Source organism: Eulemur rufifrons, chromosome 7, assembly GCF_041146395.1.
Source record: "Eulemur rufifrons isolate Redbay chromosome 7, OSU_ERuf_1, whole genome shotgun sequence".
Lineage (NCBI taxonomy): Eukaryota > Metazoa > Chordata > Mammalia > Primates > Lemuridae > Eulemur > Eulemur rufifrons.
In genome coordinates this window covers 261242418-261314506 of record NC_090989.1, presented here as the reverse complement: position 1 = coordinate 261314506, position 72089 = coordinate 261242418, and the positions used below count along the sequence as shown (strand labels likewise).

The 72089-nt window shown below is 36.0% G+C and overlaps 1 protein-coding gene across 1 annotated transcript; it reads right to left on the bottom strand.

Moving 5' to 3' along the window:
- Positions 1-19986: 19986 nt before the first annotated feature.
- TMEM38B (transmembrane protein 38B) lies at positions 19987-63156 on the bottom strand. Its single transcript, XM_069474523.1, has 6 exons — positions 62965-63156; positions 52292-52448; positions 40873-41057; positions 39961-40048; positions 29924-30041; positions 19987-20471 (listed from the first exon to the last, which is right to left on the bottom strand). The coding sequence occupies exons 1-6, from the start codon at positions 63074-63076 to the stop codon at positions 20259-20261; spliced, it is 873 nt and encodes a 290-aa protein (XP_069330624.1). The 5' UTR covers positions 63077-63156; the 3' UTR covers positions 19987-20258.
- Between the last annotated feature and the right edge of the window lie 8933 nt (positions 63157-72089).

The following is a 72089-nucleotide window of genomic DNA, read 5'->3' as shown; positions in this document are numbered from 1 at the left end:
GTTTAGACCAACGGGGACAGAGAGCCGAGCAGCACGCTCCGCGGGGTCACGGGGCCCTGCTGCCTGGTCCCTGTGAGTGAGGCTGACCCCAGGCCCCTGCAAGCTGTTCCCGAGCCGCGAGCTGCCTGAGGAGCCACTCTTCAGAAGGGATGCGAGGGGAAGGTCGGACCCATGTGTGTCTAGCCCCGGCCTGGCGGCGGCTCTGCAAATCCCTGGCGCGGGGCCAGAGTGGATAATTACATTTCACCTGCCCGTGCTCTCCCGTGGTTTCCCTCGGAGACGGATTCCTCTTCTGTGGCTGCCGCGATCTGCAACATAAATACTCTCTCCAAGGCAGTATGCTATGCCTGGGCAGCTGAGGTTTTGTTCCTTACAAGGAAAATGCTCTTGTAACGACACACTCTCATTCCTTCATTCCTTCAGCAAACATTTATTAAGCACCTACTTAATAAGTGCTAAGCCCTGTGCTGGAGGTGCAAAGACGAACAAGACAGCACATTTTTTGGCCCTTGAGAAGCTCGCCGTCTGGCAGGAAAGCCATCCATATGAGCAGTAACCGCCTTGAAGAGTAGAGTCTGGCTGGAGAACTGCTAAGAAAGATTCTAAATCTCCTCAGAAGAATCAGGGAAGGTTTCTAGGATTGGTGGTTTTGAAGTTGAGCTGTTAAATAGAACCGCGATACCCAGGTAATGAGAAGAGAGCATGCCAGGCAGGGGGGACATTCACATGCCGAGCCGGGGTCGGGAAGGAGGGTGGCAGGAACATGTGGCATGAGAGAGAGGTGGGGAGGAAGAAGGGAGACTGGAAACGGGGTCTCTGGTTAGGTTGTGAAACATCTGGAATATTATGGTAAGAAATTTACCTACCGCACTGGAAGGTCTTTAAGCAGTGGAACCACTGATCCATCGTGTTTTAGTAAAGTCACTCTGCAGCAGTGTGGAGAGAAGATGGGGAGGTGGGAGGGAACTTAAGAAGCAAAGGTCAGAAGATGCAAGAAAAACGTGACCCCACCACCCCAAACCCAACAGAGAGGGAGCGGGAGCCCCACCGAGGGTGGAAGCAGTGGGGAGGGAGGAGCGGACAAATCATTCAGGAAGGGGAATCCACAGGTTTTTAGTGCCTGGTTGGACGAAAAGTGAGAGAAGAGAAGAATCTAGAAGGGTGGATGACAGGACTACTAACCAAGATACCACAGGAGGAGGCAGAGTTGGGGAATGAGGGATTCAGGTGGAGATTCCAGAAGGCAGCTGGAAATTCAGTCTGGGCTCATAAGCTTCCCTAAATTTCCTGCAACGACTTATAGGCTACGTTTTATCAGCAATTTCTCTCTGATGGCTCTAGGCCAGTGGTCCTCAAATCTGAGCTTAAGAGTCACCTAGAGGACTTGCTAAAGCACAGACGGCTGGGCCCTACCCTCAGAGCTTCTGACTCAGTGGGCCTGGGTGCCCAGCCTGGGAATTTTTATTTCTAACAAGTTCCCTGTGCTGTTGATGGACCACCCCGGAGCCCACACTGGGAGAGCCTCTGCCCTAGACTTTCGTTTGGGCCATTTCTCCCACTTGATCTCAGATTTTTCTCAGGATGAGTAACTAAAAGGGTCGATACAGGTGGAGATGATCAAAAACGTTTCCCTTTTACCAACAGAATCCTGAGGATTCCGTTCTAACCACTAAGAACAAGTGTTTGAATTTGGTGACTGATTAATCTCTCATTTTTTACTACTCAAATGACAAGTGTTTTTTAAGACACCTCACCCTATAATAATAGGTACCATCTCTTTGAGGGCCTACCATATGCCAGGTGCTATTCTGAGCACTTTACAAACATTATCTCATTTAGTTCTATCAGTAACCCTATGCAAGTGAGTACTTTCATAATCCCCATTTCTCAGATGAGGAAACTGAGACACTGAGTGGTTAAAATTAGCCCAAGGTCAAGTTGCCAGTAAATGGCAGATTGAGCACAGAGTCCAAGCTCAAAAACTACAACAGGATGCCTCCTTTATCACTCCATATTTTGCTCTATGAAATAGGCTAGCTTACTCCAAGACGGACATCTTCCACATCCTATTATACCCTTAGTGCACAATGGTTTCCTGAATCTGTTTTCAAAAATCTGCCAGCGCATAGCTGGCAACGACAATGGAGTGCAATAATCATCTTTCAGCTTTTTAATAACCCTTGTGCATTGAACAATCAAGAGAAGGTAAGGGTCAAGTGCAAGGCAACGCCCTGCGGTGCTATGAACGTGCGGGAGGAGTCTCTGCCACCACGCCTGGGGACACGCAGCACTCTCGGCATATTAGTGTATGAGCCTCTCACAACATCTGTTCCAACAACATCTCCAGACAGTACATGTGATATCATCCTTAAGAGACAATTTTCAGAAAGCCCCAAACACTTGTTAAGATTTTTTGACCACCTCCAAAGAGGGAAGCAAACAAAGCAAGCAATTTACATCCCAGCTCTCCACATAGAATCTATTGGTAGGTATTTAGCCCCGAAGTTACATGCCTAAACTGTGAGATGGAATGTGTCCTATGAGATTACAGGACATCAGAAATTTGTGACCTGTATCCTAGCCTCATTTTAATGTAAATTCCTAAAAGCTAGGAAGTGTGACTAAGGCTGCCTTAGAAGCCACAAGTACCAGGACCCACCCACTCCCAAACCCCCCACTTCTGAGATATTAAGTTCTTTAAAGGGCATAAGAGTGTGCCCTTCTGGAAAGAAAATTTCAGCAGGAAAACCACCCCCAAACTATCCAGAGCTAAGCCTGGCCCTAACAGTCACAGACCCATCAACGGGGGGACCTAGAATTAAGGCTTGATGTCAAGGCAAGCCCCCACATGTAAGCTTTCTTCCAAATCTCTGTCCTTATTACTGGCTTTCAATATCACCACTAGAACCTGAACTTGAATCTGGGTCCTCGTGGTTCAGGTCCAGAAACCTCACCCTATGTCATTCTTGGAGCCCCTTTTTCCCCAGAGCCTGGACACTACATCCATCACACTCCAACCACCAAAACCATCTCCCACACCTGTGGCTGGCTAAGTCTTACTCTAAACTGGGCAGAACCATTCAAAACAGATTGCTGCCTCATGTCTGAATTCCAGCAAAATTTTGGCTTCAGCTTCTGCTGCCTCAATCCAAACACCACATCACTGTCCCTTGGATACAGACGCTGTGTCAGAGATTGCTAATCCTTACCAAGTTTATTCCTTCTTCTTCTTCGGCCCATAGCCCAGTCTCCCTTGCAGTTAGATGTGGCCACATGATTCAGTCCTACCAAAGCAAAGTGAGAAGTAATGTTCCAGGTCTGGCCCACAAAAACTTCCTATGTGAACTTTTTCCCCTTCCAGTGGGTGTTGCTGTCCAGGGCGACCTTGAAAACCACGTATTAAAGGTAGCAGAACCTGTCCACCTGGATCCCTGGATCCCTGTGTGGAGCATAGTTATCCACCAACTACAACTGCCAAGGCTATCCATGTGAATGAAAATAAACTTGGAATATATTTGACTTTGGTTACTACAGTTGGCCTATCCAACTAATACAAATGGAGTATGTCCTGATCCACTAATACTCTTTGGAGCCTCCTCCACAAGGGCCCTCCTCCCTGATGAGTTAACCTCCCTGGACCCATACTCAGCCCCAGCTTGCTTATTTTTCCTACCATGCGTGGCTGAGATCCCAGCATTTGTCTGCCAATCTCATCTAAGGAAGCACAGCACCTATGGGCTCAGGGCTGGGAAAAGCTAGATTTGCAGCAAGGAGATGAGGGAGTGTACACGTGCACATCCCTGAGCCTGTTTCTCTCCGTCTGTCTACCCAGAGATGGTTTGGCCAGCATCCCTCAGTGAGGGAGAATGCAATCTGCAACTTCAGTACCATCCTGTGAAGAGAGGAGTGGATCCGAAGCCATGCTGATTTATTACTGATTTACCTTGCTTTTCGAGAGATTTTTTTCAACTGGTTCTGGTGAAGAGATGTGGAAATTGCCTTTTTTAATGGCAACTAGGAGCCCAGACAGAACTTCCGTTAACCCAGTTTAAAAATGTTATAAAGGGTGTTCCGGGTCCCTCTTTGAAATGTGCTGGTCCTATAACACCTAGGAGAGGCTTAGAACCTGAGATCCCCGGACCAGCTGAAGGCAGAGATGAGACACAAGAGAGAAACATGAGAAACATGGTAAAACCACTTATTTCCATGAGCATGGGCCCTATTGCTGCACTTTATTTGCTGTGAAGTGAGTTCCCTGATCAGAAACTATGCTATATGGAAAACGATGATGATGCATAAGACATTCTTCTGCTAAGTCCACAGATGATGGTTTTGGTGGAAGCATTACATGCAAAGATGTCAAATCTGTACCCAGAGTAAGCGTCTATTCTGATAAGAACAAAGTGTTGTCCCTTCCATAATGGCAGCTGCCCAGCGTAATCAACCTGCCATCAGGTAACTGGCTGCTCACCCAGGGGAATGGTGCCATAATGGGGATTCAGTATTGGTCTCTGCTGTTGGCAGACTGGCGCTTGGCAGGCAGTGCCTGTAGCCAGGCCAGCCTCGGTGAGTAGATGTCCATGTTGTTCCATATGTATTTCGGATCTTCTACAGCATCTGTAGATTGCTTTGGGAAGTACAGCCATATTCATAATATTAAGTCTTCCAATACATAAACATAGGATATCTTTCAATTTATTTAGGTCTCCTTCAATTTCTTTCAGCAGTGTTTTGTAGTTTTCAAAGCACAAGTCTTTTACTTTCTTGTTTAAATTTATTCCCAGGGATTTTTTTTTTTTTTTCTTTTGGATGCTGTATCAGTCAGGGTTCTCCAGAGAAACAGAACGTAAAGGGTGGATGAATGGACAGATGGGTGGATGGATGGACATATATACACATACATGAAGAGATTTATTTTAAGAAGTTGGCTCATACAGTTATGGAACTGGCAAGTCCAAAATCTATGGGGCAGGCTGGAAACTTAGGCAGCAGTTGACCTGCAGTCTTGAGGTAGAATTTCTTCTTCTCTGGAAAAACTCAATTTTTGTTCTTAAAAATGTCTATAGCATCTTTATTCATAACCATCCAAAACTGGAAGCAATCAGGATGTCCTTCAATAAGTGAATGGCCAAACTGGTACATCCATCCAATGGAACATTATTCAGAGAAAATAAATGAGCTATCGAGCCACAAAAAGACAGATGAATCTGAAAAGCACATTACTAGGTGCAAGTCAGTCCATTTGGATAAGCGACATACTAGATGATTCCGACTATGTAACATTCTGGAAAAGGCAAAACTATAGAGATGATAAAAAGATCAGTGGTTGTCAGGAGTTTGGGGGCAAAGGGAGTTGAATAAGTGAAACACAGGGATTTTGGGGCAGTGACAGCAGTGAAACTATCTGTATGAATCTGTAATGGTGGATATATGACATCATGCATCTGTTACAATCCACAGACTTTTACAGTACAAAGAGTCAACCTTAATGTATGCAAATATTAAAACTATCAATGAGGTGGTCATGGGAACCCCAGGATGGAATGCAGAGAGTGACAAAACAATCTAACAGATGTATGAAATAACCTCACTGAAGGGGATGGGGGAAAAAGGTGCTGATCTAAGTAATTTTGGAAATGAGTAGCGTGTATAAGGCTAAAGGCAAAAGAAACAATATGTAAACACTGTACTCTACATGACAAAGTTTTTTCTCATGGGGTTATAGGTTAACGATTCTGATACTGGTCTACATGTATACTAGAACTGAACAATTAGGTAAACAGAAGGCAGATGGTAGATGGGGGAAGCCAGGTTTATCCCACCTGTTGGAATGGGAGGTTACAGAGAAACAAGGGGAAGAGACTGGGATGATCCATGCAGTAAGGGAGTATATTAATAGTTGAAGTCATCAATATGAACTCATGTTTGGCTTGACATAGACACAGATGGTTACATATAGAAGTGTTTATAGATGATATGTATACACATGGGTTAGTACAAACACACATACCTCCTTGCTGTGTCAGCTGACAGGGCCAGGACATATCAACACCCCAGTGGTAACAAGCATACCCTAGGACCCAGGGCATAACTGCAAATAAAAGGCTCTTTGAAGAAATGGCTGATTCTAAAGACTGAGGCAGAAAATATGTAAGATGAGGCTAGAACACAGTTTAATGTCATAAAGTTTAAAAGCATTAAAAAAAAATCAACATTAATAGGGATATGTCAAAGACACACAGAAGTCAAAGCAGCAGCTCTCAATAGCCAAAGCTGGAACAATGTGAGTCAGAAAATAAATGACGTAATATTAGATTATAACTCAAAATATAAAATAAATATTCATGAGGCCATACTGATATAAATAAATGATTAACTAAAGTGGGAGAGAAAAGACAAATCTCCTGTGCAGAAAATTCCAAATAATTTATGTAGCTATTCCGCCCTCAAGAAGGTGGACTGTAACTTCCCACTCCGTGAACGTGGCTGCACACAGTGCCTGCCTTCCACAGACAGGAAGCCCTTCCACAGCATGGAAGTGGGTTAGGAAAAAACAAAAGAGTAACTTTACAGTGAAGAAACCCGACAGTCACTACCTCAGGTGGTCAAGGTTAAAATCAATGGCTAAAAGTCAAGTTGATAGTATGTACTCTCGCTACGATGGGATGAAAACGGTACTTTATCTTTGTAGTTTTCCTCAAAAAAAAAAAAAAGACACACAGCCCCAGCCTGATCATAAGAAAAATATCACACAAACCCCAATTGAGGGACATACTGCTGGACTGCTTGACTAAACAAAGTCATCAAAGGCAATCAAAATCACAAAGTCTGAGAAATTATCACAGCCAAGCGGAGGCTCAGGAGATATGACTACTCAATGTAATGTAGGGTCCTAGATGGGACACTGTGACACAAAAAGAACATTATATAAAAACTAAGGAATTCTGAATAAAGTATAAACTTAATTAAAAAAACATTTTTCATATATATTCACAATAACCAATTAGAAGTAATGATGCTAAAAATATTCTAGTCACAATAGCAACAATTATAACAAAAAATAGTTTTTAAAAAGTAATAAACTTAACAAGAAATTTAGAAGATCAATATAAAGAATATTACAAAAGTGTACACACACACAAAAAGACATAAAGGGAGAGGCATTCCATTGAACACAAATGGGAAAATTTAATATTGAATAAATGCCAAGTCTTCCCAAATTATTTTCTAGACACAATGCTGATTAAATTCATATGATTTTGGAACTTGATAAAACTATTTAAATATCTCCAAGTATAAATTGGTTTTTAGAAACATTATTTTTAAAACAAAAGTAATAAGTTTGCTCTTGCAGATATTAAAAATGTTATAAAGTTGTAATAATAAAAATATATTTGAATTAGGGAGATAAGTGGAACTGAAGAGAAACCTAGAAAATACCTTGTTTCCCAGGTTTGCCCAGTGAAAAAAGTTACCCAGGAGTTTGTAAAAACGCAGATTTCTTAGCTTCTCACCTGGATATCCTGATTCACTAAAACAGGTAATTGCCCTAATGTTTCAGTAACAACGTCCTAAAATGACCAGGAATGTAATATATAATAATGGAGACATTATCACAATGAATTCTTTGACACTTTGCAGAAAATACACACAAGGTGCAGAGATGTTTCCAGAAGAGACTGGCTGGCTGGGGCCCAGCGGGCCCCACAGGTGACATTAATTGATTAACTTACCAGGGTCCAAGGTATGCTTCTCAGCCTTATAGGCCTATAAATCCAACTGAATCCATCCAGAGGCAGTCTCACCTTAACCAAGCTAATTAATAAAACCAGACTTCAAATTTACTAATATAAAATAAAAAATGATGATTATCACAATCTGGAATACTCAAGTTGGTATGACGAGTTCCTGAACTCCTGGCCTCAAACAATCCTCCTGCCTCAGCCTCCCAAAGTTTTGGGATTATAGGTATGAGCCACCAAGCCTGTCCCAGTACGACTAGTTCATTCTCTCCCTTCAGGCAGATTCTCTCCAACTGTAATCAAAAATTTACTTGGAGAACAAGGAATTAAAACAAGAGCAGCTAACTCACCTCAGGTAACACAGCCTAGGGCATTCTTACCTACCATAGTCACTGTCTCACCACAAGCCACGGTATTCAGATTATCAGCTGAAAGAGCAAAACAGGGTTCAGCAAAGCGTTCACTAATGGTGGTGCCCATCTAAGCACTGTCTAGAAGAATGAATAACCTGACATGCCTACGTGAATATTGGCCTCCGTGGCAAGAACATCACAATTGTGAAAATGGTTACACCAGTCAACATGACACACAGGACATAGATACTTTGGTAATAGAAACTTCCCTTGGCCTATTTTCAAGCTTACTAAGGAATCTTCTGATTAAATTGGCCTTCACCTAGCCTGCCTATCAGATAATGTGCTGATAAGGTCACTACAAACACTCCATATTACTGCTTCATTTCTAGACCTGAGCTACTGGACACAGCTGAAAAAAATCACCCAACAACAGGGCAAATCAGTGCCATTTCACCTGCATTCTCCAACTTCACTTCGGCCTTTGACATTCTCCAGGCCATATGAGGACAGTGTAGTCCCCAGTAGGCTGCTTCTCCCCTTCTCCCCCTCAGCTATTAATATTTCAAGTCTTGGCTGGGCGCGGTGGCTCACGCCTGTAATCCTAGCACTCTGGGAGGCCGAGGCGGGTGGATTGCTCAAGGTCAGGAGTTCAAGACCAGACTGAGCAAGAGCAAGACCCCGTCTCTACTAAAAATAGAAAGAAATTATCTGGCCAACTAAAATATATATAGAAAAAATTAGCCGGGCATGGTTGGCGCATGCCTGTAGTCCCAGCTACTCGGGAGGCTGAGGCAGTAGGATTGCTTAAGCCCAGGAGTTTGAGGTTGCTGTGAGCTAGGCTGACGCTATGGCACTCACTCTAGCCCGGGCAACAAAGCAACACTCTGTCTCAAAAAAAAAAAAAAATATTTCAAGTCTTCATCTGTTTCATCATCTCACCTATCGCTTTTTGCAAAAGAGAGCACCTTGTTTATGACTAAATAGAAAAAAGACATCACACAATAGGAACTGCCTTAACTCCCTGTCTACTGATCCCATATTTGTCCTATATATCTCTCCTCCTTTGTGACCTTCCTTACTTCCAACTTCTGCTAAAATGGTAATTTTTTTTTTTTCTGTCTAAAACTAATCTTTCAACTTGTACTCTGGACCCTATTCCCAGCCTCAAATCCCTTCTTCTGAGACCCCATCTGTCAGTTAACCATTCTTTCTCCTGTAACTCTAATCTCAACCCTTCAATTCGCTCTTCTCACAATATAAACACATTCAAGTGCTACTTTTACAAAAAAACAATTACTGTCCCTCAATACTATATCTCCTCTAGCTACTGCACATTATTTCTCCTTCACTTCAGAGCCGAACTCTTTAAACGAGTGCATTCTGACTTTCAGTCTCCTTCTCCACATCTTTTATTCATCAATAACCAATCTTCATTTTATAAAGCAGAAACACACACGAAATTGTGCTAAGGACAGCATAATCTTACATGACAAAGACTTTACGTAAAAAATTACAGGACAATCCCATTCATAAACAAATGATAGATTTTTTTGAAAGGATAATTCATCACAATCAGGTTGGGTTTATTCCAAGGATGCAAACGGTTACTTTAACATTTAAATAGCAATCAATATAATTCACAATATTAAGAAAATAAAGAAAATTCTCTCAATTGATACAGAAAAATAATTTGATAAAAGTCAATAGTCTTTCACAATGAAAAACTAGTAAACTATCTACAGATAGGAACCTTCTTAATCTGGTAAAAAAACATCTAAAAAAATCTACAGCAAAAATCACACTGAATGGTGAAATACTGACTGCTTTCTCTCTGACATCAGTAAGGATATAAGGAGGATGACATCTACCACTTACGTCTAAAATTTTGCAGAGGTTCTAATCTAGACACTTCAATAGAGTAAGATATTAATGAATAAATGTGTGAAGTACATAAGGATTAAGAAATGAAACTTTCATTATTCACAGACAGCATAATTGTATAAAAGAGCATTCTAAAAATACACTGATACCCGACCTCACACAATATACAAAAATTAACCAAAATGGATCAAGGCCCTAAACGTAAGTATGAGCTAAAACTGTAAAACTGTTAGAAGGAAACATTTGTGAAAATCTGCATGACCTTGGATTAGGTAACAGTTTTTTAGATATAATACCAAAACCACATGCAATCAAAGAAAAAATAAATTGGACTTCACAAAATTAAAAATTTTTGTGCTTCAAGAAACACTATCCAGAAAGTAAAAATATAATTCACAGAATGGGAGAAAATATTTGTAAATCATATATCTAAGAAGGATATAATATCCAAAATATATAAAGAGCTCTTACAACTCAGCAATAAAAAGGCAACCCAATTTTAAAATAGGTAAAGGATTTGAATGGATATTTCTTCAAAGATATATAAATGGCCAAGATTCATGAAAAGATGCTCAAATCATTTGTCATCAAGGAAACACAAATGAAAACCACAATGAGATACCACCTCATACCCACACATAACAACAATAATAATAATATGGACAACAAGAAGTGTTGACAAGAATGTGGAGAAAACGGAATCTGTATTCACTGATGGTAGGGATGTAAAGCAGCACCGCTGCAGTGGAAAACAGTTTGGCAGTTCCTCACAAATTTAAACACAGAATTACCACAGGACCCAGAAATTCCACTCCTAGGTATATACTGGAGAAAGCTGAAAACTCACGTTCATACAAAAGTTTGTACACAAATGCTTATAATAGCATTACTCATAATAGTCAAGAAGTGGAAACAACCCAAATGTCCATCAACTGAGAAATCCATAAACACAACATGATACACTGATTCAGTGGATATTATTCAGCTATAAAAAAGAAAGAAGTACTGACACACGTTACAACAGGGATGAATCTTGAAAACATTATGCTAAGTTAAAGAGGCCAGGCACAAAAGGCCCTTCAGTGTATGAGTCCATTTATATGAAATGTCTAGAGCATGCAAATTCAAAGAGACAAAAAGTAGATTAGTGGTTGTAGGTGTTGAGGAAGGGGGGCAATTGGGACTAACTGCTCATAGGCACAAGGTTTCTTTTGGGGGATGATAGAAATGTTCTGGAATTAGATAATGATCTAATGTAATGGTTGCACAACATAGAGAATATACTAAAAACCACTGAAACATACACTTTTAAAAGGTGAATCTTGCTATATGACTATCTTAATTAAAAATGCTAAAAGAATACAGTGATAAATCATTAGAATTAATAAGTTTAGCAAGGTTGCTGGCCAATATAAAAATTCAATTGTAATTCTATATACCAGTACAGAGAATGTAACTTTAAAAATGATGCCATTTATAGTAACCACAAAAAACATCAAATTCCAAGGAATAACAAAATATATGAAATATCTCTACAGAGAGAACTACAAAATAGAGGGATATACACTATGCTTCTGGGATGGAAGACTCAATAGTAAAAATGTCAATTGTCCCCAAATTTATTTATAGATTCAATGTAATCCTATTAAATATTCCAGCCATTAATTTTTGTGGAAAGGGATGATTCCAAATTTATATGGAATCAAATGGGGCCAAGAATAGATAAGAAAACTTAAAAGAAGAAAAACATCAAAATGGGAGGACTTATTCTACTGGATATAGATAGACTTACACAGCTACAGTATTAAGATAACATAGTATGGCATAAGGATAGACAAAGAGAACAATAGAAGAGAGTCCAGAACATTTCCATGCATATATGACTTACAACAAAGTGGCATTAAAAAAAATAATATAGGAAAAAAAGAAAGCTGACCCCTTGCTCACACCATACAAAAATAAATAAATTTCAGGTAGAATACAGATTTTAGAAGAAAAGATAAAGTAATACAACTTCTAGAAGATAATATAGGAGAATATCATCATGATCTTAGGATAAGGGAAGACTTCTTAAATAACACAAAGCTTTAATCGTAAAGGGAATATTGCTAAATTGGACTACATTAAAATTAAGAACTTCTGTTCATGACACTTAACTATTAAGAGAGTAAAAATACAAGCCAACAGAGTGGAAGAATATATTTGCAATACATAAAACTGAGGCAAGAGCTCATATCCTAAGCATACACACACACCCTCTACATAAACAAATGGACAGGCAACCCAAGAAAAAAAATGTGGGCAAGAAACTGGAACAGGCACTTCATAAAAGGATATCCAAACAGCAATAAATCATGTGAAGTGTTCAACTTCACTAGTCATCAGGGAAACAAATTAAAAATCAGTTCTACTACTATACCTTCACCAGAATTACTAAATGTAAAAGACAGATAACAGATGGTATTAGTGAGTATGTGGAGGAACTGGAACTCTCATACGCTGATGGTGGGAGTGCAAATCAAGACTAGGCCAATCGTTGTGGAAAACTTTTTGGAACTATCTACAAAAGTTGAATGTGCTTATACTCCATGACTCAGCACTTTCACTTCTAAGGAAAAAATGTCTACGTGTGCACCAAAAGATATGCACAAGAATGTTCATAGCAGCAATATTTGCAATAGCCCGAAACTGAAAACAATCTAAATTTCCATCAACACGAAAAAATGGATACACAAATTGAGGTATAGTCATACAATGCAATACTAGCAATAAAAATGAACTACAGCTACACAAAGTAACTACACAGATGAATCTCACAAACATAATGATGCACAAAATAAGTCAGACACCATGGATAAATACAGTCTAATTCCATTTATGTAAAATTCAAAAATAGTCAAAACAAACATTTGGTACTAGAATTCAGGATATTGGTGACTTTTAAGGAGAAGGAAAGAGCAGTGATTAGGAAAGAAAAATGAGGAGATACTGATAATGTTTCATTTCTTGAACTGAGTAGTGGTTACATGGGTATGTTCTCTTTATCATCATTTAACAAGATAACTTATGATTTGTGCACTCTTCTGAATATTATACATCAATTACAAGTTTTAAATGCAAACCCGATAAATGTTCTTTGGAAGAAATGTTACTGTTTCTAATAGAAATTACTTGCCTTGACAATTTACTCTCATCCTTGAATGAAAATTGAATTTATCTCCTTTAGGCTCATGTAGTAGGGTGCCACACCTTTGAGGGAGTGCCCTGTCAGAGTTTAAATATCTGTTTTATTAAATAATTTCTCTTCTACAGTGAGTTGTCAACTCCATTTTGTTACAGCCAAGGACTGAAAGTCACCTTGAAGCAGATCCTTTTTCTGCAAACTATCTCAAATGGGTTCCTGTCCTTGGAGAGAGGCTTAGCAAAACTAAGTATTAGCAAAACTAACAGTATTTTGAATGGCTTTAAGTATTGTCCCTTGTTGGCGGAGTTAGTCACCAAGGAGGAAGTATAAGGATTGAGGGTTCTAGGTTTGTGCCCTGGAAGGTGGTGTTAAGTGAAACAGCCAATCACTGAGAGGTCTGTGAGGAAATTAAGACACTTCAATGTTATATGACCCAGGATGGTTGCCCTTTAAACAACTGCTGTGAAAACTTTACCCTGGCAGCCTTGATGGCAGCTAGAGCAGAAGATTCAGCCCCTGCCACCTTATTTCAGACCTGATATTTGGGGGGTAACTGTGTCAGCACAGAGAACACTGTTCTCCCTGTAGCCTTTCTGAGAAGTGGCATGTCTTCCTGGAAAATTCTCAACTTTGGTCCTGCCACCCACACCTTCTGCCCCAAAATTTCTCAAGTGCTTCACTCCACCAGGAGTATTTCAGCACCTATTGGATCAAATCACTACCACCTCTGGGGAGTAACCATTAATTCAACTTATGTCATTCCTACTGCCCTGGGGTGACCCAGCATCCCATGGATTTGGTTGGGAGAGGGATTTGAAATTCCTTTAAAGATTCTGGAGTTTGCCTTCATGTAGCCTTCACTAACAGTAACACTAATAACACTGCTCAAGATAAAGAGGTAGGACCAAGCCTCGAGCCCCTTGAATACACAACCACACAGAGTGAAAGATTGGAGGGAGAAAGATCTTCTTTTATAAAGGTTGTGTTCAAATGGGTTTAAAACCACAAAATGTGTCATAATACATAGTGAACAATTATAGGGAAGAATAATGGGAACTTTTGAAGACTTGTATCCAACTGAGAACATGAAAGATCAGACATGGAATGTGAATGTGATGGTTGGCATAGTAATGCAGTAACAGAAATGTTAAAAATTATTTAAATGCATGAGCCAGAATGTCCTGCACAGAGTGACTCAGCTCCTCTATCAGAATACCATCACATCACTACAGCATCAAAACAATAATAATAAAAATATATTACAGTAACAGTGTAATGAGGAGAATGGACTTCTGAACTTCATGTCTCACCGGCTTGTGGGATTCAAGTGTTCTACATGAGAAATGACTGCAATACATTATTTGCACTCTGAACTATATAGAATTTTGATTTTACTTATAAATTAATTAACTATTCTCTTAGAAATACTGTTTTAAAAACATTTTCACATGTTATCTTACTTTTAAAACAGTCCTTTGGAATAAGCAGTCGTAGCAAAGACTGCTATTTTTCCTCTAATTAATTACTCCCTTTTTCCTCAATAATATTAATAGAATTCCCAAATTGTTAGGCTGCTCAAAATAAAACTGTTAATATTTCATTAATTTTTGCCATTCAAAGTTTATTACAAAATGCATGCATATTTCCTTAGGTTTAGGCCTTATACAATTTCTTCCCAGATGTATACTTATCATTTTCCAAGCATACTATAAGTCCTTTGAATTTTTCCTGTCATCAAAGACTTTCATATCTACTGTCCTCTGCAAATTTAATCAGGATGCTATATACTTCCCCTTATAGTTCATTAAGATGTCAAATATAGCAATGCTGTTTGTTAGCCCCTATACAAGATTCCTTTCATTTCATATTATTTTCAAAGAAGGTTAGTCTACAGTCTATTTTCATTGAGATTAGACTGAAGTTTAAGCTTTGCATGATTACACAAAATATTTATTAAAATGCAAATATCAAGCTTATTCTCTTTAATATAATTCTATGAGGGTTAAACAAACACCTGAAGTTACTAAATTTGCCTGGGAGGAGTCCCTTTCTCTTCTCCCAATCAAACTACTATTTTCTGATAATCATCTCACCATAGGAATTGCTCAATTTTTTTTGATCCCACTTAAATCTTAACTCTCTTTTTTGAATGTGTAAGTAAGCAGTAGTTCTCATCTTCAGTATGTGTGCCACATAACTTTGTATTGTCATGGATCACCTGACAGTCTGCCATCTAATTTAGTCTAGGGTCTACTGATTTGCATACCAGACCATTACTCTACAAATGTCACCACAAATATGCCCTTAGATCACATATTTCAATATGGACCACTACCTTCCCAACCAACTTTGTTTTAACCACATACCTACACTGAGCTTATGATTTTTTTTTACTTTAATTTTTAAATATTTGCTATTACTACATTCCTCTTCACCATCCCTTCTAAACACCAGAGTTGTGATAAACCAAGATCAAGCCTACCAACAGAAAGCCCCTACACAGACATAAATAGAAAACTCCTAAATTCCTGTGTTGCATAGCTATAGCACAAGCACAGAAGAAGTGACCATATATATAATGTGTACAATGATCTTCAGGAAACAGAACCAAAAATTAGACCTGGGTGACTTGGTAAGTAACAGAATTATTGCTTTTCGTAATAGCATAAAGTGTTTCTCTTCTAAGTGATTCTCTAGACACTCCTTTATTTGGGGTTTCTGAATTAGCATAAATATTCATGACTTGGGGATAGGCAAAAGTTTCTTATGACACAGAAAGCACTAACCATAAAAGAAAATATTGAGAAATTAGATGCCTTCAAAATTAAAAACCTCTGCTCATTAAAAGATATCATTATAAAAATAAATAGGTCAAACCCCAGACCAGAGGCCGGGCGCGGTGGCTCACGCCTGTAATCCTAGCACTCTGGAAGGCCGAGGTGGGCGGATCGTTTGAGCTCAGGAGTTCGAGACCAGCCTGAGCAAGAGCGAGACCCCATCTCTACTAAAAATACAAAGAAATTATATGGACAGCTAAAAATATATATAGAAAAAATTAGCTGGGCATGGTGGTGCATGCCTGTAGTCCCAGCTACTCGGGAGGCTGAGACAGGAGGATCGCTTGAGCTCAGGAGTTTGAGGTTGCTGTGAGCTAGGCTGACGCCACGGCACTCACTCTAGCCTGGGCAACAGAGTGAGACTCTGTCTCAAAAAAAAAAAAAAAAAACCCCAGACCAGAAAGACATTATATACAAAATATTTGCCAAAGGATTTAGCAGATAAAGGATTGATAATCAGGATATATAAAGAATTCCTACAATTTAATAATAAAAAGGCAAATCCAATAAAATATAGGCAAAAGATATGAACATTTTATAGAAGAATATACACAAATGGCCAATAAGCACATAGAAAAGTGCTCTACATTATTAATCATCAGGGAAATGTGAAGTAAAACCACAAAACCCATAAACTGTCCATTGGAAATGGATAAAATTAAAATGTTTGACACCACCAATCCCTGGTAAGGATGTAGAGTAACTAGAACTCTCATAGACTGTTGTGGAATATAAAATGATACATTTTAGGGAAAAAAGGTCTAGCAGTTTTTTATACAACTGAACGTGTGATCCAATAAATCTCCCCCTAGTCATTTATCCAAAGAAATAAAAAAGCATATGTTCACCAAAGACTTGTACAAAAATGTTCAGAATAACTTGTTCAGAATAACTTATTCACAACACCCCAAACTAGAAACAGCCCCAACGTACATTATTAATAGGATATGAGTGGTATACTCATATAGTGGAATGCAACTAAGCAACTATAAAGGAATGAATTATTGATAAATGCAACAAGATGGATGAATTTCAAAAACATTACGCTGAGTTTGAAAGAAGTCTATGCAAAAAAGAACATATTGCATGATTCATTTTTATTAAGTTCAATTGGGGATAGTTAACTGGAAAGGAACTTTCTGGGGTGCTAGTAATACTTATATCTTGATAGGAGTTTAGGTTATACTGTTGTATGCATTTGTCAAAACGCAGTGTACACACATTTACAATTTGTGCCTTTACTATATGCAAAATTTTACCTCAAGAGAAAAAACTCTAAAGAATAAATTCTGTTAAAGAAATATGTTAAAAACTACAGAGTAAAATTGTTCTTAAGAAAAATAAATTCAAAAATGTTTGGAAAAAAGTATAATCTAAATCAAGTATGTGAAGGTATAGTACAAGCCTTGCACCTACCCAGCTGTTTTACCTTGTTCCCTCATGCCCTTCAGGTCTCTGCTAAAATGCAAGTTTAACAGAAAGGCCTAACAATCCTATTTTAACGAACACTTTCACTCTCCTTTCTTTCTATCCTTATGTCCTGCTTAATATTTATTCATAACCTTTATTGTCACCACAAGAACATTTATTTATTACATGTCTGTCTACCACTGGAATATGAACTCAAAGAGAGTAGGCCTTTATCTTGTTTTCTGTATCTTCAGAGCCTAGGAAAATGTTTGACCCATAACTAGCACTCAATATTTGCTGAATAAACAAATGAATGAAAAAACCAGGGATGTGAATTATACCTTGGGGCAAACACTATAAAGGGTTTTGTTTGGGGGGGAGGGAGAACATTCTTGAATACATTATTCCTCTTCCAACATTCCACTCAATTGTAATCAACTTGTGATTTGAAGTGAATTTTAATGGAAAGGTGTCTGGGCTTAAAAGGAAAAAACAAAAAATGTACTGACGGTCTCCCCTCTTCTCTCATCTCCACTTTTTGGTCTCTGCCCCCAAGGAGGTTGGGATTTCCACTGAAATCTACCCACCCCATATATCTGGTCTCTCTCCAACCCTTATTCAATTCTCCCCCAGCAAGGAAGAGTGACTAATCTGATAGATCAGAATTTGATATTCATTTAGCCACATTTTACTAGAGGATGAGATCACTGAGGTAAGCTGGTCCACGTTCTTGCCTGTTTCTTATCTACTTGGTTTTTTTTTTTAAAGAAGACCTATCAGGTCTTGACTTTCCTGGTGCCACCTCTGATCAGCTGTGAGGCAGGTCTACAGGCCTCATTCATGCTTCAAGTTGGGTAAGGAGTCTAACAATCTGCTTTGCAAATCTAAGTCAAGTCTCTGCAGGTGACCCAAGTAGACTCGGGATGGGAGTTTTAGGCATAAGCCATGTTCTGCAGTATAGATTTTACCTAAGAACTTTCAACTGAGGGTTATAGGATACTGGCATGGATTAATGAAGTTTGTACCAATGTCACAATTGGACAGTAATCACTGAATATATACTATATCAGTCAAAATACCATACAAGTTCTGAACTTCTACCTTAGGAAAAATATAAAAGAAAAAACATAAAAATAATGTAATACACTATTGGTGCTAAATAACTTATTTTAATAAATTCATCTTTAATACAAGTGTAAAACAAGATTCCTCCCATTTCAACTATAGGTAAACCCAAACTTCAAATCTAATCAATAATTAATAACATATTAATTTTTAAAAGTTTTTAACTATAGAGTATCAAATATAATACAGAACTCTTAAATATTTAATGCTTCACAATATTAAAAATAAACTTCTTAGCATTTATTCCAAGGCTATCAAAAGTTCCCCACTCCCAAACTTTTTTTATAAACAAGTATAGTGCCTGCTGGTGTTTATATCTGTCAAATATTAAAAAAAAAAAAAAAAAACCTATAACTTGCATGTAATTTGAGTACTTCCAAGCCATCCAAAAATACCTAATACAGGCAGTAGGCTCAAGGTCTTGGTAGAAGAAATCATGTCACAGAGTTTTAATATTATAACTGGACTTTTAAACCACAAAATAAAGCAAGAAAATCTAACATCATTCAATACCTTTTCTTGTTTGTTTTTTGTATTACCAATAAAGAACCAGATTTAATGTCATCATTCTTCATTCAAATACCATATGAGGTTTTGGTTTCTGTTTGTTATTGGTTAACTAGTTATGATAGAATGCCCAAGGATAATTCTCATTAGAGCTAAGCATTTGCACATGAAGGTAATTAGTTTTCATTTAAAATAAAATAACATATGTATATGTAGACTAAATATAACCATGTGCAGACTAGTAAGAGAAATTCAACTAGAAAACTAAGAGAGTAGCTACCAGAAAGAAGACAGAGGGAAAATTTTTAAATTAATTTCTTTTTTTTTGGAATCATTAAGATACCTACTACCAATGTATTCAGACCATCTAAGATTAGAAAGAACATGGGAAATGCTGAGAAGAATAATTTCTCCGACAATTAAAACAAATGTGTTTTTAGGAGAGAGAAAAAAAAATAAGCTAAGCTCCTCAAATGAAAATTATAAAACAAAACATAGGATTAATAATTTATTAAAAATTACACCCTTGATTTTGAGGGAAAAAAACAGTTTTTTTAAAACAAGGGCATGAGAAAAACTTCAGATTGAGACTCATACTCAGTTCTCAATGAAAAGTACTACTAGTATTAAAATTAATATTCAGGTATTTTCCATTTAATGTGGTCAAAAAATACATTATTTATATCTGAAATATAAACTAACAATTTATTTTCACTTATAAAATGTTTTAGGAAAAGTTTACTCCTCTCAGTGTTCAAAATTAAATAGGAATTATTTTCTATACCTATCAATTATAATGGTAATGTCAAGTAAAAATTTAATTCTGCCGAACTAAAGCTCAGATTCAAATAAAAAATATATATGAAAATATCTAAACTTTTAAAAAGTTTTAAATTTTTGTTATTTTGAAATGATAGTTTTACTTTTTCTAACATTAAAAAAAATTAGCCTCCTTCTATCAATATAAAACTATTCAAATAATCACAACAGAATCTTCTATATCAGAAAAACAAATTCACATGATATGCTCCTAACATTCATGAATTACAATCCAGAAAGGGGTAGTCTCCCTGAAACAAAAAGAATTTCTTTCTTTTTGTCACCTCCATTCCTTATATATAATCTTTATTTCACATCATTTACATAGAAATATTATTACAATCTGACAGGTAGATAAGAAAAAAAAAATTTGCCTTCTAGAGCTCATTAAGTAAATTTATTCAGTCTTCTTAGTATGTTTCTTTTTAACCTTATCTGAAGTGTCATCTACAGGTTTGGAGGTCAATGACCCAGTGCCATTGGAAGATGATTTTGCTTCACTTTTCTTTTCACACGAAAACTGCTGCTGCCAGCCAAACAGCATCCGACTCAATGTATCTTCAAAAGGAGCAAAAGTCATAGGAGAAGTCTGTGTAATCATCATGGTTACCTGGAGAAAAAAGTTCCATTTTGAATTTAATTACAAATGCTTTATGTTTCTCAAAACAAGAAAGTAAATAAAAAGAAAACAAGAAATCAAAATGCATTCTTAATTTAATCTGCAGAAGATGCAAACTAAGCTAGATTCTGCTAAAATCTCTGCTCTCTATGAGTTTATACTTAAGGGAAAAGTATACAACTCATTAAAAATAATACAAGGTATCATACTTTTGGGTGCCAAATGAGCAGTATAACAATTTTTTTAAAAAATACATTTAGTATTCACTGGAAATAAGATAAAATAGCATCTACAGTCTAAATCAAACCACCAATACAGCTGTCATTACTATGAGCTTAACATTTGCCAGAACTGAGATAAGTACTTTACATTATTATTCTCTTAAATTTTAACCCAACAACTACTCCATTATTAACCTCATCATAGAAATGTGGAACCAAGACTCTGAGAGGTTAACCAACTTGCCCAAAGTCATAAAGCTTACAAGTACTAAAGCAGTTTGCAACACCCAGATTTTGAGTTCAATTACTAAATACACTGTCTATCATCTAATGACACAGACTTTCAGTCACTTGTAGAATATTGCCCCTAAGGGGGACTGTAGAAAGCCTCTATCACTCAATTTTTCCATATATAAACTTTTTATATGAAAGGAACCAAAACATCAAGAGGTAGAGTTAGAGAGTGCTCCCAATCCTTTATCTGGCAAAATGCACAATGTTCAGAGATGTTTAGATTTGCTCAAGAAATTGGATTAGTGTCAAAATAAATCTTTAAGAACTTTAAGGTCTCGAATAGTTCTAAAAAGTCCAGTAATTTCCAAGAGTCAATTCCTCTAGATCGCTGATAATGAATCAAACTAGAAACTTTTGGAATCAAATTTCAAAAAGGAAAAAAAAAGGCCCCTACACAACCCTCTTGCATGGAGAAAATGGAATCAAAAATAAATTCTTATTAACTGCAACATAGTCTAGGGAGTGAGGAGTTGAAGAAAAAGTGTATGTCTATCACAAGAGGAAGAGATAAGTGAAATAATGCATACTATACAATATAAGTGATCAGTGGAAAAGGAAAAGGAAATATTCTTAGAACATAGTATTAGGTGAACATGAGACAGAACAATATCATTTGTGTAAATTAAAAATGCATTCACACACATCGTGAATGTACTCAATGCCACCAAAATGTATACTTTGAAATAGCTAATTTTGTTATGTGAATTTGACCTCAAAATAAAAAAAATAAAAAACAAACAATTTTTTAAAAATACATGCACATGGACTTCAGGCAAGCTATGACTAAATAGCTTTTATCAAACTTAGTCTCTCACCAAAATCAAAATAAAAGTCAGAAGTAAAGTAACTGCTAGAAGACAACGGAGAACAACCAATACAGGCAGAACCTGATGGGGCTATCATCCCTAAGAGGAAGAAAGGTGAATAAAGTGAGCTCCACATTCACCCTGGCTTTTTCTTTTGAGGATAGGTGCCAATTCACAGCACAGGGGACTGGAAAGCAGAAGTCCCAGCTGGCTAAGGACACAAAGGCTAGAGTCTGAGAAGGTCAAAGCATCTAGGTCTTGAGGGTAATACAGCCCAAAGAGGAGAGAATCATATGGAAGTAAACCCAAATATCCTTGTGTAATCTTCCCTGGAGTTTGCACCAAGCCCTAAACTATGTATACATAGGAAGGAAGAGAATTCAAAAGCCTAGCAGACAGCAACAGCTGGGAGGCCAAAGAGCTGAGTAAACACTTCAGCAGCCAGCTGCTTGGTACTAGGAAGACAGGTTGGAGTTCAAGGTAAACCAAAGTGTTCTTAATTTAAGCCCACAGATATACCTCAGGCTTAAAATAAGACCCCCAAAAGAGTTACATTGTAGCAGGGCAACCCTGAAATAGAACAGCATTTGAAAGCCTAAAACTAACCATCAACAGGATTAAAACAATGTTTGTGCATTACACCTGTATGCCAGAAGAATGTTGAATGTAGTTCCTAACTTCAAGGAGTTTACAGACTAGTCAGAGACAGGCAAGTAAATCAGTAATTAGAAAACACTAAAGAGTAAGTGCAGCAATGGAGGACTGCCCAGAAATGTTTAAGTAAGGGATCTAGAAGTTATTACCATACAAGTGAAAAGTAAAGGCATGACTATGAATGTGGGTCACCTGGACAGAATATAGAGTGAGAGGAGTCTAAATACAACATTAATCTGCAACTTTATGCACTACTGAGTAAGATCTAAGAAGAACTTTTTTATATTAAATTATTCCTTAGAATAGTTACAATGAAATATACCAGCATAATTATCTTGGTCACAGCTTGACTTAATGAACTACTAATAAAAAGACAAAATTCAAATCAAAAACAACAGTCTACTGTCAGGAAAATAGCAATGTCTTTTTTACAAAATCCAAGAGAGAAGAGTATCAGTGTTTAAAGTATTTTCTGAGAACATGAAGTATAACAAGTACTTTTCAAAGTCGAGTATTTTAATATAATCTCCACTCCCAATAGACTCATCACTCAGTTGAGAAGTATTGCTGGCATCAGAAATTACTGCTGAGATAGACTTATGTGGTTCAAGGATAGACTTCTGTGGATTCGGCCTCTTACCAGACTTTAGCAAGGTGACAGAAATATAATTGTGACAAATAGACTAAATCCTTATTCTTTTACAAATAAAATATAAAACTGTCTCCTTATTTAGCAAACTATTAAAATAAAAAGCACATTACCTAAATTAAATAGCATTTGGCTTTGTGGTCTCTTGCTTAAAAAGGAGAGGAAGCAAAAGAAAGTAGAAGCCCTAAAATATTTTAGCATTTTCAACATATCCTAAAATATCAATTAATTGAGGTAAAGACAGAGAGAAAGGAACACTTATATACTGTTGGTGGGACTGCAAACTAGTACAACTGCTTTGGGAAATAGTATAGAGATTCCTCAAAGAACTAAAAGTAAACCTACCATTTGACCCAGCAATCCCACTACTGGGTATTTACCCAAAGGAAAAAAAGTCGTTGTATCAAAAAGACACTTGCACTCAAATGTTTCTTGGAGCACAATTCACAATTGCAAAGATGTGGTATCAATCCAAGTGCCCATCAATTCATGGGAAGATTAATAAAATGTGGTATATGTACACCATGGAGTACTACTCTGCCATAAAAAATGAATTAATACCTTTTGCAACAATCTGAATGGAACTGGAGATCATTCTCCTAAGTGAAGTACGGCAAGAATGGAAAAACAAATACCAGATGTACTAGCTATTTTGGAACTAATGGATCAGCTCTCATGTGCACAGATGGAAGCAAAACTCAGTGGAAATCAAGCAGGTGGGAGGGGGGAAGAGGGGATGGGTGAAATCATACCTAACGGGTACAATGTACACTATGAGTGATGGGCACACTTACAACTCTGTCTCAAGCAAAGCAACTCATGCTTAAAATTGTGAAGCCTAGATTTCAACATAGGTCTGTATGATTCCAATACCCATATACTTTCTTCTATGTCAATAGTATTAGTTGGCACATAGTTCTTTCCCCTGAGACTTTGGTTTTAACAATCACAAAGGATTTGTGAGAAACAGAAAGGTAGAATTTAGTCCTCCTTGAATGAAAATGGGAGCCCACAAGGGCTGAACACTCCATGAACGTTCAGCTTTCTTGAGTTCTGGAAGAAAAAGAGGAAGGTTAGAAAGACAGGAAGAAGGGAAGGAAGGGAGGAGGGAAGAAGGGAAGCAGGAGAATATTTAACATACTTCTCTCAACCAGGAAGAAAATTAATAGATCTAGCAGGAAAAAAATTAATAATTATATACTATATTTGAACCGTAATGAATAAGCATATACATATATATGATTCCTCATACCTCCAAAATAAAGAATGTATTTACTTTTTACACAAACAAAAATTAATATAAAATCACATCAACACTGGTAAGAAATGAAGTCTCAACAAATACCAAAGAATAACATACTACAAGCACATATACATGGTATCAAAAATGCAGTTTAAATAGAAATCATTTAAGAAAAGATTTTTTTCTAAATTCTTGGAAATTTTAAAACACACTTGTAAACATTCCTTTGTCAAAGAAGCAGCTAATATAAATCATAAGAATTTAAACCAAATAATAAAAAATACACAATCAAAACGTGATGTGAGACACAGCAATGAAAAACAATATCATTGAGAGGAACAACAAAACCAAAAGTTGGTCCTCTGAAAAGATTCAAAACACACAGATAAACCTATAACAATACTGATCAAGAAAGGAACACAGGAACTTCCTCCTTTGCTGTGATAGAATAACTGGTTCTAGACTATCCTTCCAAGTGTAAAAATATAAATTTGACAAAACACATACCTGAGTCAACTATTATCAGGCATTAGACAACAGAAAGCATTAAGACTGATCCATGAGAAAAGGGAAATTCATAAAGTGATGCCCACATTTTCCCTTACTTCTGCGTCAGGACAATTTTTCAACCAGAGAGCAGACAGCTAAAACTGAAGCTGAAGCAGCAGAGACAGATGTTCAGTGCAGCTAAAGTTGCCCACAACCTGCAGGGTGAGGTACCAGAGAGGAGGAACCAGAGCAGTACAGGGGCTGGAGGAGGGGACTCCAGATATTTGTATGGGATGGTGCTATATACAAGTCCTTGGCTTAGGACTAGACTGTATATGTGAAGACAGAGACTACCTAAAGCTTACCACAGGTCTGCTTCAAATGAAGCAGATTTAGGTAACAACAGAGATACTAGAGGTTGAACAACACTGGGCGGAAGGGTTATTTATTTTCTGTTACTCTTATAGAACTCACTATTTTTATATGTGCATGCTCGTCATAATTTGGGGGAGATATTTTCTTTAAGAATAGAAATCATTTTTATTAGCATCTGTGTATATGCCAAAACACTGATTATCCAAAACAAATGTACAATGTGAATTTTCTGACTACATAAATAACACAGGAAAAAAGCAATCAAAGAAAAGGAAAATAATTACTGGCAAATATTTCTCTGTATACTCCTGCCAATTTTTTTTTATATCTAAGAAATGTGACACTATAGTAGCTATTCCGAAACACTTAAATGACAAACCATTTTAAAATCAGCATGATTAAAATTATCACACATATTATCAGTATCAAATCTGAATGGAATTTGGGCAAATGGATGAGTTAAAAATGAATATTCTATTTTGAAATATACTTCTAATCAGGAAAACGGGGAATATTACAAGAAAAGTTCAACACTGTACGTTTTTCTGTTTTTAAATATCTTTTTAATTATTACATTGCAGTATGGTATTTAAGTTTGGGTGTTATAATAAAAAATTGTATGTCCAGCAACAATTGTAAGAAAAACTATCATTTTTATTACACAAATTAGGCCTTGAACAAAACTGATCCTAAAACCGATACTATAATTCAAAAAAACTTAAGATACCAGTGCTATTTATTCTTACCAAACCCACAATACACATCCATTTTCTGTAAAGTTAGAAACTCTGAAAAATTATACAGCTCCCTATACTCCTTCATGATAAAACCACTCAACAAACTAACAGAAGAAAACTAACGTACCCAACCTTATAAAAGGCATCTACAAAAGATCCACAGCCAACAACATACTTAACAGTATACTTAACAACATACTTAACAGTAAAAGAACAAATGCTTTCTCCTTAAGATCAGGAAAAAAGCAAGAATGTTCACTTCATTTCTTTTCAATTTGTAGTGGAGGTTCTAGCCAGGGCAATTGGGCAAGAAAATAAAACTAAAGACATGTAAATTGGAAAAGTAGTAAAATTTTCTCTATTTGCAGATGATATGATCTTGAAAATAGAAAATTCTAAGGACTCCACACTAAAAAAAAACCTATTAAAGCTAAGAAACAAGTTCAGCAAAGTTGCAGGATATAAGACCAATATACAAAAATCAACTGTATTTCTACATATTTATAAGGAACCTGGAAATGATATTTTAAAACAATTCCATTTCATATAGCAGCAAAAAAAGAATAAAATACTTAGAAATAAATTTAACAAAAAAAAAGTTTAAGACTTGTATATGGACATCAATGAATACAAATTAAAGACAACCTAAATAAATGGAAATAAATCTTGTGTTGATGGATTAGAAGCCTGAACATTGTTAAAATGGCAATAGTTCCCAAACTGATCTACAGATTTAAAGCAATGCCTATCAAAATCCAAGCTGGCTTCTTTGCAGAAATTGTCAAGTTAATCCTAAAATTTACATGTAAATTCAAGTGACTCAGAATAGTCAAAATAATTCTAAAAAGGAAGAACAAACTCAGAAGACTCATGCTTCCCGATTTCAAAACTATGAAGCTACCATAATTAAGACTGAGTGATAACAGCATAAGGATAGGCATACATATATGAATGGAATAAAACTGAGAGTCCAGAGGTAATCGGTTGATTTTTGACAAGGGTTGCAAAAACAATTCAATGAGAGAAAGAATAATTTTTTCAATAGAAAATGCTGGGACAACAAAATATCCACATGTAAAAGAATGAAGGTGAAGGTCAGGCACAGTGGCTCATGCCTGTAATCCTAGCATTTCTGGAAGCTAATGCTGGGGTATAGCTTGAGGCCAGGAGTTCGAGATCAGCCTGGACAACATAATGAGACCCTGTCTCTACAAAAAATTTAAAAATTAGCTGAGTGTGGTGGCACATGCCTGTAGTCCTAGCTACTCAGGAGGCTGAGGCAGGAGGATCACTTGAGCCCAGGAGTTTGAGGCTGCAGCAAACTGTGATAGCACCACTGCACTCCAGCCTGGGACACAGAGCAAAATTCTGTCTTTAAAAAAACAAAAAGCATAAAGTTGAACCCTTCCTCATACCATATACAAAAATTAACTTATAACACATCATAAGAGCTAAAACTATAAAACTTTTAGAAGAAAACATAGAGGTAAATCTACATGACCTTGGATTTGGGCAATGGTTTCTTAGATATGACACATAAAGCAAGCATAATAAAGAAGAAAAGAGGTAAATTGACTTCATCAAATTGTTTTAAATTTGTGCTTCCAAGGACACTATCAAGTAAAAATAAAATTTATAGGATAGGAGAAAATAACTGCAACTTATATGTCTGATAAGGGTCTAGTATCCAAAATATATAAAGAATTCTTACAACTCAACATTAAAGAGACAAATACAATTAAAAATGGTCAAATGATCTGAATAGATATTTTTCCAAAGAAGATACACAAATCTAACAAGCACACGGAAGGATACTCAGCCCCATTAGTCATCAAGGAAATGCAAATCAAAACCACAATGAAATGCCACTTCACACCCACTTGGGTAGCTATAATGAAACAAAACAACAGACAATAACATGCACTGGTGAGGGTGTGGTGAAATTGGAACTCTCATATTAATACATTGCTGGTAGGAATGTAAAATGATAAACCACTTTGGAAAAAAGTCTGTCAGTTCCTCAAACGGTTAAACAAAGAATTACTATATGATCTAACAATTCCATTCCTAGAGGATATACCCAAGAGAAATGAAACACATGTCCACATAAAAACTTTTACATGTATGTTCATAGCTCATTTATTCATATTAGCCAAAAAGTGAAAACAACCAAAATGTCTGTCAACTAATGGATAAATAAAAGGGCCTATGGTTGAGGGTACTGGGTAACATGTAAATGCTAATGGGTATAAGGTTTCTTTTTGGGGTGATAAAAATGTTCTAATATTAACTATGGTGATAACTGCACAACTCTGTGAATATACTAAAAACCATTCAATCGTACACTTTAAGGGGGTCAACTGTATGGTATGGAAAATATATCTCAATAAAGCTGTTAGAAAAAAATACATACAGCTCAAAATTTGAGGACTCGAAGAGAGTATATGTGAAGAGATTTTACCTTAGATAATCTTTTTTTTTTTTTTTTTTTTTGAGACAGAGTCTCACTCTGTTGCCCAGGCTAGAGTGAGTGCCGTGGCATCAGCCTAGCTCACAGCAACCTCAAACTCCTGAGCTCAAAGGATCCTCCTGTCTCAGCCTCCTGAGTAGCTGGGACTACAGGCATGTGCCACCATGCCCGGCTAATTTTTTCTTTTTCTTTTTTTTTTTTTTTTGAGACAGAGTCTCACTCTGTTGCCCAGGCTAGAGTGCCATGGCGTTAACCTAGCTCACAGCAACCTCAAACTCCTGAGCTCAAGCGATCCTCCTGTCTCAGCCTCCCGAGTAGCTGGGACTACAGGCATGCACCACCATGCCCGGCTAATTTTTTTCCTATATATATTTTTAGCTGTCCATATAATTTCTTTCTATTTTTAGTAGAGATGGGGTCTCGATCTTGCTCAGGTTGGTCTCGAACTCCTGAGCTCAAACGATCCGCCCACCTCGGCCTCCCAGAGTGCTAGGATTACAGGCGTGAGCCACCGCGCCCGGCCTACCTTAGATAATCTGAAGTACAAATATCTGATATATCAGATATTTGAATTATAGCCACAGACCAACTCCATCGTGGAGACTACTAAAACAAAAATAAATGATCCCTATAGTGACTTGGTTCTAAGACACAAATTTACACTGTTTTCTTTTTAAGAATCCTGCAGATAAGTTTTTAGCCAAAAATATCTAATTTGAAATAGAGTTAGCCATAACATTTTTCTAGGTTTTAATAGTAATTTTATCCTAAAATCAATTATCTACTTGTGAATAGGGAACAATCCCTAATAATGTAAAGAATAATGAGAATTAGTCCCATGATACAGCTGCAAATAAAATTCATAAAATGTGTCAGACACAGTGACAGAGTGACACTCTTCTTCTCCAATCCTCCCAACAATCATACGATGAAGATGAGAAAATTGGGATTCAGAGACATTAAGTGACTTGCCTGTTCAGGGATTAGGCAGCAAAATTAGTATTTGAACCCAAAACTGCCTGTCTCTAAAATCATCTTAATACCATACTATCTCCTATCTTCAAGAAGGAATAAAGCTTCTTCCACCCAGGCAATATTAATAGAAGAGACTGATCACAAATAAGTCCTAATATAAAATCTTGAAATTTTAGCACTTAAAAGAAACTCAGAGAACATCTACCCCAAGCACCTCATTTTACAAATGAGACAACACTATCTTTGTAGTCTTCGATAAGCCTTGGCTATTTCCACTAACAATGTACTAGTAGGCTATCTGTGAGTGTTTCCTGATAGCCTCAGCATAAAGCAAATGAGGAATCACAGAAAATCTGTTTCAGAAAGTCATGGATATGCTAAATAAACTCTCCCAAATTTATCTTTTTAGACCATAATAATAAAAAAAACAGTTCCTGTTACTTGCCCAGTATGCAGGATTCTACCAAAGGGGAATGATAATACAGGATTTGTAATACTGATTTATTAGTATTAGTATTTTGAACTCTTACCTTTGTGGCCACAATAAAGATGGTATAAAGGAACATAAGATTATGCTTTGATATTGCCAGATGTTTGGTGTGCTGGAATGTGAAGATAACTGACCCCAGCAGGGTTACCTTGGAAGGGCTGAAAATAAAACACATTTTAAGTCAGGAAGTAATAACATAATCTATCTCTTTCTCAAAGAGCGCTCTGCAAAACAGTAATTTAATGGGCTATTAATAGATGTAACATAAAAATGAGAACTGTGAATATATTTTATAAGTTTTGAAAATGCTGAGTTATACAAATTCAAATACCTTTCTTCACAGTATAAAGCATTGGAGATTTTAGAATGTTCATACATTTCCAACTTTCTAACAAAGAAAAAGAAGATTTCTACATGCAATATTTCTGAAACATATGTGCCCATGTAACACTTTTTTACAAAGGATTTGAAATTCCCACGTTCCACTGCATGATTTGGAACTCGTCTTGAAAAACCTTACAGTGCTAAACAAACTCCCAGGGTGGGGTGGGGAAAGAAAAGAAAGCCCTGATTTGTAGCATTTGCCCATTTCCACTGTGTAAATACTCCCATCACAGCCAATTTCAAGCTGCTGCATGCAAAGGAAAAGAGACGCACACAATCTGCTCTCATAAAATAGTAATAGCCACCTCCAGCACATCGTTTAACTAACCCCAGCACAGCATATTAATTTTAGATAATATCTTAATATACAAATGCTGAAATTCTAAAGTCAAAAATAAGATGATAATCTACCAAACAAGAAGCATTACTTTCATGTTATATATTTGCCACATATTTAAAGTATATCTCAGTAACAGATCGTTGTCTAGCTCTCTATGCATATAAGTAGAAAAAGATATGCCATAGTGCAAAATATGACAAATTTAAAGGTTCCTATAAGCCATTTAATAAAAAATAAGTTATTTAATTATTACAAGCTAAGGACTCAGTTGAAAACAGGGTTAGGTTTGGGCAAGAGACTTGGACCTCTCTTAACAATATTATTGTAAAACAGTCATGTTTTACAACAGTGATCTCTAAACTTTTTTGATTGTAAACCCCTATTGGTTAAAAAAATGTGTTTTAAGACACTCTTTAATATAAGTTTATCAATTTAGAAAAATCGAAATCATACCATGTATCTTCTCAAACCACAGTGGAATAAAACTAGAAATCAATTCCAAGAGGAACTCTCAAAACTACACAAATACGTGGAAATTAAACAACCTGCTATGGAACAATTCATGGGTCAATGACAAAATGAAGATGGAAATCAAAAATTTTTTGAATTGAACAACAAAGACAAGACAAGCTCCCAGAAATCTCCAGTATAAGCAAAATAAAGTAGTACTGAGAGAAAAGTTCATAGCCTTAAATGCCTACATCAAAAAGGTAGAAAAGGCTGGGCGCAGTGGCTCGTGCCTGTAATCCTAGCACTCTGGGAGGCTGAGGCGGGTGGATCACTCGAAGTCAGGAGTTCGAGACCAGCCTGAGCAAGAGTGAGACTCTGTCTCTACTAAAAAATAGAAAGAAATTAACTGGACAACTAAAAATAAATAGAAAAATTAGCTGGGCATGGTGGTGCATGCCTGTAGTCCCCACTACTCGGGAGGCTGAGGCAGTAGGATTGCTTGAGCCCAGGAGTTTGAGGTTGCTGTGAGCTAGGCTGAAGCCACAGCACTCTAGCCCTGGCAACAGAGTGAGACTCTGTCTCAAAAAAACAAAAGGGCAGAAAGATCACAAATGAATAAGTTAATGTCACACATCCCAAGGAACTAGAAGAAGAACAAACCAAACCCAAAGCCAGCAAAAGAAAAGAAATAACAAAGATCAGAGTAGAACTAAACAAAATGGAAACCAAAAAAATAACACAAAGGATCAACAAAATAAAAAGTTGGTTCTTTGAAAGGATAAACAAAATTGATAGAACACTGGCTACATTAAGCAGAAACAGAAGAGAAAAGACTCAAATAAGCTCAATTAGAAATGAAAAAGGAGACATTACAACTGAAACCATAGAAATACAAAACATCATCCAAGACTACTATGAAAACCTCTACACACACGAACTAGGAAATATAAAGGAAATGGATAAATTTTTGGAAACACACAATCTCCCAAACTTGAATCCGGAAGAAACAGAAATCCTGAACAAACCAATAATGAGTAGTGAGACTGAAACAATAATATACAATCTCCCCAAAACAACAAAAAAGCCCAAAACAAGATGGATCCACAGCTGAATTCTACCAGATCTACAAAGAATTGGCACCTATCCTACTGAAACTGTTCCATAACATCAAGAAAGAGGGAATCCTCCCTAACTCATTCTACAAAGCCAGTATCACCCTGATACCACCCAGGAAAGGACACAACAAAAAAAGAAAACTACAGACCGATATCCCTCATGAACACATATGCAAAAATCTTCAACAAAATACTAGCAAACCAAATCCAACAGCACATCGAAAAGATAATTCACCATGATCAAGTAGGTTTCATCCCAGGGATATAAGGATGGTTCAACATAAACAAATCAATAAATGTGATTCACCACATAAAGAGTATTAAAAACAAAAACCATACAATCACCTTGATAGATGCAGAAAAAGCATTAGATAAAATCCAGTACCCCTTCATGATAAAAACCTTCAACAAACTAGGCATAGAAGGAACATACTTCAAAATAACAAAAGCCACGTATGACAAACCCACAGCCAACATCATACTGAATGGGGAAAAGTTGAAAGCATTCCCCATAAGAACTGGAACACGACAAGGATGACCACTGTCACCACTTCTATTCAACATAGTATTGGAAGTCCTAGCCAGAGTAATCAGGCGAAAGAAAGAAATAAAGGCCATCAAAATCAGAAAAGAGGAGGCTAAACTATCCCTGCTGGCTAACAATATGATCTTATTATATCCAGGGAACCCTAAAGATTCCTCCAAAGGCTCCCAGAATTGATAAATTCAGTAAAGTCTCAGGTTAAGAAATTAATGTACACAAATCAGTATTATTTCCATATACTAATAACAGCCAAGGTGAGGGTCAAGTCAAGAACTCAGTACCATTCACAATAGTTGCAAAGAAAATAAAACTCCTATGAATATACTAACCAAGGAGGTGAAAGATTTCTACAAGGAGAGCTACAAAATACTGATGAAATCACAGATGATACAAACAAATGGAAAAACATCCCATGCTAATGGACTGGAAGAATTAACATTGTTAAAATGTTCATACTGCCCAAAGTGATTTACAGATTCAATGCAATTCTCATCAAAATACCAACACATTTTTCACAGATCTAGAAAATAAATCCTAAATTTCACATGGAAGCAAAAAAGAACCTGAGTAGCCAAAACAATCCTAAGCAAAAAGAACAAATCTAGAAGCATAACAATACCTGACTTAAAAGTATACTGCAAGGCTATAGTAACCAAAACAGCATGATACTGGCATAAAGGTAGACACACAGACCAATGGAACAGAATAGAGAACCCGGAAATAAAGCCACATCGCTATAACCAACTAATTTTTGATAAAGCAGACAAAAACATACACTGGAGAAAGGAGGCCCTGTTCAATAAATGGTGCTGGGAAAACTGGCTAGCCACATGCAGAAGAGTAAAACTTGATCCATATCTCTCATCATATACAAAATTAATTCAAGATGAATTAAAGAGTTAAATGTAAGACCTGAAACCATAAAAATTCTAGAAGAGAATGTAGGAAAAATTCTTCTGGACATTGGCCTAGGCAAAGAATTTATGACTAAGACCCCAAAAGCAAATACACCCACAACAAAAATAAGTAAGTGGGACTTAATTAAACGGAAAAGTTTTTGCAAAGCAAAAGAAATAATCAAGAGTAAACAAGGCCAGGCACGGTGGCTCACGCCTGTAATCCTAGCACTCTGGGAGGCCGAGGCAGGTGGATCGCTCGAGATCAGGAGTTCGAGATCAGCCTGAGCAAGAGCGAGACCCCGTCTCTACTAAAAATAGAAAGAAATTATCTGGCCAACTAAAATATATATAAAAAAAAATTAGCCGGGCATGGTGGCACATGCCTGTAGTCCCAGCTACTCGGGAGGCTGAGGCAGTAGGATCGCTTAAGCCCAGGAGTTTGAGGTTGCTGTGAGCTAGGCTGACGCCACGGCACTCACTCTAGCCAGGGCAACAAAGCAAGACTCTGCCTCAAAAAAAAAAAAAAAAAAAGTAAACAGACAACCTACAGAATGGGAGAAAATATTCACAAGCTATACATCCAACAAAGGACTACAATATCCAGAATTTATAAAGAATTCAAATCAACAAGATAATAAAAAAACAAATAACCTCATCAAAAAGTGGGCAAAAGACACGAAAAGACTTTTTTCAAAGAAGATAGACAAATGGCAAACTAACATATGAAAATATGCTCAACATCACTAATCATCAGGGAAATGCAAATTAAAACCACAATGAGATACCGCCTTGCCCTATCAGAATGGCCATTAAAAAGTCAAAAACAACAGATGTTGATGTGGATGCAGTGAAAAGGGAATGCTTATACACTGCTGGTGGTAATGTAAACTAGTACAACCTCTATGGAAAACATCATGGAGATTCCTCAAAGAACTAAAAGTAACCCTACCATTTGATCCAGCAATCCCACTACCGGTTATCTACCGAAAGGAAAAGAAGTCATTTTATAAGAATTACACCTGCACCTGAATGTTTAAGTGCGGCTCAATTCACAATTGCAAGGATATTAAATCAATCTAAGTGCCCATGATCTGATTAGTGGATAAAGAAAATGTGGTGTGTATGTGTATACAGTAATATACATATGTGTGTATGGATATATATACACATACACACACGCACACACATATGCACACACACACCATGGAGTACTATTCAGCCATAAAAAGGCATGAAATAATGTCTTTTGCAGCAACTTGGATGGAACTGGAGAACATTCTCCTAAGTAAAGTATCTCAGGAATGGAAAAACAAATACTACATGTTCTCACTTATAAGTGGTAGCTAAACAATAGGTATATATAGTCATAAAGTGGTATAACGGACATTGAAAACTAAGAAGGAGGGAAGGTGGCGAGGAGTGAGGAATAAAAATTTACCTATCAGGTACAATTGTATACTATTCTGGTGATGGGTACACTAAAAGCCCTGACTTTATACAATTCATATAACAAAAAAACACTTGTACCCCCTAAGTCTATTAAAAAAAAAAACTAAAATAGCTTTATAACTTTGGAATAAGCAAAGACTTCTTAGTTAGAACACAAAAACAATAAAAAATTGTTAATTACACTTTACCAAAAGTACACACACACAACAAAAAAACAGTATCCAGAATATATAAAGAACTTTGAAGGCTCATGCCTATAATCCCAGCACTTTCAGAGGCCAAGGCAGGAAGATTGCTTGAGGCCAGAAGTTCATGCCTAGCCTGGGAAACATAGCTAGACCCCCATCTCTAAAAAAAAACAAGCCGGGTATGGTCATGTGCACCTGTAGTCCTAGCTACTTAGGAGGCTGAGGTGGGAGGATTGCTTGTGCCCAGGAGTTCCAGGCTACAGTGAGCTATGACTGCACCATTGCACTCCAGCATGGATGACAGAGGGAGACCCTGTCTCTAAAAATAAAAACAAAAAACTCTTGTAACTCAATAATAAGACAAATAACCCCCCAAAATAGTGGTCAAAGATACATACAAACGCACATGGACAGAAATGGCCAATAAGCATTCAAAAGACCCTCAACGTCCTTAGTTTGCAGGGAAATGCTAATTAAACCCACAATGAGAAATACATCCACTGGAATTCCTAAAATTAAAAAGATTGACAATTCCAAATCTTGGAGATAGTGTAGAGAAACTGGAACTCTTAGACACTTTGGAGAACTTTTAAAAAGTTAAACATACATTTAATATTCAACTCAAAACATTCCCATTCCACTCCCAGATATTTACCCAAATGAAATCAAAACATGTATACACAAAGACTGGTATATAAATTGTTCATAGCAACTTTATTTACAACAGCTAGAAACTAGAATCAGCTCAAATGTCCTCCAACAGATGAAATGGATAAATAACATGTGATTTGTCCATACAATGCAATACAAGAACAAAAAGGAACAAACTAATTCATCCTGTGTAGATGAATCTCAAAATCATTTTGTTAAGTGAAAGATGCTAGGCACAAAAGAGTACATATCATAAAATTTCATTTATATAAAATTATAGAGAAAGCAAACTGATTCTGTATGCGTGCCTGGAGCCAGGGACAGAAGAAGAGAATGGACTGCAAAAGACAGGAAAGTTTTGGGCTAACAGAAATATTCTTGATAGTGGTTGTAGTTCCTCTGTTATATATTAATACATCTGTCTAAACACATCAAATGATATTCTTTAAATAGATGTAGTTTTTTAAATACAAAGTATACCTTAATTAAAAAATTTAAAAATGCACCATAGGCCAGATGGTGGCTCATGCCTGTAATCCTAGAATTTTGGGAGGCCAAGACAGGAGGAATGCTAGAGGCCAGGAGTTCAAGACCAGCCTGAGCAATATAGCAAGACCCTGTCTCTACAAAATATTTTTAAAAATTAGCAGGGCATAGTGCCAGGCACCTGTAGTCTCAGCTACTCGGGAGACTGAGGCAGGAAGATTGCTTGAGCCCAGTTCAAGGTTGCAGTGAGCTATGATGACACCACTGTACTCTAGCCCAGGCAACAGAGCAAGACTCTTGTTTCAAAAAAAAAAAAAAAAAAAAAAGTACCATTAAGATAAAAGAAACATTCTAACTACCTGTGTAGCATTAAACCTTTTAAATTCTCTGAGCCTTAGTTTTTTAACACACGAAGTAGAAATAATATCTACTTCTCAAGTTTGTTGTGAGGATTAGTGATAACATATATTTTTAAAAGTGCCTACATGGCACCTGGCATATAACCCTTGGCTCAAAAAATAACTTAGGATTCTGATTTCAATTGCACTCACTCCTAGAATACTGATTCATATACTACTGCCTAAGACTTTAGTTTGGAATATATTGTGTTCTACCAAGTCTCTTGCATACAGTAAGCAGTCAACAAATATGCACTGCATGGATAAACTGAAAGACATCATAGATATACAAAAGTATTTGGTGATAGATACGTGAAAACTATATATACAAATACATACACATACATATATACACATATAGTCATGTGCTACATAATAATGTTTAGGTAAACAATGAATGGATCACACATACAAAGCTAGAACAGAAAGATTTTAATGGAGCTGAAAAATTCCTATCACCTAGTGATGCAGTTGTCATAACATCACAGCACAATGCATGACTCATATATTTGTGATTATACTGGTATAAACAAATCTACTGCACCGCCAGCTGTATAAAAGTCTAGCACTTACAATTATGTACAGCACATAATACTCGATAATAATAATAAACAACTATGTTATCAGTTTATGTATTTACTATACTATACTTTTTATCATTATTTTAGAGTAAAATCCTTATTTTAAAAGAAAAGTTAACTGTAAAACAGTCTCGGGCAGGTCCTTCAGGAGGTATGCCAGAAGAAGGCACTGTTATCATAGGAGATGACAGTTCCATACATGTTATTGCCCCTAAAGACAAAATGTGGAGGTGGGAGACAGTGATGTTGATAATCCTGACCCTGTGTAGGCCTAAGATAATGTATGTGTTTGCGTCTTAGTTTTTAACAAAAGTTTAAAAAGTAAAAAACAAATAAGGAATTTTAAAAATAGAAAAAAGCTTATAGAATAAGGATATAAAGATAATATTTTTGTACAACTGTACAATGTGTTTGTGTTTTAAGCTAAGTGTTATTACAAAATAGGCAGAAAGTTAAAAAAAATTAAAAAGTTTATTAAGTAAAAAAGTTACAGTAAGATAAGGTTGTTGTTGAAGACAGAAAACTTTTTTTATAAATTCAGTGTGGCCTAAGTGTAGTGTTTATAAAGTCTACAGTAGTATACAGTAACATCCTAGCCTAGGTCTTCACATTCACTCACTGCTCACTCACTGACTCACTCTGAGCAACTTCCAGTCCTGCAAGCTCTGTTCATGGTAAGTGCCCTATATAGGTACACCATTTTTTATCTTTCATACCATATTTTTACTATACCTTTCCTATGTTTAAATACACAAAAACTTACCATTGTGCTAAAATTTCCTACAGTATACAGTGTAGTAATGCTATACAGATTTGTAGCCTAGGAGCAATAAGCTATGCATATATCCTAGATATGTAGTAGCTTATACCATCTAGGTTTACATAAGTATGTTCTGCAATGTTTGCATGATGACAAAAATCACCTAAGGACACTTTTCTGAGAATGTATCCCCATTATTAAGAGACACGTGACTATATACATACACAGAACAGGTCATAATAGACCAATGATCTGTCTCACCTGACCCATTTGTTGATAATTTACACATTCATCTAATATGTACTGAGTGTCACACAAGAGCAATCAAGAGAGACAGAAATCCCTGTCCCTGGCACTTTGTATTCTTTGAAGACTGGGGATAGGAGCCAAGGAGAGAGGACAATAAACATAATGAATAAGTAAATTACAGAATAAGTTAGAAAGTGATAAATGTTGTGTAAAAAGAAAAATAAAGGGAGATGTTGCAATTTTAAGGAAAGGAGCCCTCACTAAGAAGATAAGCTTTGAGAAAATGCTTTGAGAAAAGGAGATAAGAGAGTTAGCCATGTGAGGAAAAAGATTCTAGGCAGAGAGAAAATCTAAAGTTAAACCAGGCCATACCTGGCTTGCTCAAGGATATAGAGTGGAGTGAGCAAGGGAGACAATAACAGATGAAATCAAGGCAAACTGGGTATGGGGGAGAGGCAGATCCTGGAGGGCCTTGTAGGCCATTTGGGGGAGTCACTGCCAGGTTTTGAACAGAGGAGAAACACAATTTGTTTTTGGTTATAAAAGCCCAAAAAAATGCTTCATGGAAGATGCTTCAAGGCATATACTCAAAATGAGGAAATTTTCTGCTGAATATCACTAATATCTTATTTATAACTTACCATCCATCAAAGCCTCCTTTGTTCTATTTCTAAACTAGCTCATTCAAACTTTAAGGGATACTTTCCAAGTTAAATATCCTGGAATTTGTTAGTTCACTTAAATGTAATTTCATCATACTGCTTTTTGACCTTCATTTTTATCCATTTGTAATCTTTTAATCCATTTTTAATTAGAAAATGAGCTTATTTTTACATGAAGTCTTTCCTCACCTTGCTTGTTATGGCCACTATAAGACTTTTCCTTCTTGAATTGTGGGACAGTCATTTCTCCACCTCACTTTTAGGTCTATCAGAAATATATCTATGACCCTTTTAAGACTGAGTCAGTGTCTTTAGAGAACAGGTAATGATTAGATTCTCTTAAATAGACACAAAAGGCAGTGTGCATCTTACAATTTCAGAATGGGTTATTTCTTCTAATCTTTTCCTATTTTTATATGTAATTAAGCTCAACTGTCATTTTTTAAAGAAACTCACAGTGCTTCATGATATGTATCGATTTGTTCCCATAAACTTGACATTTTACTATCAGAACTATGTATAATCTGAAATCTGGGTGATGTTGTAGTCATTAATAAAAATGCCATGAGCCTGTAATTGAGTCATTCCCACCCATAGGTCTGTTTGTATGTAGTTCTCTTTTCATAAATACATACTCTTCCCACAATTCTCCAACAATCCAGAGATTTTTATTTGGTTTTGTTTTCTAAGGGGAGGAACTCACAGAGAAGGGAATCAATATTTATTACTATTTTAAACTATATTTGAGAGAGCAAACTTAATGAAAGAATAAAATTTGCTAGCTCTCTTCCTATTATCATTATTATTTATTGTTTCAGCTACATTTCATCTACATTTAGGATCCCAAAATGTTCTTAAAAAGAAATTTGTTAGTATCTGAGGATAAAAATTCAGGTCTCAGTATAATTTATACCAACTTACTAAGACATTTTCAGCCATTCATGATCTTCTGGTTTCCAATCTCCTTTTACCAACTTCTCAAAATTTGTGATAATGGTACCACCTGCACCTAAAAATAAGAAAATAAAACAAAAATACTTAGCCAAATTTTCTTGAAAAATTATTGGAGGGGAGCCATAATTCTATCACCTGATTTAAAATTCCATGAGGATTCACAAAATATAATTCTTGGGAGAAAGAAAAAAGTTGCCTTGTCTATCTAAGGTACTGAAACAATTGTAATTCTTCCCTTTCACCAGCATGGAACTGTCTGTTATACCATAATTAAGGTTAAACTGGGGCCTCAGACACAAAGATATGGCTAGAGGTTTGTTTCACAACTGAAAAATAAAATTCTCTGTTTTATCATTTCCTTTCCTGATATTGATTTTAGGTGAAGTACACTATAACAAGAGGTTAGAGAAATTTGTTCAATTCCTACATACAAAACAACAATAAAGGTAAGTTATGCAAAGTGAACATGAACCCATAATCAATCATATTATTTCCAGTAGCTCAGAATGCAAAAAAAAAAAAAACACAGAAATGACAGAGCAATGTTTTTTCTTTACAGGTATCACACACTTTCTTATGTAAACTTGTATTTATGGTGGCACTATACTTTAATTAACTATGAATCCCTCTGATTCTGAGCTACTAATCAAACAAATCATAAAAATTTTATGTAATAAATAGCCAGGCACAAACTAATGGTTGATGACCAGTACTAGTAGAAAGTACTAGTTTTAAATTAATTAAAAAGAAATAGGTTTTCACCTTCCAAAAATACTGTTATTAAAGTACAGTGATCCCCATTAAAGTAACAAGAGAATTGTTGAGTAGTCGTGGTACACCAGTAACAGAATATTTATGAACACATATCGTTAATATTACCTCGGGCCCATCCAATAGCTATCATGACTAGCCAGCCATTTTTGTAATAGCTGTTAGCATGTGTGACTCCACCTACTATTTTCCAAGTTCTGGTCACTTCCTTCATTCCTGCAGCCAGGAGTTGAACAGGTAAAAATGAATAGCCCTGGGAAACTAGGTCGCACGGGCAAAAAAATATAATATACCTGAAATTAAAATTGTAATATTTTAATATATGAATGGAATCAGAAGAACAGAAATAAAAATCTTACCTACCAGCAATAACAATTTGGCAAAACACAACAAATGGAATTATTCACATAAACATTGACCTTGAATTCAATAAAAACACAGATTGGGTAGGGAGTCAATTTTTTAAATCGCACAAAACATGTAATCTGCCAAAAAGTCATGATCAGAGGAGAATGTAAATTTTAGATTTCTGAATACTCTATAGATGTATGATATATTTACTGAGTTCCTCATTTGTCCCTATACTGTTCTAGAACCTAAGTGTTGAATCCACTAACAAAATAAAGCAAATGTATAATCACTTCCAGGGGTAGGGACTCCTCTAGCTACACAGTGTTTTTGTCTCCTGGGAAAATGAATTAGAGAAAAGGACCTTTGGTAACTGAGCAAGGGCTACATTTCAACCCCCACTAACTTCTTCACCTGTGCCCCTTTGTGTAGGACATAAACTGTAATCTATATAAAAGTAGGTGACAGTTCATAAGAGGCCAGATTTATGTTAAGGAAAAACATATTTTCATACAGTTGAAAAAATATGAAGCTTATTCTTTAATTTAGTTGACTAAGCTTAAGTTTTAACAAAATTAAATTGTGATTGAAGAATAATTCACCCCTTCTGTTATAAACTATTTTTTTAAACTTCATTTGTTCTAAGCATCTGTTCAAATACTAGCAATAATATCTATTGGAAAACACACTGCTTTTTTTCCCTCTCCATTCCTAAAATACCCCAGTAGACAATTTTTTGCTTAAAGCAGAACATTTCTTCTTTCTAATGGGGTGATATAAAATACATGGCATGAAAGAAGTACCACATTTCTTTTAAAAGAAGCTATTAATCTTACTGCAATTCATGATTCGTAAAGTTAGAATTCTTGAAAGTTCATGGAATATGAAATATTTGACAAAATACTGCTTCAGAGACTGAACACAGATACAATGGTTTGTTTAACCTAAAGCATTCTTTCTTCTTCGTCTCCACTTACCAATTCCTTCCTATTCTTCAAGGTCCCACTCAAATACTATCATATCCATAGACTTTGGGAGTTTTGTTTTATTTAATCTTCTCACCTCAGACTACATTCTGATAGTTCTGTACAACTAAACCAATTGGTTCCTATGTCTCAAAATAGCTCTTTATACATTTTTCTTTATAATATAAGACTGTAATGCTCATAATAAATTATAGTAGTCCTTAGATGACAGGAATTGTTCATCTTGTTACCCTCTAACCTAAAACTCAGCATGATGAAAAGTAGCCCTGAATTAAATCATTTATTAGCAGTCAATCTGGAGGCAAAATACATAATATATAAAAACAAAGAATTAGTTGATAATTAAAGAGCTTAAAAAAAGAAATAAATTATTTGAGAGTAGTAAAAAGATTTGTGAAAACGGTTTAATTTAAAATTTTACATGTTCTTATAAGATTTTTGAAAATGGTATGATTTAAAATTTTTTCATGTCCATATAATACTTGAAAGTCTCTGTATACTACTCTCTTTAAATACACAATAAATTTCCAGGACATTGTTTAGGTAATGGGGGAAAAAAGAATATATATACTTAAATAATCAATTTTAAATGTACTTTTAATAAAATAAAAATATTTTGGTATCTATTATAGATTAAAGAAGGGGGATTTGTTTTTGTTTTAGCAGTAACTGATGCTCACAAGTAAAATATTCAAAAAAGAAACAATAAAAACAATAATATTACAAATGACCCCATTTTCATTCCCTACACTGAGCCTACCTTTAACATGAGTTAAAAACTTAAACTATTACAACAGCAGTCTTGGAGTTATTATATTCAATTATGTGACATTATGGCATATGGCATAAAATTTGTAATTACTGCTTGCTATTTCTTTATAAATAACTATTCTATTTAATCAGATATTTATAAAGTATATCTACAATAAGCCAACATTTTCATAAAAAAATCGTTCTCATCTGAGTGTTAGATAGCCACAGGTAAAATGACAATTGTTTATTGTGCTCAGTAGACTTACAAGTAAACATATCAGACCAATGGCTCCCTGAACAATTCCTGCTCTGTAACACAATTTGGCTTTTTAAAATTCCTTTAATAAACCACTCAACCAATGCTTATTAATATTACGTAATCACCATGTCCCTCCTTCTGTAAAGATTATAGTTTCACGTTTAACTAAAATTGTCAAATCTAAGGTAACTTTAACTTGTAAAGTGCCTAAAGAATACATATCAGAAAAAGAGAAGAAATGGAATCAGAAGACAATTGATTTCTCATACATTTTTAACTCACTTAGATTAAGTTAATGAAGAGAAAAAAATGACAAAAGAATAAAAGTTGGCCTAAAACAGGATACAACAAGATCCTACGCCACTAACAAATGAAACCTAAACCAGTTTAAGAAAAAAATGACAGCAGAATTTAAGTTAATACCAAAATTGGAGCAAGAGAAGCTTCCCAGGATTAGTCACCAAGAACTCTGTTTTCACTCAACCATCAATTCCACCCGTCCATCAAAGACAGTATCACTTAACTAAGCCAAAACACAATGATAAACTATATACAGTTCATGTTAGTTCAATATGACAGCTTTGTCTTACTCTTATTACTCTAAAAAGTTATTAATTTTATGTATATGCTTTGAAAAAGACAGAACAACACCTATAAAACTATAACTTTTCTTGTATTTTTTCTCATCTAAATGTAATCTCAGTTATGCAAATGTAGAATATATAATAATTGATATTTGGAAGCTTAAGGAAAATACCAGGGCATAAAAATCAATACATAGAAAAATCATAAGATATCTCCCCCAGAAATAGCATTTCAAACCAAAAAAGCCTATGGAAGTGTACACTGTCTTACAAGCAATAAAACTATACCATAACATATCAAGTTGTTGTTTCTTTGCCAGTAGATGGCGCTAATCTCCAGATGTACGCACTATGAGCTGTTGCACTAAAGATAAAGATGATCTTGCTTCCTAGATTTAAAGGACATTCCAAACACCATTTTATTTCTCAACTTAAAGTACATTCCAAACACCATTTTATTTCTCAACTTAAAATCAAATGAAGCAAAGATTACAAATGTGTTCTAAATATTAAAACTTTAACAAAGAAAAGAATAAAATATACTATGCCTTTAAGCCAGCATCATGTTTTATATTTAAGGGTCTGTGAAGACAGAGATAAAGTTCCTCTTTCCAGAGCACAAAACAATATACTGCATAAGCACAGAGCAAAGGACTAGATACTCTATGTTTTAATCCTGGCTCCAACTACCCCATATCTCTGATAACTAGGGCAAGTTATTAACCACTCCACATTTCCGTTGCATTATCTGTTAAATAAGAATAAAATAGACCCACCTCACAAGATTCTTGTGAGGTTTAAGTGAGATAATACACGTAAAGCACTTAGACTGCCTGGGACATAGTAAATGCTACATAAGTGGTTGCTATTATTGTTGTCGTTTTGCAATGCCCAAGAAAATACCTACAGCCATCAAAAATGTTCATCAATAAAAGAACAAAATATAGACATTAATATGACAGATTATACAACAGTGGAAGGAATGTACTACAGACACATACAAATACACAGATGAATCTTAGTAACATAATGTCGAGTGAAAAAAACAAATCCCAGGAAACTATAAAAAATATAATACACCATTTTAAAATAAACACAAATCTTTGCTTTTCTTACAGTCTTAGCATATATGTATATCCTTAATACAATTTTTCAAAGTTTTATAAATGAAATCCTATGTATTTTCTGTGACTTAAAGTTTTTTTTCATTCAATGTATATTCCTGAGATTCACTGTTACCGTGTATAGTTATAATTTACTAATTTTCACCAGTGTATAGCACAACAGAATTAGTATGTCAATTTATTCATCCATTCCTCTGTTGACAGAGTTGTTTCTGGTTTTTCCTATTATAAATAGCATTTCTAAGAAGATTCTTATACATATTTACTAATGTACATCAGCAAGACTTTCTTTTGGTATATGCTTAACTGTAGATTTACTGAGTTACAGGGAAAGTTAATCTTAAACTCTATTAGATAATGCCATTATATTAATATCTGTATTTCATTTATTCTTCTGTTGATATGCATTTTTATTGGTTCTAATTGTTTTGTTGGGCATCACAAAGTTAAAGGTAATGATTACCCCTGAGAAAGGAGGGAAGAGATAGAATGGGAGAGGAGCATATAGGGGACTTCAAAACTAATGGCAAGTGTTCTTGGAAGATGGTAGTGGCTGCATAACACTTTGATCTCTTCAAATCCCCATAAAAACACACAGAGCAACTAGATAGCAAGACCAAAACCCCATGCACAATACAGTTTACCCTCAAACAACACAGGGGTTGAGACGCCAGCCCCAAAGAACTTGAAAATCCATTCATCAGGTGTTGGGCAAGTGGCAGCGGGGAGAAGGGGATGGGTATAGTCACACCTAATGGGTGTGGTATGCACCATCTGGGGGATGGACATATTTGAAGCTCGGACTCAGGAGAGGCAAAGGCAATATATGTAACCTAAACATTTGTACCCCTGTAATATGCTGAAATTAAAAAAAAGAAAATCCACATATAACTTTTGACTCTTCAAAATTTTAATTATTGATATCTTACTGTAAACCAGAAGCCTTACCAATAACATGAACAGTTGATTAACACATATTTTGTATGTTGTATGTATTATACATTGTATTCTTATAATAAAGTAATCTAGAGAAAAGAAAATGTTATTAAGAAAATCTTAAGGAAAGAAAATATATTTACTATTCATTAAGTGGAAGGGGATCATCATAAAGGTCTTCATCCTCTTCGCCATCATGTTGAATATGCTGAGGAGGAAAAGGAAGAGGAGGGGTTGGTCTTGCTTTCTCAGGGGTGGCAGAGCCGGAAGAAAATCTGCACATAAGTGAACCCGTTCAGTTCAAATCCATGTTGTTCAAGGGGCAACTGTACTTACAACAAAACTATATGACAAGGTATCCCTTCAAACTCCAAAATTAAGTGGGTAGAGACAAATCACGAACACCCACGAGACCTGCACTACTTAGTAGGACGAAGAAAGCAATAAGGTGGGAGCTGATGGACTTATGACCAAAGTAATACCAAAATAGTTGATGAGTATTCACTGGAAAGCACAGCAGGCCAATTTGGAAAAAAACAAAATAGAAAAGAAAAAAAATCTCTACAACAGAGAGAGGTTCTGGCATCTCTAACACCAGATAAGACAAAGGGTCCCTGATAAGTAGTTCTGAAAAGGTTGGAGCAATTTAGTCACTATGAGCTTTCAAAATTGATCCACCAGGGCTCTCTTCTAAAACAAGTCCCACACTGAGAAGAAACTGTTTCAGTAGAATCAAAACTGAGCATGACAGAACAATAGAAGACAGTAAAGGTCCAACCAAACTGAGGAAGAGGAAGAGACCCAAGAAATCTCAGAAAGCAGGTCATCATCTTTTGAACACTACAAAAAAAACAACAGAAGCAGAAGCTTTGTGAAGTCGAAAAATCTTTCCTGAATTTTACCTCATTCTGAAAGTTCAAGAAAACCAATTTCATATAAAAATGACCAACAAAAATCATCAAGGTCAAATACCATACAAACTTATCACAAGAAAAACAAAAAGAAGCAATTGACATTCCGTGCTGTTGGGTAAAAAACAAAAAGAAAAAAAAAGTAGAGTAAATCCCTATATACAATGAAAGCACTCAAGAAAATGTGCCCACAAAACAGATCAAAACTGCAACCTACTATTTCAAAACTAGAGAATAAGCTTCAGACAACCAAGATTACTAGCGAGAGATACACATGAGGACTGGTGATAAGCACTAAAAAACTAAGAATGAATGAGGACTAAGAAGGGAAGAGTATGGTATGTAACAGCTATAAAACTAGGACAGTGTAAAACAGTAACATCTATTTTTAAAATGAGAAAATGAAAAATGTATATACAAAAAATATTTTTAGTAACCATTCCAGTAGAAGTCTTAGCATTGTTACTCTAAGACTACTGAGTGCATGATACAGAATAAAATAAATTAGTAATGTTAGAATATTGTAATTCTATCATATCTTATGCCCTTAAGGACCAAAATTCTTCAGAAAGGAGATACATATGTAAAATATAGAGAAGTTAAATAAAAGCTCTACAGTCCTGAATGTGAATTAGAAATACCAATGTGAATTCATGAGTTATATTATCTTTATTCTCCCAAGCTCTGTTCACTGAAAAGCTCTAGAAACAATGATCAACCCAGTAACAATGAGCATCTCTAGCACTCATATTATGGTCACGAAATGCCATTTCTCACTAAAAAGAAACCAGAGCTTCTCAGAGAAACAAGTGATTCCAGAAGAAAGGTACAAGATGAATCTTACAACGCTAAGTAACAAGGAAGCTAATCCAATGTCTCAGGAGTCGGTTTGAAGAGGTTCCCACTGGCCAAAGATGGGACAATTTGAGCTTCAACAATGAAAATAACTGAAATTTATTGAAACCAATGAAATATGCTTAAATCCATAAGCTCATATTATTTTTTTTTAATTGCTCATCTTTGGAGGATGACAGAAGACCAATTCATTATCTTGAAAACTGGTTAATAAAGGGAAAGAATCAAGCATTTATCCCACCTTTCCTATCTACATGAACTATAAAACTGCTTTATCAAATAAGTGAGAAGTATCTATAATAATATTCCAACAATAAATAAAGAGAAAAGACAGAACTAGACTATCAACATTTTATAATTCCCATTTAACTAACAGATATAAGCATTAAAGTGTAAAAGGGTGCTAATGTCACAAAAGAGAGCCAATCAGAAAATTTGCACCTCTTTAAAGTCGCTAAAGAGATCTAACTTGAATATGATTTGGATCCTGGATCAATCTGCCAATTTTAAGGAAACACAGAGAACAGTGGGATATAATGATCTGTACCATGAATACGCAATCATCAAACTCTAGACTATGGAAGACTTTACAGGTCAAATGGCTCTGGTTCTTCAACAGATAATTTTGGAAAACAAAGGAACAAAGTGGTAATTAAAAAAACTTAAGAAACATATTAAAATTTTTAATGGGCATGACTAAACTATAGTGTCTAGGGATGAACACTGGGTGATAAAATTATAAAAATATGCAAAGAAGTGATTACCATAAAAGTTAGAATATATGTTACTATAATGGTTACTTAAGGTGGGAAGTGGGTTATGATTGGAACGGGACACACAGAAAGGATTTCTGGGACAGGTGATAAATTTATATTTCTTGACTTGGGTAGTGGTTACAAGGATGTTCCCTATGATAACTCATTAGGTCATATGTTTGGTTTTTGTGGTTTTCTGAATTTTTTCACTTTATAATAAAAAGATTATTTTAAGTGACAATTTTTTTCCTAGTTCACAGGATGGATATATAAGTTTTCATTATACCACAATTCTTTATACTTTGCATATATTCTATAAATACTTTCGTACCTGTTCAGTATTACTTGAAATTTTAAGTTAAAAAATCAAATTGTTCATAGAGAAAATTCCTCATGATTAAGATAATAGTCTAAATGCCTGAGATGAAATCCAGGTGCTGCCATTAACCATCTCTCTAAGCCTCAATTACCTTTTATGTAAAACGGAGATAATAAAACATCTGAGGTTAATTAATACTATATGAATTCACTGTATTAAAAAATGCATTTTTTATTTTTCATTTCTAACATACCTTTCAATTTAAACCAAGAAAGCACGTTTATAGAAAAGAAATTTTATTTCATTTAAAGGATCCACTAATCGAATTCTATCATTCCTTACTACTCAAATACAGAAATCCTTTATAATGTAACAGTAGATAATAATCCATTCCTTTACCAATGTATTTACTGATTCTAGAACAGTACTTGGCACACAGTTAACAAAACAAAGTCCCTGCTCTGATACGCTGTTTTTCTAGTGGAGTGAGACAGCTCAACATAAAAAAATCAACAGGTAACATGTCAGGTAGTAATAAGTCTAAGAAGAAAAATAAAGAAGGATGATGTGACAGTCATGGGAGAGGAGGTGCTATTTCAGTCAGAGAAAGCCTTTCTGATAAAAGAAAATATAAGCCTTTGGGGGAAAAAACATTACAGGGAGAAGAAAGTTAAGTACAAAGGCACTAAGGTGGAAGAACACCTTATGTGTTCAAGAAATAGCGCTCATGTGGCTAAAGCAGAGTGAGCAGGAGTACAGTGGCAAGACATGACATCAAAGGGAGTGGAAGGCAAGATTTCTCAGAGTTTTATAGGCCATACTAAGAGCTGAGGATTTTGTTCTTAATAAGAAACTATTGAGCACATGAGTGACATGTTCTAGCTTATTTTAAAATACAGGCCGGGCGCGGTGGCTCACGCCTATAATCCTAGCACTCTGGGAGGCCGAGGTGGGCGGATCGTTTGAGCTCAGGAGTTCGAGACCAGCCTGAGCAAGGGCGAGACCCCATCTCTACTAAAAATAGAAAGAAATCATATGGACAGCTAAATATATATATAGAAAAAATTAGCCGGGCATGGTGGCGCATGCCTGTAGTCCCAGCTACTCGGGAGGCTGAGGCAGTAGGATCACTTAAGCCGAGGAGTCTGAGGTTGCTGTGAGCTAAGCTGACGCCACGGCACTCACTCTAGCCTGGGCAACAAAGCGAGACTCTGTCTTAACAAAAAAAAAATAAAATAAAATAAAATACAGTTGTCCTTTCATGGGGGATTGGTTCCAGGAATTCCCTCAAAATCTTTGGATGCCCAAGTCCCTATATAAAGTGGCATGGTATTTGCAGATAATCTACACACATCCTCCTCTGTACTTTAAATCATCTCTAGATTACTTATAATACCTAATACAATGTACATGCTATGTTAATACTTGTTATACTATATTGTTTTTATATTATTTTTATTGTTGTATTATTTTTCATTGTTTTGTTTCCCAAGATATTTTTGATCTGTGGTTGGAGGAATCTGAAGAAGTGGAACCCACAAATACAGAGGGCCAACTGCAATCACTTTGCTGCATAAAGAATAAATTCATGGGGATAATCAAAGGAGCAGCTAGACCACTTAGGAAACTCCTGCAATTGTCCAGGCAAGAAATGGTGGAGCTTAATACTATAGGAATACAAGCGGAAATGATGGAAAGTGCCAGATTCTGTATATTCTACTTTTTATATAGTTTCAGCATCTATACACCCTAAACATTTTTCCAAAATGCTAATATCTTTTAAAAATATTATTATAGAAATACAAGTCCTTGAGAAAGTTTTCCAAAACATCTAGCAACTGGAAGACTATAAGAGATGGTTAAACAAATATATGAAAGATACTACTTGTTAAATGTGGAGGCTCTAAGGCCAGGTACAGTGGTTCATGCCTGTAATCCCAGCACTTTGGGAGACTGAGGTGGGAGGATCGCTTGAGTCCAGGAGTCCAAGATTAGTCTGGGCAATATATCACAATCTCATCTCTACAAAAATTTAAAATTTAGCCAGGCCTGACAGCTGAGGTGGGAAGACTGCTTGAGCCCAAGAGTTTGAGGTTATAGTGAGCTATGATCAGGCCATTGCACTCCAGCCTAGGCGACAGAGAGAGACCTTGTCTCTAAAAAAAAATATATATATATATATATAAAATATATAAATATATGTAAAAACAAATGTGAAGGCTCTAACATTAGAAACTTCTTGTTTTGATTCTAGGTCAACCACTTACTAGATATGAAAATCATAGCAATGATTCTCTATGCCTCAGTTTTCCCATTTGTCATACGGGAATAATAATAACAGCTAAGTCATAGGAATCTTGTGATTAAATATGAAAATGAATATAAAGAATTTAGTTGACATATAGTAACAACTCAACAAATGTAATCTATCAAATACTATATTCTATCTCCTAGTTTGCACGGACACAGGTTTCCGCTATTACTCTTCCCATTGCTACTATTATTTATAATATCCCCTTCTGTAACTGGTGATGTACACATTTAAAAATTATCACAATAAAATGAAATTCAAGTGTTCCTAACATGTTATATATTTAATTAACACAGTTTTTAATAAAAAGCATAGTTTTTGCTTTAGATATAACAAAGCATTCTGATTGTTATTATACATTTTTTTTTTAATTTGATAGATAAATCCTCTTAAGAATAAATGAATTTGGGCCGGGTACAGTGGCTCACACCTATAATTCTAGCACTCTGGGAGGCCAAGGCAGGAGGAACACTTGAGGTCAGGAGTTCAAGATTGCATCTCTACAAAAAATAGAAAAATTAGCCGGGCGTGGTGGCATGCACCTATAGTCCCAGCTACTAGGGAGGCTGAGGCAGGAGGATCGCTTGAGCCCAGGAGTGTGAGGTTGCAGTGAGCTATGATCACACCACTGTACTCTATCCCAGGCAACAGAGCAAGACTCTGTCTCAAAAAAAAAAAAAAAACTGAATTTGGATTTATAAGCATTCAAAGCAATTCCTAATAACATTTTTCCTTCACTTCAAAACCACAAAATTAGTGTTTAAAGATTTCACAAGTTTCTAAAAAAATCCAACAAAGAGTATGAGAAGAACAATTATATATGAACCATAATCACTTGAACGTTTTGTTTAGTTTTAGTTATTCACATTCATGATTTTATAGTGTCATATATCTGTATGTATGGATTAGGTTCACAAGATAAACAGTTATGGCCAAATATTTAGTGCCCTTTCATAATTTGAAATGTTTCCACTAAAGATAAGTAAGATAATTTTTTTGATAGCTTAGGTGTATTTTATTGGTTTTCTTTCAGAATCCTTCTACAAAAGAGCAAATTTAAAAACGAAAGCCTTCCTCATTCCAGGAGCCCTCCACCCCTTCCCATGTCCCCAGCTGTGTCATTGTTACAGATAATGGGGGTGGAGGGCTTGCTACTTTTGCCCCCTATCCCCACAACCAAGCCTCTGGGAGAAGATAAGGAGAGAAGGGCAAGAAAGAAACATACTTTGAACCTAAAACTTTTGGCATTATTTGGGTTCCTTCCTTGCACATGCACTAACTTTTCAAGAACATAAAATATTTTTCAAAGAAAAAAAATTCTATTTTGCTAACAATGTACAAAACAATTTTTTAAATGTCCTATAGTTCACCATAATGGCTGCTTACCAAATTGAAGATGCTAGTAATATGTTAGTGTGGTTTGCAAGAAACCTCAATGGAGGCTCTGCAAGCAGTATACAGGATAAAATTCCTCCCCCAAAGCAGTGGAGCATGGCAGTAAACCAGCTTGAAATAGGATTCTTCCATGCCATTGCAGCTGCTCCTGAAATGGTAAGGTAAAAACATGGTCTGAGATAGTTGCATATTTACTAAACAAGTCCCAAGGTATCAGTTGCATTAAAGAAATAAACTTCTTGAATTCATGATTTTCGACAACTTACTATTACTCATAGGTGTGCCAATCATGATCATTAAAAACCACATCCTTTGTTCTTTAAAGCAAGACTGGAAACATTCTGTTAATGGGTGATTTTGGGCACCTTTAAAATACTCTTTTCAGGCTCTCATTGCCAGTTTCCTAGTAGTAGATTAGTATTAATATAAACAATCTTCCCACTTACGGTTTCCTTTCATCCCAAACCCTACTGTAAGTACTCCCGGACAATATTTCAAACTGATATATTAAGAAAAGTTTATAATCTTCAGTACATTAGAACACAAAAGAGGCTGAAATAAATAAACTTGAGCTTTCAATATAATAGGTGAGAAATAGAGTAATAAACTCAAAGGTGAAAGGTTGCTGAGGAATAGATATTTACACTATTTCAACATGAGTCCTAACAAATTACTTATTAATGATAAAGGGAAATAATAACTTCAGAGTGGAGAAACCTAACAGACATCACCATAAACATCAGATGACTCCTGATGTGAGGCGCTGAGAATACATTATCACTTCTGTAGTATTTCTAACAAAAAGTATATAACCTGAACTAATCTAATCAGATAAACCCAAACTGAGGGCTATTCTGCAAAAACAAAACAAAACAAACAAAAACAAACAACCAAATAACTAGCCTTTACTTTTGAAATGTCAAGGTCAAGAAACACAAAAAAAGCCAATGAAACATTCCAGATTAAATGACATTAAAGAGGCAACAACTGAGTGCAATGCATGTCCTAGATTATATCCTGGAATAGGAAAGAAATAATTACAAATGACCTTATTGTACAACTGGAAAAATTTAAATACAGACTGTGGCTTAAATAATAGTATTGGATCATAGTTAAACTTCCTAATTTTGATAACTGTACTGTGGTTCTTAGAATATGTACACTTAATGAGAAGTAACTGGGCAAAATTCCCCTAATTTATATTCAAGTGGTTTTAAAACAATAATATGCATAAATTAAAAAATTCTGATAATTTTTCTGTTGGTCGGAAATTTTCAAAGGAAAAAAGTTCAAAAAATAAAAAAATAAACCCAGCCAGAAAACTAGAAGCAATTTATAAAATAAAAGTAAAAATTAATTATATGGAAGCTAAAATATGGGGTAGAGGTGGGCAATCAATAAAATCAACCCAAAGCTGTTATTGGAAAAGACAATAAAACAGACCATTATTCAGCAAGTGTGAGGAAGACATTTAAAAAAATGAAAAAGGTAATTCATAACATTGGAAGAAAAAAAGGAAATAATTATAGTTTTTTTAACTATAGGAAAACAACATGTATTTAATCCAATAAATGTGAAGATGTAGTTGAAATGGCAATTTTCTAAGAATCTATAAATTAGTAAAATTCCCTTAATAACAGTAGAAACCTGAACATACAAATAACTACAGAAAAAACTACAGGGTAGTCAAAGACCTAGCCTAACAAAGGTGCTACGTCTGGATAAATTCATGGAAAATATTTACCAAATATTTTTGGACAATTCATTTCTATGTTAATAACCATTATAGCTACATAGAGCAAAGGAGAAAAACTTAAATCATTCTATGAAACAACATAATCCTAACCTCAAAAATTATTTTAAAAAAAAAAGAGAGAGAGAGAAATATAATGAAACAGGAAGGAAGAAGGGAAAGAGCCAGAAAGCAAGAACGGAAGGACACACATTAAATTCTAATTTATGAGTATAAGGCATAAATACATTAACAACAAATGAAATCAATAGTTTTTCAAAAAGATAATAAATCGTGGCCAAGGGGATTTTATTCAAAGAATTCTAGGAAGGTTCAGTATTTAGAAATACATTAAAATCATTCATTATACTAGCAAATTGTTATGATCACTACTTTAGACAGAAAATAAAAGGTCACTTCATAAAAATTCAACATTCCTGATTTTTTTTTTAAAAAAATCTAGCAATCTAGAAACAAAGAATAGTACTTAACCTGAATAATGCCATGAAGAAAAAGATTTACAAATACAACTACATCAAAATTTAAGACTTCTATATGACAAAAGACTGGGATAAAATGTTTTTCATCCTAGCACATGGTAAGCAATAAGTATTGGCTATCACTATTATGACAGAAGTAAATTAAAAAAAGACCAAAATTACCCCTTCCTCTCTACTCCTACCACTCAATCATACTCCTCCTCTCCAAAGGGGTGATTACTTCCAGACTTCTTCTAATGCTTATTTACAAACACAAATGCTCCTTCTTTCTTTCTTCCCACCCCTCTCTCTCCTTCTCTTCTTCTCCCCATTCCCACCACCTCGAGTATGTTTGTATTTGTATCTCTCCCTCTCTCTGTCACAGGCATACCTTGGTTAGCACTGGGGATGCACTCTTGAAATGAGAGCTCTAACTGAATGAGAGCTATAATGGGCCTATCATAGCACATCACAGTTACCATAAAGATACATTTCCAAGGTAGCTGATTACTTCTGATAAATATACAATTAGGGAATACTGGCTGGCGTCCCTATCTTCTGCATTCCTTAGTATTGTTCTAACAAAAGATTTAGCATTACCTGCAGATACTCACCACTCACTGGCTAAGCCAAATCAAAATACTCCCAAGTTTTCCTTTGACCATTAAAACAATCCAAATCAAAATTACTAAATGCTTTTGTACAAAGTATTCACTCATGTAATATTCATTTCTGATTAAGTTTATCAAAATAACTTTAGTTTTCCCTCAACTTATGGCTTTCTTCATTCCTCTTAAGACATATCACATTCAAGATTTTGTTCATAATTCATCCCATTAGACTGTTAACCCTTGAGACCTTAACACAGACTTTAGTAAGGAATGGATGCACTATAAATGTTTATCATATGACAGAAAAATATATGTGAAATATTTCAAAGAGTTTAAGCACTATAATTTTATTAATACTACCCTTAATTTCCCTTAACTAGGATCGTCACAAGTCAAACAGGAAGCTATGACTGCTTACTAGTTTTGTAACCTCTGGATAGGACCTCTTAACATCTCTTGGAACAAATTTTATCTTTCATAAAATGGAAATAATTTTATGAGGACTTAAAATGAGTGAAAAATATATATGCATATATACATATATATATAACATATATATGCATATATACATATATATATAACATATATTTACTACCCAGTATATAGCAGATACTCTGATGATTGATTTATCTGTTGAATGGATTGATCATTGACAGCAAGGAAGAGGTAGGTAAAATGAAACCCTTAGGCTGCTTCTGACTCAATTTTCTAAGCCCAAGATATAATTCTTTTGAGTTTTTATTGCAAAGCTGGGATGAGAACGATGTATCATGGCAGTGAAAAAGTATTCATAACCCTAATAGTCTTAAATCAATGAAACTAAGATTTTATTAGGCAAAAAAAGAGACAGGAAAAGAACAGAGTTGGGGGCAAGAGTCTCCCTCACATCAGTCCTATTTGCCTTAATTTTCAAAATTATGTCAGCCAGAAAAATTTCTCTAACTCAGAATTATTTTATTTTTACCATATTGGCATTTAGAAGAGAAAAAATTTATCTGTCCTACCTTAAGATATTTGAAATACATTATCAATAGAATTATTTTCCCCAAAATTCTTAGCAAAATTTGTCACATTGAGTCCCAAATCTAATTCCAAGCATAAGATGTTTAAAATACAAATAAACACATATGGACTTTATTTTTTTTTTTTTTTATTTATTTTTTTTTTGAGACAGAGTCTCACTCTGTTGCCCAGGCTAGAGTGAGTGCCGTGGCATCAGCCTAGCTCACAGCAACCTCAAACTCCTGAGCTCAAGCAATCCTACTGCCTCAGCCTCCCGGGTAGCTGGGACTACAGGCATGCGCCACCATGCCCGGCTAATTTTTTCTATATATATTTTTAGCTGTCCATATAATTTCTTTCTATTTTTAGTAGAGATGGGGTCTCGCTCTTGCTCAGGCTGGTCTCGAACTCCTGAGCTCAAACGATCCGCCCACCTCGGCCTCCCAGAGTGCTAGGATTACAGGCGTGAGCCACCGCGCCCGGCCGCACATATGGACTTTAATATCAAAATACTTCCATTATGAAATGAAAGCTAAAAAATAAAGTCACACTCTATTCCTGTAAATTCACTTAAAATCACATGTACAAATAATCCCACACTCCGGTCAAAATAAATCATTACACTATGCTTAAAATAGTGTTATTACTCAGGAGGCTGAAGCAGGAGGATCACTTGAGCCCAATAATTTGAGGCTACATCAATTTGAGCTATGATCACACCACTGCACTCCAGCCTGGGTGACAGAGACCTCATTTCTAAAAATAAAAATAAATAAATAAAAAGTAAACTAAAATAGCTTTATTAACTTAATTATAACAAAGCTTAGAAAAATATTTTTTAGTGTACTGCATACATGACTTCTTTATTTTGTTGTACTCAGTTTATTTTAGTTTGACAGCATGTCCCTATCTTTAAGAACTAGTTGTACTGTAGCTATTTTCAAAACAGTTGACATTCAGCTTGCTAGTGGTTGACATATATTACTTCCAGAAAGAAGCATGGGAATGTTCTAGCCTTCTTAAAGCCTCAACCTCAGATGTTAAATATTTTTAAATTACACATTAGTTTACTTGTGTTTTATATAGTCTCTCCCCTTTATAGATTTATCTTTTTTGAAAGAGAGAAAAATAAACAACATAATATATCTCATAGGCTTCAAGTATGCTTTTTCATCAAAATTATTAAAAAATAATCATGTAGGCCAGCAGTCCCCAACCTTTTTGGCACCAGGGACGGGTTTCATGGAAGACAATTTTTCCGAGGCCGATGGAGAGGGGTTGGTTTCAGGATGATTCAAGTGCATTACATTTATTGCGCAGGCAAACCTCTCTGCTAATGATAATCTGTATTTGCAGCCGCTCCCCATCGCTACTATCACTGCCTCAGCTCCACCTCAGATCATCAGGCATTAGATTCTCATAAGGAGCACAGCCTAGATCCCTCGCATACACAGTTTACAGAGGGTTCTTGCTCCTATGAAAATCGATGCCACCACTGATCTGACAGAAGGCAGAGCTCAGATGGTGATGTGAGCAATGGGGAGCAGCTGTAAATACAGATGAAGCTTCACTCCCTCAGCATCACTCACCTCCTGCTGGGTAGCCTGGTTCCTAACAGTCCATGAACCGGTCCTGTCCGCAGCCCAGAGGTTGGGGACTGCAGATATAGATAATGCATAAACTTTTCCCTGGAGTTCAAGAATCTCCTTCCAGAAGCCTTTCAAGTTTGTCCAGAACATTCTTGAGTTGACTTTAATATTTCTGAGTATTAATCTTTGTCACCCTTAAACAACTCTGCATGTCTGCTGAATACTTCTAAGCTTTCTAAATCTGGGTGTGCCACCATTTTGGTTCTGCTTCTGCAGATGTTGGCCCACGCTGAGGACCCATGGCCTCCAAATTCCAAATAGCTAAGGGTGATAAAAACCAGTCCCAGGAACTATAACTCTTGGGTGAACCCATGCTCCTTTTATTTAAACTTTCTGTTAAAATGGTTTCTCACTAGCAGCCCCCAAAACAGCATATTCCAACTTCCTAATACAAGGCCCAGGAGACAGAAAAAAGAAAAATAAACTTACAGTACTAGCCAAAACTGAAAACTAAAGACAATCACATGCCAGAGTTCAGGAGGAACTAGAGTTAATTATGAGACCACTGGAAGTAAACTAAGGGAAAAAAACAATCCTAGTTGTTATATAACTTTATGTCTTTGCTTATGAAGCAGAAGTCACATGGGGGGCGGATTATCCTTCCTTGGATTTAAAAACCTAAAACCTGAACCAAACAAAAATGGAATGTAATCCTTCTCCACACCTCAGACAGAAAAAAGGAGTTAATCCCTTTTACCTTCTTGCCACCACTAGCATTTTTTTTAAGATCCAGGGGTGGAGACTACAAATGATAAGATATAAAAGGTAGGAATGTAGGGAGTGAGGTATTGGCAGTGGTAAGAGTACATTCCAAAACACTGTCTCAAGGAGTAACATGCTTGAGAGGGCAAAGAGAAGAAGAACCCTGGTAGCAGTATATAAATTATGAATTATAGCTTATTGTACTATAGGTCTGAGTTCTAGGGAATCGATCACTGCCGGATAGGAAAAGGGAGCCAATTAAGTAAAGCATAGACATACTAAGTAAAAATCTAACAGAAACTGGGCATTAGACTGGGAGTATACGCATATCACCTCTTCAGTTCTAATGAAAACGCAACACTGATCACATAGAGAGCAAAACAAGCTACTCACTATATCTACTGATAGAACCTGAACAAAAATATATCTTATTCAAAGTGAGTTAGAAGAGGAAAAGATATATAAAAGCCCATAAAAAATTACCATAAAATATAAAGTAAATAAGATCCAAAAGAGTCAAACGAAGTAGATAACATTTAAGAATGAAGTACTGAAGAATTCAGAGAAATTTTCTAGAATATAATCATACATTTACTCCAATAGACTTGAAAATCTAAAGGAAATAGATGATTCCTGAGAAATATAAATAATCTAAATGACTTAAGACTGGATTGAAAAAAAAGTAAGACTCATCCATTAAAATGCACCAAGAAATAGATAACGTCATAGTTGAAGTCTACCAAATATCAAAGAGCAGGCAATATTTATTAAATAAACCATCCAGAGCTAAAAAAAAAAAAAAAAAAAACACCAAATGGAAAGCTTCCCAATCTACTTTACAAAACAGCATAATCTTGATACCCCAACTGGAAAAGGATAACACAATAAAAGAACATTATAGGTGAATCTCCATTATAAACACAAACATAAAACTTTTCTATAAAGTAGTAGCAAATCAAAATCCCTAATGAATTAAAGAATTAAAACAAGTAGAGTTTATTCCAAGAAATAAGGATGATTCATCATTTTTAAATGTATTAAATAATTCTTTATAGGAATATAAAGGAATATAAAATAGGAAACAATATGATCTCAATAGATATTTTTTTAAATAGCACTTAATAAAATTTGTCACCTTCTCTAACCAAGATGATGTAAAGATATGGGAAATCCTAGAAAGTTAGGAATAAAATAAAACTTCCTTAGTGTGCTCCTAAAAACCTATAGCAAACATCAAATTTGATAAAACTTTAGAAGCACTCTCATTAAAATCAGGAATAAAGCAAAGCCATTCACTATCACCACTACTATTCAACATCAACACTCTTCTAATATAAAGAGGCTAGAAAAAAAGACATGAGGGTCCTTGGCTACAAACAACAAAAACCAACTATGACAAACTTAAGCCATAAAGAATTCATTGGAAGGATTTCAGTAGCTCACAGAAGAAATGAAAGGCTAAAGAAAACAAGCAAGAACTAAGGACACTCCAGAGAACTATACAGAAGACATGATCTGAATAATGGTCTTAGAGCAAAACCAATTCAATGAGCCTACTCTGCTCAGATCACCGTATCCAACTGTTCTTTCCAGCCATGCATCAAGATTCAAAGACTTGCAAAGCAATATCTATACAACACAAAAATACTGCAGATAGATTAAGAACCTATAATTTTTAGACCTATAGAATTTTTTTAAAACGAACAAAGATGAGGCCGGGCATGGTGGCTCACACCTGTAATCCTAGCACTCTGGGAAGCCGAGGCGGGAGGACTGCTTGAGCTCAAGGAGTTCGAGACTAGCATGAGCAAGAGTGAGACCCTGTCTCTATTTAAAAAAAAGAAGAACATAGATGAGTACTTTTATAATCTTAAGCATGGGAAAGATCTTCCTAAAATAATACAAAAATACCAGGAGTTACAAAAAAGAAAAAAAAAATCAAAAGATTTGTATATGAAAAAATAAAGATTTAACTATGAAATTTTTTAAACTTCTGCCATAAAAGATAATATGAACAAAGTAAAAAGACAGCAAGAGTCAAGGAAAAAAGGTCTACCACGCATAAACAGAATACCCATGATACAAAAAGAGAGTCAACAGAGTAAGACAACAATCTACAGTCTAACAGAAAATAGGGCAAAAGGTATTAAGTAATTTATAGGAATGAGGTTATAAAGAGTCAATAAACTTAGGAAGCATATAAACTCATTAGTAACCATGATAAATGCAAAAGAAAACTGTTTTCTGATCATCAGAATAAGATACTGAAGACTAACAAAAGTTAATATTGTCAAGGGAAAACAGCAGTCTAACACTTTTCTGTTAAAAGCCTAAACAGGTACACCTTGTGTGTTAACTCTATCATTTTTACCTCTTTACAAGTACTGGTATTGTATAAAACTGTATTAGCATTCAATTATCTCAGCGGTTCTCAAATTTGGGGGTCTCAGAACCCTTCTACACCCCTAAAAATTATCAAGCAGATAAAATGGTTGTCAGGGACTAGGAGAGGGCTGGCTACAAAGCGGCAGGAGGGAATTTGGGGTGGATGAGAAAACTATTCTATATCTGGATTGTGATGGTGGTTACATGACTGCATGTGTTTGTCCCAAAACACATAATTTTATATTAAAAATGGTGAACAGCCTGTAATCCCAGCACTTCGGGAGGCCAAGGTAGGAGGACCACTTAAGCCCAGGAGTTTGAGACCAGCCTAGGCAACACAGAGAGACCGTGTCTCAAGGAAAAATTTCCAGCTATGATTGCACCACTGCACCTAGCCTGGGCAACAGAGCAAAACCTTGTTGCTAAAAAAAAATGTAAATAAATTAATTAATTAAATTAAATTAAACTTAAAAAATAAATAAATATGGTGAATAGATTGTATGTAATAAAAAAAAACTGACTTAAAAAATTTCTTGAGGTCCCTAAGTTTTTGTTTATGTGGGTTACAAGCATCATTATTTATATTAGAAATTTTAACTGAGAACATTGTAATAGTCCTTCATGTATTCATTTTAAAAATAAATGCACTAAATGTTAACATAAATAATGTATTCTTTATGAAAAATATGTTTTCCAAAGCAAGAAACATTTAGTGAGAAGAGTTTCACTGTTGTATATTTTAACAAATCTCTTAGTTTGCCTTCAAATGGAAAACAGCTGGCAGTATTATCATGTCTGCTTCCATCTGTTATAGTATCACAAGTCTTGTAGCTTCTGGGAAACTCCACTGTACACTTGTGAGAACAGGAGAGTGAAAAAGAAGAATAACATCTGCATATTATGAAGATAACTTTAACCTACAAGTGTCAGGGAAGCCCCAGCGGTCCCTGAACCACACTTTGAGAACCTCTGATTTAGTCTATACAAGAAAATATCAAATTCTGAATATGAAGTAGTAACAAAATGTACTTCTTTTCAAATCAAGGAAACAGTATCTTAAGCAGATTATCTGTCTTACTTTAATACAGTAGTATTCCCCTTATCCAGGTCATAATTTCTGCCAATGATTTAGAATGAGCTAGAAAGTTCAACGTAAATGAAAAATGTTGCTGCAGTTCAAGGATTTAAAAAACTAGTAGTTCATAAGACAGTGACTGCATCATCCTCAAGACCTCACTCACCAACTATCTACAGGACAAGAAGGCAGCATGAACATATAGAACGTAGACAAAGAAGTGTCTGACCTCAAAGAGCGAGCCATAAAGCTAAAAGGAAGGTAGAATAGCGACAAAAGTAAAGCAATATTAGAGCAAACATATCCTGAATGTAAAATACAAAAAAATGAAAACCCACAAATATTGCTCCTTGCAACTGCTCACACAGTTAAAAGATCTCAAAATGCTGTATGAAGACTATATTCCCATTCTACAGATAGTGAAATTATGCCAAATGACTCTTGTACAATGTCACTGCTGATGGAAAACGGGAATCCACCTGCTCTCACATGCCAAGCAAGGTGTTGGGACACTGCATGAAGGGGAATATTGGTCTGTCTATAAAGTGTGTGTATAATTTTCACAACTGCAAAGTAGACCGTAACTATTTGTTGCTCCAAGAGACTAAGTCAGAAACTTGCTAGCTTTGTCCTTGGGTGACTTTCAGATAAACTCCAAGGAAGCGGTGGTACCACCAGCAGACCGCGCAAATCGTGGGCGGGCACGAGCAGTACTGTGGCTCCGAAATGCTGCAGCGGTTCTGCCACCTGTCGGGGACGTCCTGCGAGCGGGGTCAGCCCCGCACGCCCCTAATGCGGCGTTGGGAACCCCAGGTCGCGCCTCCTTTGACTTGTACTGGGGCCTCCTCCCTCCCCGGCCTCAGCTTCCCCATCTGTATTCGCGAGGTCGGACGAGCTGACTCTTGGCGCCCCTCCAACTCGACCCTTGGAACTGTCCAGGGCAGCGGCCGCTCGGCTGCCCACCCGAGTCAGGTCGTCCTAGCCCTGACGGGACCCTGAGGGGGCCGGTCCGCGGCGCCTCGAACTCACCCGGCTGATGCCTCAGAGCCATCACGGACACTAGATAGTGGGCGATGTCAAAAAAGGGGAACATGGACGTGCGGGAGAAGGCCAGAGCCAGCTCATCCCACGGAGACTCCATAACGACCACCGACCGCGGCGGCCGAAGCAGCCGCGGCGACGGATTCCCCGCGTGCGCGGTGAGGGGTGGGGGAGGGGCCCCGCGGCCGCGCGCTCGTCCGCGCCGGCTCGAGCCCTGCGCGTGCGCCCTAGCGCCAGGGGCCGGCGCGCGGAGGGGCGGGGCCGCGGGAGCCGCAGGCGCCGGGGCGGTTGGTGGGCGGGGCGAGTGGGGTCTGGCTGCTGACTTGGGCGCTAGTTCTCCTAATAAGGGTCGCGCTGGGTTCTCTGCCAGACGTCGGAGAACCCGCAGACGAGTAAAACAACGTCCTCCAGGGGAGACGCTCAGAGTCAGATTTATTTCTGTAAATTGATGTCATTTACCTAACACTTATTGGGCAACCACAGTGCAAGTCACACTGTGACTTACTGGAGTTATAAAAAACAAAACAATATCCTGCTCTCAAGAAATGTACGTTCCCACCCACCCCCACCACCCCCCAAAAAACCCGCACGTAATTGTACAAAACATGTAGTGAGACACACAGATGCTGTGCGAGGACAACTCCGAGGGGAGGAAGATTATTTCAGGGAAGTGGATAAGGTGACGTGCGAGCTGGACTTTAAAGGCTGGGTGAGATCAACGCTAGGTGAGAGACGGAGGGAGGCTTTTGAGCTAGGGTACAAAGTGGGAAATGATGTTGGGAAAAACAGTTAAGTCCTTGCATGGCAGACAGTGAGCCAGGCAATTTGGATCCAGAAGTTCTTGATCAATCACTAATTATCCCCAGGCATGTGAGAGCTGCAGTCTCTTCTCTTAACCATTATAACAAACTGGGTTGTGTTTTCTTTTGGAGTGGCGGGGGTGCGATCGAACAACAAAATTAGATATAGATTGATGAGAAGAGACTAAAGACAGGGAAAACTGGAGGGTATTCACTGGTCCAGGCAAAAGGTGGTGGAGGCTGAGGAGGTGGAAGTTGAGATCCAGGTGGGGAAACACGGGGGAATATTAACTCAACCTGTGAAGGTGGGAAAGGAAACCATATATGTCAAAGAAGGAAATGCGGAATTGGGGAGTAGGAGGACTGCGGTTGCATTCAAATAGGAAAAAAGGAGAAGTAAGCTTCGGTAAGAAAAAAACAAGTTTAGTTTGGCACATTTTTTCATTTGATGTGTGAACAAATCATGCTGGCACCAGGAAATTGGAGATATATGATGAGCTGCTAGGTTCGTAACAGCTGCATGGGAGTATGCGCTGCAAAGGAAGACATTGATTTTTTTTTTTATCTGAGTATTTACCCATTAATTTTAATTCGTTTAACAAATGTTTTTTGCATGCCTGCCATGTACTGGGCATTTTGCTGGATGTCACAGGCATCACCCTAAACACTAAGTGATTAAAGCATGGGAAGATTGTAATAAATCTCTACATTTCATTACTTCTCAAGAAAGAACAGACTTGTTAAAATACTTTTCATGCGTGGTTTTCTTAGCAAGCACTTCCTATGGAGAAATGTGTTTAGTAGTGTAGCACACTTTCTAGCAAAACTAAAGAAATAAGGAACACCTGTTTTATACTTTTGTGTCCGCATCAGTTCTTTCCATACTTTTTATACATTCCCTTATCTTTGGAATTATAGTGTTGTGAATTAGGGGTAGAAACTTGGATAGTATTTCCTAAAAGGTTTATATTTTAACAATTTAGCGGTAAAAGGTTTTACATTTTCACAAAATATGTGTTTTGTCTTTGGACTTAAAAAAATATGAAGTAATCCTTACAACATCTCTAAGTCATGTGTCTATGCCAGTGTCATTCTGGGATATGATTAAATTAATTATTAACACCAATAGAGCAATAGTGAAAAATATCGGGGTTTTCTTTTTTAAAGAAAATAAATCAAGCACTTTACTTACCATAAACAGATTAATTCTAACAGAAAGGAATTAATCATCTCAGACTCTATAAGTAATCTGCTATTTGTTTCATTTCAAAGTCATAAGAATAAGCTTGGTCCCAGATGCCTTGCTCCTCAAAGAAATATATATATGAAATTAAATAGTAATCTCACAAAAAGACAAGTTCTATCTAAGTTTTAAATGTGCTCACTGTATTTGCTTCTGATTGCTGCTTGGATTATTTAGTTTAGTGAAATGGGGCATAAGAGAAGGAAACAGAATGGAAAGAGGGAAGGCTTTGAGCTGGTAAGAAGGAAAGGCAAGATTGGGGAAAATTATGTGTGAAAACTCAAATATTTCCTGACTTTGAGAAGTGTTTTACAAAATTACATAATTATTGCTGGTGAAATGAATTCAAATCACAAAGTATAGTTTGTTCATTAGGAAGCAAAACTGGTCTAGTTGTATTAACATCTGAAAATTCGTTTTGACTAAACCTAATGGAAATATTTTTGAGTTCAAAAACATGTGGAACTAATTTTATAAATCAGGTTTCTCAGCAGCAGCGTTATTGACATTTTGTACTGAATGAGTCTTTATTGCAGGAGACTGTCCTATCCATTGGAGGATGTTTAGCAGTATCCCTGCTACTAAATGCCAGTAGGGCATGTATGTACACACCCCCCCAGTTGTGACAACAAAAAATGTCTCTAAACATTGCCAAATGTCCCTTGGGGTGGGGGCATAAAATCACCCCTAATTCAGAACTACTGATATAGAGGAATAAATGCTTTCTTCAGTAGTATGTGCCTCTATTAATACAAACATTGTGGTCATGCCACTAATATTAATCATCCCATTAGTTCTAGAATAACTCACATAACTCTTCTTAGTTTCAGCTTGCTTGTCCATCCCCCTGGCTCAAATTGGCAGGACCCTGAAACTCAGTATCAAAAATGCAATCCCAGTGGTTTGTTCCCTGCAATGCTACCTTCTTCCACTGAGTGGCATGCCTTTCACTTTGGGAATCCATAACAATACCTTTTTATTTTAATTTATTTTATTTTATTTCATTTTATTATTAATACACAAATCTGTATATATTTATCGGGTGCATGTGATATTTTGATACATGCATACAATGCGTAATAATCCAATCAGGGTAATTAGCATATCCATCACCTCAAACATTTATCATTTCTTTGTGTTGGGAATATTTCAAATCTTCTCTTCTAGATATTTTGAAATATACAATATTTTTTTTTAGCTATAGTCACCCTATTTCACTATTGAACTTTTTAAAGGACCATAAAAAGTCCATGATTAGGAAGTTTCATATTAAAGGGACCAATTGCACTTCTAAACTTTAATATTCTGGCATTTATGAATCCTAATTTAGTATTAGGCATTTTCATTCTAAAATCAATTTGGTATGCACTTGATATCCACGCTGTATCAAATTATATTGTAGTAATGTATTATATTTAAGATAGAATATGTATAATTTGAATTCAACCTTTTTAATGTTCAGGATTATCAAGCAGAATTATCTAGAGAACACCAATTGCCCTCAAAAATCCACTGAATTCTGGCACATGAGATTTAAGTGGTAAACCAATTCAAGTATACACTCAACTCTTTAGACTCAGCATGCATCTAATAATAGTGCCTTTGATATTGTGTCTTGGAAAATCTGACTTGGCTCACTTATTTCTTGCACTGGAAAACAAAATCCTTTCCTATAAGTGTCATTCATACCTCTAGTATAAACTATTTAACTAACAAATGTTCTCCATGTTTAACAAGTACAAATTTACCTAATTAAAAACCTGATGTTATTAAGGGAATATCTCTAATCTCCATCAGCGTAAGGACTGCCCACTGATGTGATAGCTGCCAGTTGTCTGTGGTTACCAACACTCAGGTTACAATTCATCTCTGTTCAAGAGTAACGGTACCATTAGATCACAGAATAAAGGAATTTTGGAAGTTGAATGGATCCTTTAAAAAAAAATGTACCTTAGAGTACAAGTAATAGAAAACTGTTCTGGGTAGCATAAGCAAAGTGAGGAATTTATTCAAGGTCTACTAGGGAATCTCATGAAAGCCAAGAAGAGTTGAGCAGTCAAGACCCAAGAAAAGCAAGAAGCTTTGATTCCATACAAAGTGTATAATTATTTTCTCTACGTCTGTAAAGAATGATGTTGGTAATTTAATAGGGATTGCATTGAATCTGTAGATCACTTTGGGTAGTATAGACATTTTAACAATGTTGATTCTTCCGATCCACGAGCATGGTATATTTTTCCATTGTGGATTTAATTTGTATTTTACAAATGAATAACAAGATTAAGCACATGGTCATATGCTAGGCTATTTGGATAGATTCTTTTGATTTGTCCATTTACCCATTATCTATGTTTTTCTATTGGATTTGTAGCCATGCTATATATAATCTGGAGATAAGTACTTTGTTGATTGTAACTATTATGTATAGGTTTTCTCAATCTTTAGTTTGCCCTTAATAAATCCCATTTAAGACATGCTTGCCAATTATGAATACTGCTGAAACCAATAAATAATAGAAAATCTAGGCAAAGAAAGAGAAGCTATAAAAATGAACAAAATGAAAATTACAAAATTGAATAATTAAAATAACCATAGTAAAAATCCCACTGGTTGTGTTCAATAACAGAACAGAGATGACAGGACAGAGTGAACTTGAAGACAGATAAATAGAATTGACCTAATGGCATCAACAAATACAAAATAAATTGGACAAAAATGAACAGAACCATGGGAGCTCTGACAATAACAAAAGATCTAGCATTCATTTCATCAGAGTCCTAGAAAGAGAATACAGCAGCAAATATAGTCAATGAAATAAAGGCTGAAAATTTCCAAAATTTGGCAAAAAGCATAAACCTTCAGGGCTCATAGGATTATACATTTCATTTTTCCACCTCTTTGTGAATTTATAATTATTTTATTTATTTTTTTTTTTATTATTTTTTTATTATATATATATATTTTTTTCAATTTAGTTTTACAGAATCAAAGAGTCTAATATAGCAAAAACAATTTTAAGCAACAAAAACAAAATGGGAGGTATTAATTTGCCAGACCTCAAACTATACTACAAGGCCGTGGTTCTTAAAACAGCCTGGTATTGGCACAAGTGCAGGGACACAGACCAGTGGAACACAACAGAAAATCCAAATACAGAACCATCCTCATCTAGTCACCTAATTTTTGACAAAGCGGGAAAGAATATACTCTGGGGACAAGAATCCCTATTCAATAAATGGTGCTGGGAGAATTGGTTAGCCACTTGTAGAAGACTGAAACAGGACCCACAGCTTTCACCTCTCACAAAAATCAAATCACGGTGGATAACAGACTTAAACCTTAGGCGTGATACAATCAGAATTCTAGAAGAAAATGTAGGAAAGACTCTTACAGACATTGGCCTAGGCAAAGAATTTATGAAGAAGACCCCCAAGGCAATCACAGCAGCAACAAAAATAAATGAATGGGACATGATTAAATCAAAAGGCTTCTGCACAGCCAAAGAAACAGTCCAGAGAATAAACAGACCACCTACAGAATGGGAAAAAATTTTTACATACTACACATCAGATAAAGGACTGATAACAAGAATCTATTTAGAACTCAGGAAAATCAGCAAGAAAAAATCAAGCAACCCTATCAAAAAGTGGGCAAATGACATGAATAGAAACTTCTCAAAAGAAGATATAAGAATGGCTAACAAACATATGAAAAAATGCTCAACATCCCTAATCATCAGAGAAATGCAAATCAAAACCACAATGAGATATCACTTAACCCCAATGAGGATGGCCTTTATCAAAAAAACCCAAATCAACACATGTTGGCGTGGGTGTGGAGAGACAGGAACACTAATACACTGCTGGTGGGACTGCAAACTAGTGCAACCCCTGTGGAAAGCATTATGGAGGTATCTTAAACAGATTCAAGTAGACCTGCCATTTGACCCAGCAATCCCATTACTGGGCATATACCCAAAGGAAAAAAGGTCATTCTGTAACAAAGACACATGTACCCAAATGTTTATAGTAGCACAATTCACAATCACAAAGATGTGGAAACAACTCAAATGCCCATCAATACATGATTGGATTAGTAAGCTGTGGTATATGTATACCATGGAATATTACTCAGCTATAAGGAATAATGAAGATATGATATCTCTATTGTTCTCCTGGAGAGAGTTGGAACCCATTATATTAAGTGAAGTATCCCAAGAATGGAAAAACAAGCATCACATGTACTCACCAGAAAATTGGTTTCCCTGAACATCACCTAAATACACATCTGGGAACGACACCAATTGGATATCAGACTGAGGTGGGGAGTGGCGGAGGGGATGGGGGTATACCTACACAATGAGTGCATTGCGCAGCGTTTGGGGAATGGTAACACTTGAAGGTGCTGACTGGGGAAGGGAGGGATATATACCTACATGATGGGTGCAACGCGCACTACCTGGGGAACAGACACGCCTGGAGCTCTGACTTGGGGGGAAAGGCGGTACATGGGCAAAGTATATAACCTGCAATTCTGTATCCCCCACAACAATAAGATGAAATAAAAATAAATAAATAAATAAAAAAAAAAAAAAAAAAAAAAGAAAAGCATGAAGCAGAGCATTTCTGTGAACTTGATGTTTGGGCGAACAAAAGGAATCCTACCTAGGGATTCATAAGTGTGTCCAAACACCAGACCATGCATGGTCAGGAGAGTCCACAAATACAGAAAAGGCAAATGCAGTTGCAGGTGGGTTCTGACCCATAACAATCATGGAGGGACACTGCTTCACTTGACCAGCCTTAAAAAAAAAAAAAAAACAGTCACGGAGGGAAAGTATTCCCACATAAGCTCTCTCGTGTGACAATTGATAATAAATACATACTCCGTTGACTGAGCTCAAAGTTGTCTAGCTTTCAGCTTTCATACAGAATGTGTATACCTTACATATCTCCCAGGTCTATTGTTAAAGTCAATGTTAAATTAGTAGAATTGTATACATATGTATGGAAAGAATGTATATTCCAAGGATTGCTTCAATCACTCTATGTTCTATAAATATCTGTAAATTTGTGTGAATTGTGTAAGATGCAAAATCTGTTAAATGTAAGAAAAACTATTAGTATTTTATTTGTTATCCATTAAGCCAGTAGTCTTATAGTTTTGCATTCAAAAATTGGTAATAAGTCTCCTTAGTCCAAAAAAAAAGCTAAAAAGAATAAATAACAGCAGAACTTTTCATAGGCATTAAGATTATCTAAGAAGAGGATAATTTCCCAAAGTTATTTAACCTTATAAATCTTTTTTGCCCCCAAGGCAGTTCATGAAAATGGAAAGCCAGTTTAGAGAACCCTGTATCAAGCTTTTCCTATCTACACTATTTCAACTGGACTATCAGATTATTTACAATGTTCATTCACTCAACATATATGTATCTCATCTTTCAGATAGGACCTGTCATATTATAATAGCAAAGGCTTTTTGTCCACCTCTTCAGCTACTTTTCTGTTAGGCTCAACCAGCCACTAGCAGCATATTAAATTGCATTCTTGACTATACCAAGGAGTTTATTTGGGAAACTTTCTCATCTTGGAAGGCAGTGTAGCCTACTGGTAACAGAATATACAGGCTTTAGAGTCAGACATTGCACGCATCATGTAACCTCATAGAAGGTAGTTACTAAATCTCTATAAGTCTGGGTCTCGGTTTTTAACATAGGAATAACAGTACTTACTTTACAGTGTTTCCAAAATTAAGAGATCTTGCATATAAATTGCTTAGCACACTGCCTGCCACATGGTAATTGTTTTGAGTAATCTTAACTATTACTCTTCTCCTATAATATCCAGATCCCTTAGAAGGGACTTAGAAATACTTTCCTATTGTTTTCTTAACTATAAACGCTATTTAGATTATATTGATTGTAGAGCGTGCAGGTGCTGAAGCCAGAAATCCTAAGTCAAATCCTGGCTCTGTCACTTGCTAGTTGAATTACCTTAGGCAAGTTTCTCTGTGCCTATTTTCTCATTCCTAAAATGGCAAAAATAATACTCTGGACCTAATGGTTTTTTTGTGGAGATTAAGCATGTTAATACATGCAAGGAAGGCTGGGCACAGTGACTCACGCCTATAATCCCAGCACTTTGGGGCCAAGGTTGGAGGATCTATTGAGTCCAGGAGTTCGAGACCAGTGTGAGCACCATAGTGAGACCCTGTCTCTACAAAAAAATTTAAAGATTAGCTGGGCACAACTACAGTTACTCAGGAGGGTGAGGCAGCAGGATCACTTGAGCACAGGAGTTTGAGGTCGCAGTGAGCTACAAGGACACCACTATACTCTAGCATTCTAGCCCAGGTGGCAGAGCTAGACCTTGCTTCCAAAAAAAAAAAAAAAGAAAGAAATGTAAAGAACGGTGCCTAGTACATAGAAAGCTCTCAATAAATAACAATTCCTTATTATTATTCAGAATTTACTCACCCAACATCATAAGGAGTTTCTGAATAATTTCTTTTGTCATGGATAGAATTCAATTTGGACCTAATTTCATAGAAAATACCTACCACATAAAAGCACTCAAATTTCTCAAATTCGTATTCTAGTCTATTGACCTGTTTGACCTAATTGAAATAATAAAGAGAATAACTAGTGTGCAATAAGAAAGGATACTTAGGTAGCAGACTTTAGTAAGTTCAGTAAAATTGTCTATAGCATTCCAAGAAAAGCTGTGGGGATTTTCCCTTCATTTTTCTCCCTCTTGTGTTATGTCTTTGTTTTTATTTTTATCTTCTTCTTTTTGGTGTTATACATAGTAATGATAATGTATGCTCAAATAGAAATAACAATAATGCTTCCCTTAATACACAAAGATGATGCTATTGCTTCAACTAAAGCCATGAGTTCTTGAGTTTTTCTGTTAATAATTTCATATTCTTTCAGTTAGAAGTCATCTATATTGAAATATATTAGTTCATTTTGGAAAAGTCTTTGACAGAGCCTCTGATGCTCTAAATTCACCCAAGTTTGAGATGCTAAAGTTAAAAAAAGAGTTAGCTAGGACATATTCTAAATA

What these genes read in the sequence shown, in the direction of transcription:
- TMEM38B (XM_069474523.1), bottom strand. Translation starts at nt 63,076, where the DNA reads ATGGAGTCTCCGTGGGATGAGCTGGCTCTGGCCTTCTCCCGCACGTCC. An exon ending in GGCTCTGAGGCATCAGCCGG is followed by an intron (nt 52,449 to 62,964) that starts GTGAGTTCGAGG and finishes TTACCATTTCAG; the next exon opens with GAGCAGCTGCAATGGCATGG. An exon ending in TTACTAGCATCTTCAATTTG is followed by an intron (nt 41,058 to 52,291) that starts GTAAGCAGCCAT and finishes TTTTAATTTCAG; the next exon opens with GTATATTATATTTTTTTGCC.